Source organism: Echeneis naucrates, chromosome 1 (genome assembly GCF_900963305.1).
Source record: "Echeneis naucrates chromosome 1, fEcheNa1.1, whole genome shotgun sequence".
In the NCBI taxonomy this organism is placed as follows: Eukaryota; Metazoa; Chordata; class Actinopteri; order Carangiformes; family Echeneidae; genus Echeneis; species Echeneis naucrates.
Genome location: NC_042511.1, coordinates 20,477,064 through 20,549,152, shown reverse-complemented (window position 1 = coordinate 20,549,152; position 72,089 = coordinate 20,477,064).

Genomic DNA, 72,089 nt, shown 5'->3' with positions numbered 1-72,089 from the left:
TGGTGTAGGTTTTCTAGATTTTCTCTTTCAGCACTTCATTAATTGCATCTGGAAAATGTAAGCATTTATATATTAGCTGTTCCTTCTTCACCCATTGGGAATTTGGAGGAATTTGTCTCATGTGTTCATCATTGCCCTTTGTTTTATGTTGTAAGAGACTTGGCATGGTGAGGAATTCAAAAACAGACAAGAATATAATTTTAGCAGGTTAATCGTTGAGCCAAAACTAATAAGTCTGTCTTGTTATCCTGTATGTCAGCTCTATAGCATCAGATATGTCATATCAGTAACTGCTGTAATTAATCAATAGTTCTTACACAATGTAAAAATGCTGCTGAGAACCATCCTCTGTGGTGTCAAAATATTAGTGCTCTCTCACTTACACCAAATATACAATATATGGATAAATGTATTTTCAAAAACCACCATCCCTGAGTAAATTATCCTTCTCTTAGGCAAGAATGAGGAACTGGAAAAGGAGAAGGCTGGAAAATTGGCACAGAATAAAAGATGAAAAAAAGAAAAAAAGAAAAACACATAAGAAAATAAGGAAAGAAATGTATGAGGGAAAGACAAATAAATGGGGAGAGAAGGAAAACAGCAGATTGAAACAAATGGAGCAGAATGTGAACTGGGAGTCTACAATTCTCCAATGTCTCTGTCTCATTCACACACCTGGTAGCAGTTGAAAACTAACCTTATTACCTACAATAACTCTCTTTCTTTCTCACATACACAATCTCACAACTAGACATAGCCTATGTATGCATAGCCTATTAGCCAGATAAAAAGGCCTATTTATGACCAAAATCACATTTACTCCCTCCATTTTAATACCTCACTCTATTTCACAGCAAATTGGACATGTTACAGCACACTCACACATGGAAACCTAAACAAGGTAACACAACTGTAAGCAAGAGGATGCAATCAGACACCCACCCATCTCCACAACAGACAATTGTGAGTTAAGGCACATACAAGCAAATACGTTGCTGTACAGCTACAGATGCACGAAAACACACATGCACACACATTCTTGGGAAGATTAAGGGGAGAATTGCAGTGGGAAGGCAGGACTGAAATGTGTGTGTGTGATTATTGTACCTTTACTTTGTATCATACCACATGCACAAATAACTTCAAGTGGCTCAGACTGCTAGATCTAGACGTTCAACAAAATCCAGAAAATGTTACTGAATTACACCAATCTTAGTTTTCCTACATCAGCTCCCACCCAATATCAGATCAGACTTTAATGTGTTTTTAATGACATGTAAAGTTAAATGAACCTCTTTGAACCTTTCAGACTTATTTCTAGCTCATGCTCCTGTCTGTTTCCAGAGTAAGGATGCTAAAAAGATACTTTTCCTATCAGATCCATACGCTCTAAAAACAACCTCCATGCTGATTGCTGAACCATTTTTGTTCTAGCTTAAAAAAAAGAGAGATATAGGCTGCCTGCAAATGAGGAAAAGATTTGAGGACTATCAAAGATTATGAAGCAGTAAATTTACTCATCCCAGTTACATATTATGACCCAACTGGGTGGCAGCCATCTTTAATTATGTAGCTGAATAATGTACTGGACACGCATTTTTTTGCTGTTATTTTATTAAAATAACAACTGAACTGGAAAAGAGTGAAATGCAAACCAATTATGGTCAAATGGTAAACTATCTCTATGCCATAATTATACTTCTATGCATATTTCTGGTATAGGTTGAAATTTGTTCCTACACATTACTTTACTAAATCCAGGTGTATGTGTTGGCAAGTTCTGTCCAATAACCATCTCTATATAGAAAATTCAAACACAGATGTAGTGACAGAAAAAGGCTTCCAATTTTTGTTGAAGGCTGAAAGAAACATGGTGTGCTTTATGGACGTCATCACTACTGATAACACCATCACCATGCAAAACGACACCGTCCCTATCACTGATATTAGATGACCTTCATTTAGGTAGGTAGTGAAAGCATATTCATGCCTTAATTTACACAAACACAGTGGACAGAATTGCTCTTGGGTCAATCCATGTGAATACGTTCAGGACAGGTTCCCTCCACTATTTCCTTGAACAATGTGAACAGGAATATGACGTTATTCTGGGCTCAAATCGAAGTAGTGTGTGTTTGCCAACTAGTGACAGAAAGTAAAAGTGAGGTTTAGCACTGCCAGTTGGAAGTATCATCTGTTTTATTCAGTATTGCCCGTGGCAATTTTATGACTTTGGTGTTCAGAGGTTTAAAAATTATTTTTACACCTCAACTTTGAGGTAGCTTCAAAATATTTTAGAACTTAATTGTATGTTACAAACCTACTACAGACAGGTAGGTTAAACCGAATCTATACACTAAAGTCTAAAGAAACACTAAAGAAATATTCCCACCAGATGTTTTTTTCACTTAAAGCCCATGAGCATTAATAATTGTTACTGCTATTACCAATCATTAATTATAACAGAGGTAGCATTACATCTGCGATTAACAATATGAAGATTAGAAAATTATGATTGTATGATTGTACAAAATACAATAAAAAAGGTAAAGAGAGACAGAGAATAGAGATGATGCTGTGTCTGGTGATCTAATGGTGTGATTCTGACAGGCTGTCATCTCACTTGCAGCAAGCTGCGTTTGGTTCAGTCCAACACCTCTGTCCACCTGCTTATGCCTTTTGTCTCTCTTTTTCTTTTTATCTATGTTTGATAGGAAATTATAATACACATACTTAAAATCTATGTGATCAGCTCAGCTTATAGGAAGATCCAATGACTGAAAAACTATTGAAATCAGAATATAGTATATCTGGTGCCATATGGAACAAGGTACTGTAGGGCAATGTGCCAATTGTTCTACAACATGCATCCATCCAGCCATCTTCATCCACTTAATCGAGGTCGGGTCGCCAGGGTAGCAACTTCAGCAAGAGGGGCCAGGCTCTCCTTTCCCTGGCCACAATCACCAGCTCTGACTGGGGGATCCTGAGGCATTCCCAGGCCAGAGTGGCGATATAATCTTTCCACCTAGTCCTTGGTCTTTCCCAGGGCCTCATCCCAGCTGGACGTGCCTGTAACACCTCCCAAGGGAGACGCCCAGGAGGAATCCTGACCAGATTCCTCAACCACCTCAACTGGCTCTGAGCCCCTCTTGGATGACCAAGCACCTCACCGTATCTCTAAGAGAGAAGAGAGCCACCCTTCTGAGGAAACTCATTTCAGTCGTTTGTACTTGCAATCTTTTTCGCTTGAAGTCCTCTCTCCTCCTCAACTGCGCCTAGAAATCCTGTTCATGAAAATCACAAAACAGGATTGGTGACATGGCACAGACTGGGAGACGCTAACCCTCACTTGGAATAAGTCTGACTTACTGCCGAATACCTGCACACAGCTCTCGTTTTGGGCGTACACAGATTAGAAGGCCCTTAAAAGTGACCCACTCACTGCTTCCAAAAACTCAGGGGGGGACCTGGTCGTATGCTTTCTCCAGGTCCACAAAACAAAGGGTTCCTTCCATCGCCCAACTAGCTCCTCATTTGAGGTTAATAACGTCCCACCCCTGTTGTACACTAACACACTCAGATGGTTCCCTGCTTTGCCCGTCTGAGGTTCCGGACAGTCTTCGAGAACAGCTTTGGTGCTGACTGAAAGTCCTTCACTATGCACTCTCCAAACATCTCCCAGGACCGCTGCTTTCCCTTTGCGACTGCCTAGGCCACAGTCCTTCGGGCCTGCCGGTACCCCACAACTGCCTCCGGAGTCACGCAGGACCTTGAGGCCACAGCTCTCCGCTTCAGCTCTGGCAATGGAGGATTTGAACATCGACCACTCAAGCCTGTGTCCAAAACATGCGGCCTAAGATTCAATGATACAATAATAAAATTGATCATCAACCTTTGGCCTAGGTTGCTCTGGTACCAGGTATATGGTATATGGTATATGGTATATAAGCCTCCTTATGCTCGAACATGGTTTTTGTTATAGCCAGTCCATGACTAGCACAGAAGTCCAACAAAAAAACACCACTTGGGTTCAGATCAGGGAGGCTGTTTAGTTGGTAACTCAGTTACTCAGTCTCCCAGTCCCCTACCGGGGTCCCATGCAGAACCCTGTTCAGGTTCTCAGAGAAGGCTGAATATTCAGAGCTGCTGTTTGATGCATACGCACAGACAACAGTCAGAGTTTTCCCCCCTACCACCCTAAGGCATAGGTAGGCAACCCTCTTGTCCACTGGGGTAAACTCCAACACAGTGGCACTCAGCTGAGGGCTTGCCTCATGTCTTGGGCAACTCTGGAGAGGAAAAGAGTCCAACCCCTATCAAGGAGCATGGTTCCAGAGCCTTGGCTGTGTGTGGAGGAGGTCTACAACGTGCATTGTGAGAGAAATCATTCAAATTAATTTATACTCTATTTACTACTTAATTCTTGGGTAAAAGGGACTTATGACTAATGTCTCAAAATGGGGCTTGAGTCAGTCCAAATCATATGTACTGTGCCTCTTTTTTCCATCCCTGGACAGACAGCTGAAGAACTTATAGCAACTGCTACCAATTGGCATACATAAATGAAGGTAAGATAGATTTTTATAATTTATTTGGGTTACGTTTCTTCAAAAATGAAAAAATGAAAAAATGTGTGAATAATTTCACTACAAATATCAGGATGCATGCAATCCTCCGTAATGTTTCTGTGTGCATATGATTTCTAGAGCTAGAAGTCTGGCTGACAGACCTCTGCTAAAATAATATTTCATTGCACTTTGGATAGCAAATGCAACAGCAGTTGCAGAGCACATGTTTCACCCTATGTAGTGATGATTACATGAGTGTGATGATCATTTCACATAAAACAAACAAACAAACAAACAAAAAAAAAAAAACATACTAACAGCCATTAGGTTTACCACAATTGCTCGATGTTGTGGTAAACCCAATGATGTGATGATGTCTCTTGTTAATTCACAGCAAAATTTAAAACCAATAAAATATATTAAGTTGGATTCAGACATTTTCTTGATACAGATTTTTTTCATTTTAAAATTGAACAAAATATCATCTGACAAAGTTGATGTCAGGTTGCATACCTGCAGGTTAGCCTGGGACTTGCTGCTTTTGAACTTGAAACCGTGCTATAGAACAGTGTATTAATGCCAGAATAACACATTTGTAATTGGTCTAGTTTTAGCAAAGATTGAGTTTTGTGCCTCATAAGAAGCAGACTTGTATCATGTTCTCTAATATGAATTAATTGATAAGAACAATTTATACACTATCATAAAACTTGGTTCAACAACTTGAGAGAAGAACAAAACCATCCTCTCCCAAATGCTAACATTGCAGGGAAGATGATTGGTAAGTGACCTTGACAGAGGCTAACCTGCTTCCATCTAGGTGCAAATTCCAATCCCAAGGGCCAATCAGAAGAATGAGTACTATTATTCCCCATGCATACAGGGATTGTATACAAAGTGACTGCATCAGTGAGTACTTGATATTGGATTTATACTTTATATAACTTATAGCTATCACCTCATTTGCAAAAGTGTATGGTGGACATTGTGTATGTATGCTTTTAATGGTGTCATTTGTTGACAAATCATCTGCACTTCCAGTGCAATTTTAAAGAAGGCCAAGACAAAACTCTGATTTGTTCATATTGCTCAATTTCATATGAATTAAAAAATATCAGCACATAAATGGTTTGTATTATTGCTGGCCTAGCCTACTTTATTGCATAGACCTGGTATTTATCATTTGTTTTGTTTGAATACCAAGCAAAACATAAACAGCCATAAATCATCCACAAGGAACACGGCCTATATGTCCCACGGGACCCAATGTTTCAGGTCCCTATAGGGAAACTGTTCATTGTGCCTGACTTTAAATGGCAAATTCCCCAGAAACTCTTTGTCCCATTTTAACAGCTATGCTCAGGTCAGGATTTTTTGTTGCCGTTTTTCTTCAGTTTATAATAATGGGTAAGTTTGACACAGAAGCAGCGTACACCCCCACAAATAAGCATACAGGCACATTTTTAAAATATGTATTCTTTTACAGGTTTACACTTAGATACAACTGCAACCACATGCAATCAGGGCAGGTTACCTTACAAGCATTTTAAAGGTTTTAGTGAAGCTCTTGTTAAAAATGGTTAGGCACTTATTGAGGTAAGGTGATTGCAGGCGAACAGGGCGAAGGTGCTTTAACCTCTAATGCCTTAAGCTTCTAATACAGTTTTAAGAGGTCATCCATTGTAATGCCCTCCTTTATCCAACCCACACAAAAGCATTAAACATAGGAAAGTGAGGCTTTGGCCTTGACTTTTTTCATTTGTACAGTATAATCAAGAAAAGAGCAAAAATTGTTTCACCATAAAAGCGACATTTTGTCGGAAATTTAATAATGTTAAGAGGCATGTTTCTTAACATAATGCAGCTTATAGGAGTTGGTTAAAACAACAGATTTCATGTTTATTAAGTACTCAACTGTAACACTGAGCACCTACTGTAAGGCCTGTAATGAAAAGTTACAGAGGTTTACTTGTGGTTCCTAGAGTCTCCAAGAGTAAATCTGGAGGCAGATTGTTCAGTTATCAGGCTCCTCTTCTATGGAACCAACTTCCAGTATCGGTCCGGGGGCGGACTCTTTAGTAAAACTTTCCTGTATGACAGAGCTTATAGTTAAGAAGTTAAAGTCTACTACTCTACTCTTTAGCTATGCTGCTATAGGCCTAGGCTGCTGGGGGAAGGACTGAGCTTCTCTCTCTCTCTCTCTCGCTGTCTCTCCCTGACACCCTCTCTCCCCCCTCTCTCTTTCTCTCTCCCCCCCTCTCGCTCGCTCTCCTTTCCTCTCCCCTTGCATGCGCTGATAAGAACTAGCCTCCTTAAAAAACACAGTTTCACCCAGTTCTAAGCATTTATACAGAATTTACTAACCATGTTCTGCCAAAGTCTCTGTCTCTCCCAGTTCCTCTCCTCTCTCTCCCTGTCCTCATCCTGCAGGTGGTGACTCATCGCCATCCCATGTTCCTGCAGCACCTGCTGGTCCCATATTTCATGAATTCTGTACTACAGCTCAACTCCATGAACTTCATGCAGCAACATGTTCCTGCCTACACCCCCCAATGCCTATCTCTCTCTCTCACTCTCAACCAAACCGGTCGAGGCATTTCGAGCCTGGTTCTGCTCGAAGTTTCTGCCTTTAAAGGAAGTTTTTCTTTGCCACTGTTGCCAAGTGCTTGCTCATCAGGGGATCTGTTGGGTCTCTTTTTTAATAAATTTATAAAGAGTTTGGTCCAGGCCTGCTCTATATGTGAAGTGCCTTGATGTAACTTTGTTATGATTTGGCGCTATACAAATAAATCTGATTTGATTTGATTTGAAAAGCAAGTTCAACATAACAAGGATTGTTATCTGGCTCAAATTAACCCAACATTGAACTTCCTGGATTGTCTGTACAATCATGTGTGTTCATGTGAAAGTGACAGATGCAGAAACAATAGATAAATATTTAAAAATGTGATCAAATAAAAAAATAATTAATTAAAAAAACAAACAAACAAAACACCCCAACCTTCCAAGTATTAAAATCTGACTAAAGACACTATTTTTAAGTGTCTTTCAAGGTGAGTGCTTTGCTAATGCTTAAAAATATGCCAGTTTATTCTTTGAAAGAGGTCAAACAGGAGATTAGAAGTAGTCTGATAGTGTCAAACTGAAATGTTCATGAAAAATAATTAACAATACAATTTTTTTTTAATGAATCACCAGAGAGTCTGCAGTCACAGAATTGCTAGTCTGTTTTATACCACAATCTTTCCAAACCATATCCAAGTGTTTTGAAAGCCTGAATCTTACCAGAGGTTAAATCGAGCTTTAGGTAGTACAAGAGGATATTCTACTCTATGTTGGATAAGCCAATTAAAGCAACTCAAGGTCAGTCTTGGTCATTCACTTCATTTGTTCAGGGGCACAAATGAGAAGTTTCATAAAGAAGAAACTTCTCCACAACTCACATGAAGTTTCATGCAGTTTGAAAATGAAATGCATACTGTGAGAAACCACAGCCCACCCATTCCCTTTTGGTCAGCTGATGTAAAAGTCAAAAGATTTTTCTAAGTCAGTCCTAAGCTGTTTAAGATAAGAATCCAGTATAATGTTATTGCTAGATTCAATCTTCGTTCACAGTTTAGTACAATGAGCAGCACTGATCAAATAATTTTTTTAGGTCATAGTTTTTTTTTTATTTTTTATTTTAACTTTTATGGATTGAGTGGTGATCATATTGCACTTTTACTTACAAGGCAATAGCCATATCGCTTATCCTTACAGGACCTGGATTCAATCCCAGCTCACTTCTATTTCCAAGATCAGGGTCCATGCTGGACAGACTATCAGTCTATCACGGATCAGACATATAACTGACAACAGCTGAAGCTTGTAAAGGCTAAACTTAAAAAACTAAAATTACAATGTCTCAAATGAGTGAAAGAAAACAAACAAAATGGTGAAGTCTTCAAATATAATTAAAATAAAAACGTGAAGTGGCTGAAGAAATATGACAGTAACACTCTGAACAAATTAAACAAACAAAGGCTAAAGCTATCTTAATAATAACTTGGGCATATACTTGCGGTCCATATTTGTGTGTATGTGTGTGTGTTTCTGTCTCATAATTTTGCACCTGGATAGCCCACTCTCTGGGCAAAGGCATGAGAACACTATCTATCATCATTCACTGGTGCCTCATCTGGGCTGGATCTGTGCAGGATCTCATTGTTATCTTCTCTTGCCCACATCTGTGCGCTTTCATTGGTCTCATGTTCACCCATGTCAATTGGCCCAGTTTTACCTTATGTTGGTAGAACAAATCGAATCTAATCAGATCAAATCAAATGTATTTACACTACCAGTCAAAGGTTTGGACATACTTTTCTATTCATTTGAATGAAAAAGTGTGTCCAAACTTTTGACTGGCAGTGCATATAGTGCTAAATCATAACAAAGTTACATCAAGGCACTTTACTCATAGACCAGATCTCGGCCAAACTCTCGATGGAGTTGTTAAAGAGACCCAATATGTCCCTCCAAGAACAAGCATTTGGCGACAGTGGCAAGGAAAAACTTCCTTTAAGAGGCAGAAAAGGCTCAGGAAGGGCAACCATCTGCCTCGACTGGTTGGGCTGAAAGAGGGAGAGAGGAGTGGGAGGCAGTGAGAGAGACACAGTGAGAGTGAGTGAACAAGCAACACAACCATACAAAGTCACATTTGTTTAGCCTTATCATTTTTACATTATATTTTTTAATGGTTATGCTACACTGGGTGGGACTTAGGTCCCCATTTCACTGGTTTCATGATATTCTTATTTGGAGTGGCTAATTGAGTGGGCAGTGGGACGTTGTCAGTTCACCTAGTAAAGGATAACTTCAGTTGTTCGGGTGCAAGTTTGACCAACTGCAATGAATTTCTTTCCCAGAATTTGCTGTCTTTATCTCGCAGCGTCATCAGAAAAAAATTACTACAGCAGTATTGAGTACAGTAAATTATGTGCCTGTGAATCACAGACGCATACCAATCAATTTTCAACTATACAATTTTTTGTCCCTATTTAATACGTACTCACCCTGTGGCTCAAGAGGATAACTCTTGTTACTCTTGAAGGCCAGTCTGCCTTTGTGTATGTGTATGTTTGTGCAGGACAATCTTAACAGGAATATAAAACCGCTTCATTGACAGAGGACAACACACAGAGCATGAGTTTGGTTTGTGCAGAGGTAGCAAAAGAAACTGGATCTCTCTCAACACACCTGCCTGTAATGATTTTCACTTTGTGTGTGTGTGTGTGTGTGTGTCTCTGTGTGGGTGGGTAGTGGGTGCATGTGTCCATCTGTGTAGGGCTATGCTTAGACCATTCCCATCTGTTCTTCATTAGTTCTCTGAAACTAAAATCATGGTTGCACAGACACACACACATGCACACTCAGACTATAGATTAGCAAACCATACTTTCTAAACACTCTCACGTAAACAGAACAGTTTTGCTCACTCTCTCTCACACACACACACACACACACACACACACATACAACTTCATGTTGGAAAGACTGTATCCTCAAAATTGTTTAAAAAAGTTATGGACAAAACATTTGCACATTAGCATATGATGTAAAACACAAAGCTATGATGTCTAAACATGTCCTTTTCTCTCAGAGGAAAGGAAGATGTGATAATGGAACTCATTATAAACAATCTTCCCTCTTACAGAACTATTCAGAACTAAAGGGGCCACCCTTCACTTCACTTTGGCGAGTGATTCATCAAATATTTTTATTAAAAACGTAAGTTGTAATCATAAGTTTCTATTTGTAAGAATGCCTTCACTACCTATACACAATTAAATGAATTATGTTAAAGACACAAAAATAATCAAATATGTGTAGTATATGAAGGTCCTTGTAATAAGTACTGGTTAACTGGTAAAAAACTAAAACAAAAAAAACAACAACTTTATGGGCACTAGCATATAATCATTTGTGTTTACTGAAATCACCTATTTTGTCATTACTGGAAGTTTTAGTTTTGTTTTATTGAGATTAATATTTATTATATTAATTTTATATTATATTATGTATATTTATTATAAAAAAAAACAACAACAACACTATTTGTTTGTTATCTCATGACTGAGGTCATTATACTTGTTAAAGGTGGGTGGGTAGTGTGGGTTGAACCTGCTGTGTGTATGTATATGCCCAGTGTCTGTGTTCTATTCAATATGTAAATAGGTGTGTGCCATAGCTGTGAGGTGATTGGTGGATGAGTTCCAGACTGGCCTGTGGTAGGCTGACGACAAGAACCACCTGAGATAAAAGGAGGCAAGATGGCAGACGTCAGGTGGCAGCTGGCATTCGCTCATCTTCAATCTTAGAATCAAGGTGTAAACCAAATTCACAACCTTTTGGACTCACCCCTAAAGCCTTAGAGAATTTGGTTTCTCTGTGTTTTAGTGACATTTGATAGCATAAATGAAACAGCTGATCAAAAGCCCCAGAGTCTTTCTCCTGATGGGCTCAATATCCTGCTGTTGCTTCAGAAGATTCACAACTACATTGGGATCATTTTTGTCTTTTAAAGCCAAATAAATATCTTCTTATGAATATAAACACTTGAAATAAAATGCTGAAACAGTGTTTCTGTCAGGGCATGTATCTTCACAGCACTGCTGAGTCTAAATTGCATTGACACTGTTGTATTGAGAGCTAAATCAGGTAATAGATGATGAACTTGCTTATAGAATGCATTTGAAGTGAGAGGGAAGTGCTAGCAAGACTGTCATAAAAAGGGAAGTAATAAATATATAATAAAAATATTACAGTGAGTATGAAACAAAAATGGAATAGGAAAAAATACCACTGCAAGCACATTTTGAGCTTAAATTATTTATTTTGTTCAAGGTATTCTGTTTAAAACATTAGTATGAATATTTTATTCTGAAAAAAATTATTATTATCCAAGATATAATTTTGATAAACCTGTAAATCAAGAACTTTACTTTATTAGTTGTAGTTGATGATCAATTGATTCAGGCCATGATTAAAAGGTCCAATAACAGTTAGTAAACTGCAACAAACTGCGCTGAAATGCAATATATAACTCAATCAAATTGTTAGCAAGAGCCCACGATTTAGCCTGTGCATGTCTGAGACCTTTTCATGACCCCGTCCCTACATATCTAATATTCATTCAAACTTCTACTTTTAAATCAAATGCTTGCCATCACTCCCTCTGATAGGTCTTTCATATTTTAGTAGGTTTTTTGCAAGGATTGACTCCTTGAGGCTACATCCTTGGTGTGCCTTGTGGATGTTGCTGAAAAACTTGTGGTCAATGAAACGAATGCATGGCTTCAAATAGTGATGTTGGATTTATTTTAAGCCTGTTGGTGCATTTTACCACCACAGGCTATATAGGCTACAACCATAAATTGCTTAGAATCCCACGTCAGATTCTACTTAATGTACTATCTACCTATTTTTTTTATGAAATACTGGAATATTCATCACTTGAGTAGTTGAAATTCCTGGCATTAATCTGACAATTTTTTTTTTTTACAGTGCATGAAGTTGAGATCTCCAATGAGGAAAACACAGGCGTGGAGGCAGAGTTGCAAAGTGGTAAAAAAGTGATGGTATAGAGTGGAACGTTGTTACTCATGAGAGTTCAAGCTTCTACCAATCCCATGTTGAAGAAAAAGATGAAAATGAGGACATTATGAGCAAGCAGGAAAGCAAGGTAAGTATTTCACACTAGATTTAATTTAATGTATTTTTTTTTTTTTTTTTTTTTCAGAATAGAGTTTTAACCGTAATTTTGGTGAGTCCAGTTTCTGTTGTAGTTTAATCTGGCACAAAAGAATTAAACATAATATATAATGTAAAATGCTGTTTTTTGGTGTAATAGTGTTGAATGCAACAATTATGTATCAGACTGACAATGATATAACATGGCCAAATATGAAATGTTATTGTTTGTGTCTCATTTTGTTCTTTTTTCTTTGGAGGAGCCATAATTGTGTTCATTTTATTTCCATCATTATAAAATGTGTAATCCTGTATATATCCATATAATCCTGCATAGTTTGATATGTCATGGTGCAAAAACAAAATACACATTTCTTTGTTCTATCTCAAGCCTCCTTGCTCTGTCTTTCTCTCCCAACTAGTCAACCAGTTGATTTGTTTTGCAATTTTGCAACTTGTAAAAGTTTGTAGTTGTGAAACCCCAAATAGACAAGCCAGGGTAATAGACTGAGAGTTGACACTTTGTATTTGTAAGCTGGACACAACTTTACCTATATCTGGCACCCTGATCAGGCCCGTAGGAGACTTGTAGAAGTACAATTATGCAAAAAAATAAAAGTTAGTAGTAGTTCTTCAACCCTTTCCAGCTGTGGAGCTCCAACCCTTTGAGATTCCCACCTACCTCCAAACCTCTCTCTCTCTTATTCCCCTCCTGGACCCCTCCTGTGTGGGCGCAAAACTCCTCTGTCCCTCACCTGTTGTATAATTATTTGTCTCAGTTAAGATTATTACTTGCAACCAGTCTCCTTGTGTGAATCTACTTCGGGGTCCTATTTAAATGGTGTAGCTTGGCGTTACAACAGATAAAACTTTAATATAAATGATTCCCTCCCCCTGAGGGAGTGCTTAACTACTTGGGCAAAACTTTTAAAGGAGCAATAAGAAGTGTTTTGGTCAACCATTTTAAGGAAACATCAACTCATAGCTAAGGAAAAAAAATTTCTTCAGGTTTAACATTTTCATCTCAATGGCTACTGCTGAGCCTATTATGCTGCGGTAGATTGACTCATCTTGCACTTGTACTGACACAGCATGGTGAATCTTTTTGCATGTATAGAGTCATAGTTTAGGTTCCTACTCATCCCTGTCTTAAATATGAGCATCTCAAACGTTGACACTGGGCAAAATTTTTGAGGAAGTGAAACACATTTGTTTGGGATTCATTATCGATATTTTTCAAACCTTCCACTTGCTAACTGATAACTACTTTTCTTCTAGAGCCCTGCACAATAGATCCTCCCATTTCACTTTTTTTTCCTTCTAGTTGAAACCATACACAAAAAACTGAGTTTTACCAGTTCCATAGCAAGCAAAACTTCAGGAAAAAGAGTGCTGACAATGATTCCCATACATAGGTTAATGGCCTTATCCATGTCTTTCATTCAGAGAAAAGTGCGAAGCACTTGCTCACACAACAGGGAAGGAGTTAAAAGGTTTGCCTTTAGTTTCTGGATTTATTACACTATGGATAAGAACCCCAACTATCACATTATTTGCATCAATTGATCTGAAAAAAAGTTGTAGCTGAAGAAACTAAAAAAAATCAATTGTTGCAGTACTGTCAGTATGCAAAACAGTATGCATTTTTAGAGACATTGAATGTCATAATATCTTGCTGAATTTTTTGCTGAATCAGGGATGATCAATATCATTGGTGGAGGGTTCTTGTTGAGGAGACAAAGTTGGCATTGTACACACATAGAACTTCCACAAAACCTACAAAGTGTCTCCCTTGGATGCATGATAGTTTTTTATTTTATATACATGCTATACCTGTGGTACCCCAAGGACCTCAATTGCACAGTTGAAGCAATCTAAGAAATTCCCAATGGACCAGAACCAAACTTTCACCAAAAATTCAAGTATTGAAAATTAAATACTTCAGTGATTGCATTCTGGATGGATACCTTTCCCTCTGAGAAACACGCACGAGTGGCCAATTTCTGCAAGTTTTCCCACAACATTTTCACATTTCTTGTTATATAGTTATATTTTTGCTATAGTTATGATGGTTTACTTAAAGTTTCATGCAGTTGCTAAGCAGAGCTTGGAAGGGAGTTTCTGCTTGCTGCATAGAGGCTTGTTTATAACAGACAGTGTATATTGTTGGTCGTGTAACAAGCAGCAAAACATTAGGGCAAATCTACCTCAAATTAGCTTTTAAATGTTTGCCTTTAGTCATTTATCTAAGGGGTCAACTGTGGCAAAAACAAACAAGAACACAAGTACATGCACTTTCTTTAACCTTGTGTACATTTAATGAGAGCATTTTTTGAATATTTCTTTTCTAGATTTGCATTTTAATACAAAGTTAAGTTCACACTGATGAGTTGATATTTTCGTTGTCTTTATTTACGAGCTGATGACAGCTAAATATGACTCTCTGATTGGGTCTGTAGGAGACTTGCAGAATTGAAATTCTTCAAAAAATAAAACCTCTTACCACTTGACCTAGTCACAACATTTTGTTATTCCTCAGGAACTAAATATGCTTGTGCATGTACATGTATATGTTTCACTCCATTAAGAGTTTTTGTCTTTGTGACTCAGTTCACTGCTGGTGTTTCAACTGCTTCCAGTCATGAAGCTTCCCACCCATTGGGATTCCCACCACCTGCAAGCCTTCTCTCCCATTCCCCTCCTGGACCCCTCCTGCGTGGGTGCAAACTTGTCGGTCCCTCACCTGTTGTAGAATTATTTGTCTTGGCAAAGACTATTTCCTGCAACAAGTTTGTAATCTCCTACAGAGTCCTTTTTAGATTCTGTTGCTCGACATAACAGCAGAGCAAAACCTTTATATACATAATTTCCGCCCCTTCAGGGTGTGCTTAACTACTTGGGTGGACAAAAAATTTCAGGAAACCAAAGGAATTGTTTTTGGCAACCATTTTTATTTTAAGGAAACGCCAACTTTTACTGATGGAAAATCTTTTTTTTTTTTTAACATTTTCCCCTTTCCCACAAAGCCTATTATGTGAGGTAGTTTCAATCCTTTTGCAGTTACACTGACACAGCAGGTCCAAGACCTTTTCATGACCTTGTCTCTCCCTATCTAATATTTACTCATTCCCTCTGCATCTCCTTTCCCCTCTTTGTGTGTGCTTGCCTTCATCCTCCCCTCCTCCTCCTACCAGGTCTTTCATATTTCAGACGTTTTTAGAAAGGATACAAGTCTCTAAGGTTAAGGTGTTCCTTTAAAAGGTCCACCTTTATGTATTTGTGTGCATGTGTGGGTGCTTAAGTGAAGCAGAAATCAGGAGGTGCTATTCAGCCACTGTTGCATGTGTATGTCTATCTATGTTTGCTGTAGATAATTTTTTCGGGTTTTAAAGAAAGAATGTTTCTTGCACTATTTTTTCTTTCTTGTTCAGGCTTCATTCTTAAGGTTAAGTTTCATTTTTGACTTTAAAATGGTGGTGTGTATTTCCATGTTTAAAGCCATCATCATTTGCAAAACAAGGTGACCAGTACTACATAGGATACAGGCTCAACTGTGCGTGGATCCTGACATAGTTGTTGCCTTTTACATGCCCCCTATTGGACACAAGGCATGGATGATGGCTCCTTAATCATTGTATCAAATGAACAAAACAATCAATATCAATGTGAGTGAAAAAATGAGAATGATACTGTTTTTGGTGATGCTCTTGGTTATTACGCCAAGAAAGCCTTTCACACTGAATCGTGCCGGTCCCAGCAGGATAAAAAAAACAAAAAACAAACCACAAACAAAACCAATATGGATGCCATAGCATTGAAGGGTGAAGAAGATTTGTATTCTCGCCTGCTATTATCGCCTTCCTATTTTGTCAACATCACAATCTTTCCTTGTCATTGTTGCTAGTTTTGCCCATTTCTTCCCATTCCTAGTCTGAGGAACCAGTAGACAGAAGTGCCCATTTGGGAAAAGTGTCAGGTAGTGATTAATGCTCAAAGGCTTCAACTCAACCCCTCTCTTTCTTCCTTTCACACAAAGATCCCCTCTACCTTTAGTGACCCATAAATCAAATATGATGCTGGACATGAGAACATCTGTACCCTACGATGGATGAATTCACATGCGCAAACAGGCCTGTCCATATCCTGTCCTGTATCATCATGACACTGAATGACTAAAAGCTCTGCCTATCTCTTTCTCTCTCTCTGTACATATATATGGACATAGACACACACACATCTTTAATCTGGTGACATCAGCCCCTCATCATTAATTTTAATGACAATCAATACACCATAATAATGCATGTACACACATCTGCACAGCAACAGGCGCCACAGGTCCTGGAGGGCAATTACAGTCTGCACTTTGTTTATTATCTGTTACGAGAGGCGAGGGACTGTGTGTGTGTGTGTGTGTGTGTGTGTGTGTGTGAGCGTATGAGTGATTTCAAGATTAGTCTTGTGTTTCCGCTGGTGTTTCCACTTTCCTGTGTCCTGTTGAACATTTCAACTTTAAAGAAACCCTGCAACAAACTGAGAGTGAGGAACAGGAATAGGGGAAGAGAAAGACACCTAACTCTATCAATAGAGAAGTACAGTATAGCACGAATAGTACTGTTTGAATCAAATTCAACTCCTGTCCACTTATGGAGGAACCTTTCTGATTATACAGCAGTGTCACTTTTAATTAGATCAAAGCCAGCAAACCTATTGGTTTGGATGTGAATAGGAAAGTAAATGTAGTACAGCTCAACTCCATGAACTTCATGCAGCAACGTGTTCCTGCCTACACCCCCCCCCCCTCCAATGCCTGTCTCACTCTCTCTCTCTCTCTCTCCCACTCTCAACCCAACCGGTCGAGGCAGATGGCCGCCCCCCCTGAGCCTGGTTCTGCTCGAGGTTTCTGCCTCTTAAAGGAAGCTTTTCTTTGCCACTGTTGCCAAGTGCTTGCTCATCGGGGGATCTGTTGGGTCTCTTTAAATAAATTTATAAAGACTTTGGTCTAGACCTGCTCTATATGTAAAGTGCCTTGATATAACTTTGTTATGATTTGGCGCTATACAAATAAATCTGATTTGATTTGATTTGATTTGATTTGAAATGAAGTTAGGTCTAAATTGTAGGATAATTTGCTCGAGCTACTATTGGCTCTCTCCCCTTATGACTTTAATTAAAATTTGTTTTTCTTTACACTGCATAGGTGACACCTGTCATCTACACAGAAAAATAATATTCTCAAAATAATGATAATTATCAAAGCTGGGATCAGAATGGGCTCTCTTACCCATGTGCATGCAAGGGGAATTGCACTTCCTCAATTAAAGCAGCTACGCATCTTAGCAACCCTTGGACACCCTAGTCTTTTGTTAACAGACTGGTGGCAGTGCATTTATTGTTCCTTTCTTAATCATGTAAACTGTGTGCACCAAGAGACCACACAACAATGACAGATCATGTGTCTGTTTGTGAGGAGTAGTCCACACAATGGAAATGCTTGAGATGTTACAATCCAATCCTTTAGTGAGAAATTTTTGGTGCTGCCAGAGGCACGCTGTTTGCCTACCAACCTAAGAGGAGCACATATAAAATTAAATTTCTGGTTGTTCGCAAGTGTACCTGAGTATGGGCACAGAAATTTGTTCAGGCCAGGACTTCCATATATACATTTAGGGCAGCTTCAAAATGATTCAGCACAACAAACATGTTAACAAATAGAAGATTTGCTGAGTATGGCAAACATCACACTGAATCAGAACCACAGTAGAGATCAAGTAACATTGAATTACTAATTTATATGGTGTTAGTTACTTGTTTATAAATTCAAAATGTAAACAAATTAGGCCAGAATTAAATTGTAAACAGAAATAAATAGCACAGACATGTCCTACCTATAGTGTTTCACAATTACCCAATGTAAATAGAATTTTTTAGATTGCATTGAATTGCAATAGAAGTTGAGGTAGCTTCATATTATTACTAACTAACTTGGATAGCCCAACGACAAGCTAATTAAGCACATAAATCTGTTGACATTACAAAACCGATATTTCATCATAAACATATTTGTCAAAGGCTAAGAGTCAATATTAAACAGGGCAGCTGAAACCAAGCAGTTTGATTGGTTCAGAGGAGCACCATGTACAGCTATGATGTCAAATTATTTTTCATGGACTTGCATCACTCTGCAGCTGCTAAGCAACATATAGTAACGTAGAAAGAAAACAAAAAACAAGCTAGCTAAAAGTTATTTAACAACATTTGAAACCTAACCTCTATTATACTATATTATACTATACTATACCTCTAACTTGCTTTCTTTTAATGGTAGTTTAGCCTGTGTGTAAATATACTTGTGCCCAGCTGGATGATCAATTAAAGTGATTTGAGGTAATTCTTTTCATTGCATGATTGACAGTTATATCTTTTTTCATACCCCCCCGACCCCCATGACCCTGAAACAGAAAAGACACTCTGACACTCTACTAAGGCCTTCATGCTATTTGCAGTGCGTTAAGATGTGATGTTGCATCTTAACCTGATGACAACCAATGAGCATATCCACCGGTGTTTTTTTTTTAATTTCCATTTCCTACATCTCCATCTCATTCATTCATTCATCATCATCATGGGGATGCTCGAAACAATTTGAGCTCACATTGGCAAGGGCAGGATACACCAGCGCATCTCAGTACATCTTCATCTCTCTCCGTCTATATTCTTTCTCTGGGTTAGCCCACATCAGCCTAATTACAAGGTGAGATACGTGGTGAGGAAAGTAAAAAAATATTGATGAAAAAAAAAAAAACTGGAAAAAGTTTTACAGGGAGATGGTGAAATTTTGTATTGTCCCAATATGTGTCAACTTGACAAATAGAACCAGACTGGGAGCTGTGAAAAACACAGTTTATTCAAATTTAGATTAAAGTAAATCAGCTTTATGAAATTTGTGTCATGAATCATGTATGTATGCAAATTACAGGGACAACAATGCCTTGACAGGTCACTTGTTGACTGAATGAGTTGTAGTCATACCACCTATCCACCTATCTTCCAGTCTTAATGCTTTCTTTGACAGCAGTCTTTTTAGTTGTAAAATGTGGTTTCTTGAGGAGGACATTTCTGATGCTTTCACCTGAGTCATGCTGCACTGTACGCATGTTTAACTTCAGAATGCAATTTCTCCACCATATCATTATACAGTAGTGAGACAGTTGTTTCATGATATATAATTGTTTAAAATCTGCTGTAAATAACCTTAGATTAACAATAATACTAAATTAGTATTACTGTACATTATTGCTTTGCATTTAAAACTGGATACAACATGGAAAACAAGCACATTATTCATGTTTTCAGTTCATTTGAAGTTTTTCTTTTTTTTACATTAATGATCATTACATTCAACTCTGATGCAGTCACTTTGCCTACTGTTCATGTGCAATCTAGAACACAAGCACTGACAAACCCAGCATCTATCTTAAACTACCTACAACTACTCATGTTTATCGCCTGTGTTTTGTCTTGATAAAAAAAAAAAACAAACAAACAAAAAAATAAATAAATCATCGGTCAAGGTTCAGCAATAGTAGTCCTGTTAAGGCCATTTTCTTCTTACTATGAATGAATTGAATTAATTTTTCCATTCAATTGGGGTTGTAGCAATGGCAGCTTTATATAGAAGTCAAGATATGTGGTGTGCTCCAGCTCCTGAGTGCTCTTGAAAGCACTGAAGCCTGAAACATGAAGCATTCTCAGGGATGAATTAGGCATTTAACCAACACTCTTATCTGGAGAATCACTCCACACCACGAGGATTGCTGTTCCTCTCAAAAGCAAACATAATCTGATATATGACCTGAACCCCTAATTTCCATTCTGAGGACAATATGAGTGAACTTCAAGCCCTTTCATTTAGCCTTGTGACATACTTTAATATCAATTTCATTTGTCTCATTTTTTTATTTTTTTCTCCTCATTGTTTTATGGTACTTAATTCAAGTTGTTACTAGTAAAACATCAATGGCAAGGCCATTTAAATTAGATTAAATAACATTTTTTTAGGCAATTAGACACTCAGTGAAGATTGGATCTGCCTCTGAATGTTCCCAAAGCACAGCGCTATGACAAGACTTCATTCCAAATCAAACATACTACTGTAGATGCTTGTGCTACTGGAAAGTGGCAAAAGCATAAAGCTGAGTGTTTCGACAGTATTTGCAGTCCAACAACCAAAGTTTATTGCTACACAATTGTAGAATTGTCACACGTTACTGCAAATAGATAACACACTATTTAATTTAAGGGCTGCAGCAGCAATTTAAATTTTTTGAAGAGAAATTCAAATGTATGTAAATTTTTGCTGATCTATTAATCTTGTAATGTTCACAGCCTCCAAATTCAACTTGTATTTCAAGTGAATGTATTCAACTCATTAAAAACTATAGTGGTCCCAAAAGAGGAGATGAAAACTGCACTGATGAGATGCAAACAGGATAGAGCAAATGTTTGAAATGTCATGTAGGACACAGTAGGGTGACCTCATTTTGTCAAGGCTTGATTGAATGCATTGAGACAGATTGTAGAGATGAAAAAAATTACTTGTACCCCATGAACAAGCTATGTGTTGAGAGAGGCAAAATCAAAGTTTGCATGGAAATGAGTGAAAGTGGAAGTAAACTACAAGGTAGGGAGGAAGATTATAGATATATTTATTTAGGACAATTACATCTATTTACAGAGCTGTAGATATATTGTATGTGTATACTTAACAACACACACATTTTTTGGAATGTTGTGTGTTGTGTGCCCAACAGTGGCAAAAAAAAAGAAATTGGTTTGAAATGGACATCCTGACGACAAGATAAAAATATAAAGTAAACAATTGAAACTTGGCTGTCTAAATAGTGTGGCCTGATCTAGATCGGTCTTTGAGCAGCTGAGTTAACTAAATGAGTAATTTAAAAGCCTGCGACAGTTTGTTTCGTAAGCGTGGTGGACCTGCTCCAGCACTTGCAGTTCATGATTCCAAATGTAAATACTTCATGCAATAAAAAGAAGTACCATCACATTTTCAAAATTTGTGCATTTACATATCAGTTCCTGTGATACAATGAACAGCAGGTATAGTACATTTTTACCTCAACTGGTTATTTCATTGAAATATAAATAAAAGCACAAATTGCTATAATGGAGTAAAAAATATAATTATCTCACCAGATACTAATGATAGAAAAGTCTGGAGGAGACATTTGGAAATAAGTGTATCCAAAGGCATGAATTCGTTTATAATAAATGTGCAATGTATAAGACTAATATCACTGACTGATGTCAGAGATGGCCGACCCTTTTTAATAAATCTTTTCTCTCATTTGAACTACATTAAAGTTGTCTGTATTTGTTATTCAAATCTGAATCGGTTACAACCAGATTTTGATGATGATATTGATTTAATTCTAACAAATGCTCTGCATAAGTACTCAGCTGCTTCTATCTTACTACATCAGTGATAGTTGAGTTATTGCTGCTGCATGAAATACAAAAATCCTCAAAGCCAAACTATTTATTACTATATCACAATTTGTGGAGCAGACATTTCTGGTGATCTTTCCTGCTTTGACTAGGAGAAAACAGAGTTTATTCCCATTCTTAAACATGTATGAAATATCCTTTATTATGGCTTTATTGAAATTATTAATAAGCATGCCCACTTGAGAGGGTATGGAGTAAGTGGTCATAATTACGTATGGTTCACTTCTGATCTTTCCTGTTTACTGAGTAAATGTTGCATGGGCCAAATACAAGAATCAGACTCAGATCGGTTACACTTTAGGCAACTGTATAATAGATGCACAATTGAATTTAAAAAAGCCAAGCTCAATTATTACCTGTTAGTAATCACAATCAACAATTGAATCATTCATTGAAATTTGAATTTATTTATTGAATTATTCAATACATTTTTTATCCATTTTGTATTATTTTTTTCTTTTGACATTTTCAACGGTACTTAATTATATTCTTTATGAATAGGCGTGATTGGTGCTTTCTCTCTAGATCTTATTTCATTTCTTTTAGTTGCCCTGCAGAGTTGGTTGTCTGTACTCTTTGTTATTGATGCATTTAAAAAAAGTTTTATAGGTTATTGATGCGTTTCCTGGACTGAGGGAGTCGTGGAGGAAGCATCTATGTATCTGAGTAAAGATGGTGTGTTGATTTAAGTCACCACTTAACATACCCAGACCTATTCAGCTTATTAAAAGAGTCACTCTTATATAAACACGTGGTACTCTGAACCCATCAAAACAGGACACAGTGCTTCGCACCTCTGTAGTATTTTCAAATATCGCCCACATGCATCACAAAGTATTGATTCAGCAGCAGAGGCACCAATACAACCACCAGTAGGCTGACATATGCGAGGGATGACAACAATGTCTGTCCAAGAGGTAAATAAAAAACCAACGAAATATTTGATGCAATTAATTAATTCATCTTCAACTGCTTATCCGTTTCCGGGTCACAGGGTGGTGGAGCCAATCTCACACCGGGTGAAGGCAGGGTACATCCTTGACAGGTAACCAGTCCATAACAGGGCCAACACACAGAGACAGACAGAGACCAACAACCACTCACACTCAGACAACTAAGAGTCACCAATTAATCCAAACATGATGTCTTTGGATGGTGGGAGGAAACTGGAGTACCCAGAGGAAAGCAGGCACAGGGAGAACACTGCACAGAAAGGCCCTGGGCCCAGGAACAGAACCTGCGACCTTCTTTTTGGGGGGTGGGGGGCGGCAGCACTAGCCACTATGCCGCCTGATTTCATTATAACCTTTTAAAAATAATAATAAAAACAAAACAAAACAAAAACAACAGAACCCAGAACAAACAAGCAAACAAACAAAGGTATTTTTTCTTAATGGTTTAAGAACTAGTTTGAGCCACACAATTCACTTGCAATCTATTTAGAGCTTTATTAATTTCTATTTTTCTTACTTAACCTTTTTAAATGCTAAATGCTCCTCTTTGTTCCCCAGTCAGTGTGTAGCTGTTTATTATAATGTGGCATAGAAAACCAATGTGGCACAGTTAATTAAAGTTCACTAAATGACACAAATGTATTTATACCCTATTAAAAGACAGGACATTGTTCAATGAACTGAAGAGCAACTTAGATGGATTATAGCCTACATTTAAGTGGTATGCTACCATTTAAACCTTTGGAGTCTATGATCACGCAGGTGTGTTTCACCTGAAAATGAATGCAGTGTGATGCAATGGGAGGGGTCTATATATTCATAATTTTACAAAACAGAAAAAAGCAGACGGATCTGCAGGTAATGATATGCATATTCACGTATATATAAATTCAGATTCTGTGTATTTGGTACAGTTAGTTAAAGTGTAAAATTTTTTATCAGATTATATAAATGAAGTTGTCCTAAAAAAAAACAAAAAAAACAACAAAAACATACCAAGCATGGGCATGTTAAACATTTTTTAAGGTGTGTATAAAGGCACAGCAAAAGTACTTAAGGCAAACTTAAGACAAAGTTAAGACAAACAACAGTACGTTTTTCATAAAAGAAATGCATGCTGTCATAAAATAAATGCATCCTGTCATAAAAGAAATGTATCCTGTTCAACCAAAGGATAAAGGAATAATATTACAAATATGCTAATTTTTATCTAGCTGTACTATGGTTGTAACACCATAGTAAAAAAAAATCTCAAGGAAATGTTGTCAAACACAGAGAATGAACAGCAGTGTGTCTATGTGGGTACGTTTTCAGAAAACAATACAATACCATAAAAAAAATGGTGCAAATACAGTACTAAACAGTAATACAAAAAATGTGTATAAAACAAAGACTGACTGATAATTTTGTTATTATTTTCATGTAGTAAATTGTTTTCAAAGGAGAAGCGATAGAAACCGAATTACTGATTATTTCACAGTGACGTAATGACTGAATACCAATTTACACAAAATTCCATATTTTCTTCTTTACAGTGTGATACGGTTATGTACTTTGCTGACATACTAACTGAAATATTTTTTCTTTTTGAAAACAATACATTGAAATTTGAAAACAACAAGAAATTCTAGAAAATAAAAGATGAGTGACCACCATGTGCAGCACAGTGGCATAGTGGTTAGTGGTGCTGCCTTACAGTAAGAAGGTCATTGGTTTGATACCTGTGGTTGCCGCTTTAACGACCTTACCCTTGCCCAGAACATTGGCCAGAACATCGACTTCAGCACCCACCATGATACCCACCATATGCAGTTCATGCGGTGTGCTGTCGAGCAACTACGCCACTGACACCGCTCACAAATTAACTTTTTGGGGGTCAGACACAACACTGTTTCCCATCAAAGTTGTGACAAGACACTTTCCAAATTGAGTAATTCTAATTATTTGCAGGACAGAACTGTTCCCACCAAGAGTAAGCACTTAGCAACAGTGGTAAGGAAAATCTTTAAGAGGAAGAATCCAAAGGATGAGGCCTTGTTGTTGAATGATTAAATTTATCTGTCAAATGCTATATTTACTACATTGCAAAAACTCCTTGATCACAAATTAAATAAATAAATAAAGGGACTCTGCATGATTAAAAACTTAAAGATCTCTGAAGTAAACTATATCAGTGATAAATGTAATTCAATGCATTCACTGCACCTAGTATAGGTCTGAATGCATTCCAGTGCATTTTCACCAGGACATATATTCAAGCCAGGTCCAAAAAAAGCCTTAAAAAGTCTGTGTTTATGCAATCAACCACTTCTTCCTTTTAGCACTCAGATGGTTTTATGAAGGAGGGAAGCAACACCAAAACCCAACAAAAAAATAATATTTTCACATTTTGTGCCAAAAGCTCTGGCAAGAAATACGTTATCATGCAAACTTTATCGTTCATCAAAAGCAAATGAAAGGAAATCACTTTTTCACACACATGCTATGTTAACAGAGATCAAAATATTACATCCTTATTCCCTTCATGCTTTTGAGCAAAGTTTATGGAATCCAAAATCTTAAAGCTAATTTTAAAATAAGTATGAATTATTTGGTGCTCATTTCAAAATTTAACCCTGAAAAAAGCAGACCATAAAACACAACACACAGAAACTCCAACGACAAAACTACACTACACTACCATTATGCTCCCACAAATTTTTGCCTATTAGGACAATCACAAAACAATTCCAAAGGCCCTCTAGAAACAAACAAACAAACAAACAAAAAAACAAAACACAAAAAAACTAAACATAATTATCAAACTGAGCAAGTGAACAAACCAAAATAACACCATCATAATACTACTATTTAACTGAGGTATCACAGCACTTTCAATTACAAAGCTGCCACATTTGTTTTCTTCTATTGTTGATGTTGAGCACAACTGAACCCGCATTGAGCCACCATTAAAAACACCAACTGATTAAAAACCATTTAATTTGATAGCTAAAACAGCACTTCCCCATTTTCAGATGAGCCATTCATCACGACGCCAGACGCACAAATACAAAAAAACAATTTGACTCCAATTGTTGTCAGTGTTGAATCACGCTGCGAGACATGCTAAAGCTAATTTGCCAGACAAATTAGTTGGCTCAATTCGAACTTCACTGGCGAAGTTATAAAATCTCGTATGGAGAGGAAAGTGCTCCTGCCGTACATTTATAGTAATTGTTTCATCGGAACCCTGCTGTGGAGGGCATTTTAGACGCCCACCCCCCTATGTCATTTTTTAAACACTACGACTATGAAATGAGTTGGCTCAGGATCCCAAACATTACAAAGACAGCTCCTCCATTCCTTTTCACAACTGGAGTTCATCTTCCCTGTGATGCAAACACATGCCGACCTGGTTGCAGTCCAGTATTTTTAGGGTAAACGGCCCCATTAAATTGTGCTGCAACACAAGGTAAAAGTTATTCTTTCATCAGAGTTACCTCGCTCACATGTCTGTGAACTACTCCAGATAGCTGCAGAAAACAGAAGAAATTCTTAAGTGAAACAAACCAAACAAAGATAGTATTGGAATGGTCCAGTGTTTCTCAGAATGTATAGTCACTTAAACCTAGTTTTGAGTTTGGAAAAGTTACCTCTCTAACTGTGGGATTTAGGATGGTTTTAAAAGCTTTGAGAGTTTCTTCAATAAAGCTTTTAAAGCAATGTTCAGTAATATTCAACTGACTTTGCAACCTTGTGCTATTACTGTTTTCTAGCTAAAGCTTCCTAAGCTGGTTAAAAGACCACCAAAACAATCTTAAAAGATCTGCAACTAAAAACTTATTGAAACTTAATTATTTAACTAAATAAAAAAATATTTAAATGGCACAAAGATCATGCTCACTTAGAAAGTATCTTAACAGTTATGTCTCAGCTTACTTAGGATGTTGCCTCTAACCAATCATGGTGGTTGCCACTTAGCCAAAAGCACCAATTATCACTTCAATTCTTATTTTGCGCATGACATTTAAAGTTTTTAATGACTGAAATACTCTTTGTACAAAGAATGGTGTTTTTTTTTTTTTAATATTTACCACAGCTTTTAGTAACTTTTATATGATATAGCAACATACCTTTTTGTATAGAGAAGTTACAATAATGTTTCTTGCCAAAGGCATTCAACCAACCAGCTTGAGTGTTACATACAACTAGTAATGTTTTTGTAGGTTTCAACAATCGATGCAACTCTCAATGCAAACAGGCTTTTAGTGGACTAAAATGCAAATGCTAGGTGAATAAATTGTACCTGAATATTTATAATGTCCACCATTTGCCTTGTTGTCTCTTTGCACTCTTCCACTGTTTGGCAGTGGAAGTTTCAACAGTTTCAACAGTTTCAAAATGTTTATGTCAAATTTGAGCATTCACATTATTCAGGCACTCTTGTGAATGCAAGGACATGCTTAATGATGTTTCTGTGTGTTTCTGTCCTGTTGACAAAAATGTTTATAGGCACAGACCACCATTCTTACTTCTTTTTCAGAGATTGAATAGGGCACGCTTTGCATTAGTACATACTGAGTCTCATCTGCTGAAAAATTACTCCACTGTATGGGAACATTGAGGCAGAAGTGACCACTATCAGGCTATCTCCCTGCACATCAACCAGAGTACTTTGCTTTTTAGATTTGTAGGATGTTTTGAAATTAGTAGTTTGCTGCACTGTGGCAATTGAGAACTTTCCTGGCACTTGGAGTACAGCCCATTCTTAAAAAGCTTTATTATAAATCATTTTATACTTTAGCCTGAGTTGGCTAAGCATCTGCCTTTGCTGCACAGATGTCTCCCTTCTCCAATTGTTTAGTCACACTGTCACTATGATGGCTGCTGCCATGGTAACCAATCAGATCCACTTAAAATCCATGACTCTGAATTCACACACACACTACTAACACACTTTTTTATTCTCCAAAGTAGAGAAAAAAGTTCCTGACATACTGTTAAAGGTTTCCATTTTAGCATTCTAGTGTGAGCGTGTGTGTGTGTGTGTTCACCAAACAGCCATATCACAAGCAGTCTAAAGCCTAAAGCAATACCATTGTATCAGCTATTGGATTAACTGAATGCATGCAAATAGACACACTCAGACCCTTGTCAGGGTCTTATACTGACACACACACACAATGGCAACATGCCTGATTTCAAGGCCATGCGCCTGGCTAATTGTGTGCAGTCTGTTTTCTGATTATGAAATGTTATTTTGTGCTCAAGGCCACATTTCTCTCCATCAAAAGAATTCTGTTCTTCCACCCAAAGATTGTACAAATCACGTTTTGTCTTGAGAAATGCAAACTCAAAGGACAGCAAACACGAACAGACACACACACACACACATATATATACATATATATATATATATTATATGACCATTTCAGGAGCTGCATGTTGAGAAACAAGTGAATTTAACATGACAAGAAATCCAACCCTTAGATAGAGCTTGCAGGCAAGAATGGAGAAATGATATATGATATCTGACTGAGACTGAGTTCTGTCAATGATTCACTGATTTTAGGTCTTGTTTTTTTTCTCTTACACTGACCTATTCTTTCTTTGTTTAGTCACAGATAGTGAACCCAGACCTATCGCACTGGAAATTAATTTCCTGTCTCCACAGGCCATCTCCATCTCTTGAGTCTCCTCACTACTCTTACAACATGCAATATCTCGTTGACAACATTAAATCGGCCTTGCACTGGGCACCAACTTTTCATTTATCTTTGTATTCCTTGTAGAATGGTGTGTCATATCCATCCCATAAAGAATTAATTGCTAGCCGCTAATAATGAATCATGTAGCGGTCAATACAATGTGAATTTAGAAATTTGACACATTTTCATATAACTAATATAGGACAGTTGCCATCCAACTTTTGGCACACTTGGAAAATGTGACTTGAACCTGACCCAAACATGAATGCCAGATTTAATAGGATATTGAGGGTAAACACTTGGATGAAGTAGTGTTGCCATTGGAAATCTGGCAGAGGAGGACTAAATCTTTGCGTATAATGTCAAATCATTCTAAACCCATGATAGGTGACTTAGTGTTAGGGCTAAAATCTGATTATGTTCTCCCAACAAAAACTGCAATCCTTAAAGTTTTTGTGAAAGATTGGCTTTTCAACACCTGCCTCTCAGTCTAAAACAAGTTTCACTTCACATTCTTGGTGAAGGAGCTCAGTGATAGCTGCCAATAAACAAACAAAGGGCTGAACTGGATGACGTTTACCTGTTTACATCAGAGCCACAAAAACAATCTAATCACAACAATCATTCCATGCTTACATTGCCATTATGTGCTCCACAACAATACTGCATTTAGCCAGCTAGCAATACCAACATCTGCTGAACAAATTAATACTAATAGTAACAGTAAGTCAAGTCAAATTATTATGTTGCTGTAGTTGCCAACAGTGAAAAAAGGTGTAATACTCAATCAAGTTAAAGAAACATAGAGGAAACTAGAAGAAAACAACAACAACAACAACAACAACAAAAAAAAAAAACCCTTGGAGTCCAGCTGGAGCTCTTTAACAGCTTGTAGCGTACTCAAACTCAGAAAAGCCAGATCAGCACTGGCTATAGCGTCAGACTAGGAGAGACATTGCGTTGATTTCTCCATTTCCATCATTGTGTGTCAGTAGAAGACGTAGGTGCTAGGGTTTTGAAAGCATCTTCGGGGGGAGCCTAAACTGAGATTACCTTTATATCCGGATTATACACCACAGTATTACTGGAATTTTTTACTTGAATACAAACACGCTGGATGAGTTACAGACATTTTGAAATGTATTAAGTGATGGCTGTCTTCAACAATTATTTAGAGAGGAGATAGAAAAGCATATATGATAAAAACACAAACATGAGAGGTGTTAGACCTTCTAAAACAAAGGGATGGGAGATTAAAGATGGAGTGGAGAAGGGATATCTTTATCTTTACTCAGCAAACAGGTGAAAGAATGACAGAGGGAGCGAAAGATTATAGAAAAAAAGGCACTGCCATCCTGTCTTTGCTCAGCTAACATGGAACAGTGGCTCGAGGGTTTTAGGAGGAGAAGGTCAGCAAAAGAAAGGGAGAGATGAGTTGAAGAGAACAACAGAAAACAATCACATACAAGTGGAAAGGAAGTGTGAGACATTTAAGGACAGAACGAGAAATAGGTGTGTACGGAAGCGCAGAGAGTAACAATGCTGAGGGCTCGTTGAGCAGGCTCCTTTTATGCAGAGGCATGGTTCCCTGATAAACAGCCTTGATATGCAGCATACACATGCACACACACACACACACACGTGTGGCATGTACCTATAAACATCCATCAAGTAATGAGTGTATAACATGGAAGCTGTTAATTTTGCAGTCCAAATGTTTTGTTTGTATGACTATCACAGGAAGAGAACCTGATGTTTAGAATGTACACATAGTTTTATAGGTGTATCAATCATTTTGTGGATAACATTTTCTTGTCCGAATAAAAAGGACTTTGGAAACATTTTAAATAAGAAAGCAAAATTCTCTGTTGTCACAGTGTTTGTAGTTACTTCATTGTTAGGGTTAGGGTTAGGTTAATGAGAGCTATCTAAGCATTCAATTATGTATCCTCTAGTACCAGATGTTTTCCAAAGATTGTAAAGAGTAGGAACAAAAGTAATTTTCATGGTAGCTCACTATTAACCTTTTGGAAAGGGATTTGCAAGATATGACATATCAATTAAGTGAACTGATCATTTCACAGCTTTTGGTAAATGTGTAGTTTTTGCGGAAGTTGATGAACATTATTGAGATTTAACGCTGAAAATTTGAGATTAGGTGATATGGAGAGAATTGTCAACCTTGGTCAGTCCACTCCAGTCTAGGTTTAGGAGCAAAAACTTGGGTTTAAATGGACCAAAGGTGTGACCACAAATCAAAATGCAATCAAAACTTGGGGTGTGGTTTGAGAATCTTACGCAATTTAAGCCTTTGAAGAACAAAACCCAACAAAACAGACAATAATTCCAGTTACAGTGCAAAATCTCATTTGTACTCACTACCATCACTGGCACTACTACAAAATTACATATATATTTACGTCCCCATAAATATTTTTTCAGATAATTTCCTGATCAGCTCCCCACTCAAGCAAAACACCACACCACTCTAACTCTGAACTGAAAGTTTGTCAAAATGTAACATTATGCTGAACATTTGTGACCCAAAAAGTATAAAAGATATGAAATAACTGAAAACTGTAATGAATAGACAAGACTTTTGTCGAAGTTTTGAAATTCGAATGGCGTATATCTGTATGTGTATATGTATGTCTTGTTGCATGTCTGTGTGTGTGTACATTTGTATATATCTCTTGTTATGACCCCTGCCTAACAGTCAAAGCAAGGTACAGTTTTCCCTTCTTCCCTGAGGACAACATGGGAAGAGCTGCCAGATTGAACGGGTCTCTTCATTCAAATTATTTTATAAAGAGTTTGGTCTAGACCTGCTCTAAATGTAAAGTGCCTTGATGTAACTTTGTTCTGATCTGGCGCTATATAAATAAATCTGATTTGATTTGATATTGTGTGTGTCAGTATCTGTGTGTGTATTTGTGTGTATACCTGTATATGTATTTCTATCTGTGTGTGCATGTGCGTGCATGTATGTGTGTGCGTGTCTGTGCCAGTTGATCACCTCCTCTCATATCAGAGTCTGCACCTGAGGTACACACACACACCTGCAGCTGTCACCAACAGCTCCAGGGTTGCAGGGAAAAAGCACTTAGAGCAGAGGGAGAGAGCCCAAAATGAACAAATATTTGGCTTGGCCAAGCTCTCAAACTGAGGCAATTCATGACAAAACTATAACTCCTATCAGAGAATTGACCAGACAGTGACTGCTACAAGTTTCTGAAGAAGCATTTCTAGAGACTAAAATGCAATGTAAAAAAAACAGAGGCTGTTCTGGGAGACCTGTTTGGTGAACATGTCTGTCAGAGGCTGACAGATCAAATTCTGTGTCTGTGTATGTGTGTACATCTAGCAATGGGCAGGTTTGTGTGTGAGTATATGTGTGTATGTATATTTGTCTTTTATTGTATGTCTATCTGTGTGTGCATGCCTTTATATGTGTGTGTGTTTGAGTGTCCATGCCAGTTGACGAGCTGCTCTAATACCAGAGCAGTCTGTCATTAGCTATTGCTATAGTGACTGAGAGAAACATTGAGGATTGAGTTTCATGTAAGAACTGGAAGGGGAAAACAGAATGGAGAAAAACTGGAAAAAATTTCTTTCTTTTGTGTTATGATAAATTATTTAAATGTATTGCATGGCAGGTGAAATCCAGTGCTGGTTTTCAAGCAAACTATATTAAAATGAACTCAAATGTCTAGTTGAACAAGTACTTTTTCCTTAGTTTCTTCCCTTCTCCCTGTGAATGTCACTAGTCACATCCACAAAGTGCTGCAGTGGGTAAAACTTGCTGCAGTGGACAAAACTTTTGAGTATGCTTCAGTGCCACATTTACCCCGCCTCTGCTGCTCTTCTCTCTGTTTTGGTGTTTGTGTCATCCAAAGCAAAACATGGATGACGGACTGATAAGGACAGTGGAAAACAAGAGGGTCAGGACACAGCAGTATTTTATGACCTGAAATTTGACCAACCCAGTGAAAACACAAAACCACACCAGGACAACTAAGAGTGCATCGGCAGTGAAAGTTCAGGTGTGGCTGCAGCTCCTATTGTTAATTACAATTTTTCATGCCTTCTTTTCTTGCTGCTTGCATCCATGCAAGCATTTTAGATGGATTTGGTCAAATTAAGTGGAAGCAAAAACAGCAAACTGCAATTTGGAGAACTGCAGTTTGTGATATTTTTCAAGAGGTTTTCTCAGACTCCTGAAACATGAGCACAGTCAGCAAAATGCCTTTATTACATCAAACGTAAAAAATTTGGAAAACAGCGCCGCTGACAAGTGCTAGCAACAGAGGGAAAAAGACAGTAATAGCAATAGGAGTATGATTTTAGAGGGGAAGTGGAACAGATGAAGAGTGAGAGGTATGCATTATGGTTTTCCAGGAGAGGAAAAAATAAAATATTACTGAAACACAGCTGTGCTGTGGCTACAACTCGCTGAGTTGACACATATAGAAACTGAAATACATCTGTCATCTTGATTTAACTGCTCAGTGAATTCCATTGTTTCACTGACAACCCATTCCCCTTTCTTCTCTCCATCTCAATGGGTTCATCTCAATTTTGTCTGATTTTCTCACATTATGTGGATTTGAAATGTGTATATCTCTTTGTTACATCTGCAGCCATAAGCGGCTTGTGTGTGTATGTGCAGGCGTGTGGTTGTTTGTGTGTTTCCCCTGTATATCAGGTCAGGCCGTGTCGTAGGTGGGGATCCCCTGCCACCTGTCACCGGTCTCCACCTCCTTCTACCTGTCTCTCCCTGACTGGTGCAGTGGGATCGTTGGGCCACCAAATCAGCATCCACCACCGGTATGAAGCCTGTGCCAGCCTGCCACTCCTGGCAGTTGACAAGCAACGTTTTCTGTTGTACTGCCTAAAGGAGTTTAGATAAGAACAGCATTGGTGTTAGTGATAGTACATTTAGGGCTGTTTCCTTCTTTTTGTTAACTATTATATATGATAGCGATCATCATGAGGAGTTTTTGTTGGTTGTCCTTGTTTTCTATTCTGAAGTATTGCTCTAGTTTAGAGACTATTTTGGTTTCCCTTGATTTGTTATTTTGAAGTAAGCACCCACCTTTATGTTTGTAGTGTTTCTTCAGCGCTTTTCATTTGTATAAACAAAAGGAATAATTAATTTTAATAAAAACTTTGATTTACCCAAATACATTTAGTTTGTTTCTTCTCATTTCCCCTTTTGAGTTGGAAATAGAGGCTGTAACATTCTTCCTCATATAATGTCAGAGAGACATTAAGCCTGTGCCTCATTGTAAACATGTACAGTACAGGCCAAAGGTTTGGACACACTTTCCTATTCATTTGAATGAGAAGGTGTGTCCAAACCTTTGGCCTGTGCTGTACATACTTGTGACTTAGTGTTTCTGAGCAAGTGTGTGTATATGTGCGTAGTGTGCAGCTAAACTTCAGTTCAAATGAGTTGCTGAGGCAGCTTTGTGTGAGCAGGGCAGCACACAGATTGAAAGACGGATACACACACTAAAAATCAATTACTTAGTTTAGAATGTATTTAGAAAACATTAAAAAATAAATATGATATTTGGGCTAAAAACTGATTTTATATTGTACAATCTAATACCTAAACAAATTCAATTCAAAGAAAACTGAACAAGGCCTGAAAGCTTGTGAAAAAGAACACAAAAAAAACAACAAAACCAAACTGTAAATACTAACTGATCATCACATTGAAAACTGGTAGCAACAGGATGACACATTTTTTATGTCTAAATCTGTCAACACCCCCTATTCAATCTTAGAATTTTGTCTTTAACTCCCTTGCGAGACTTCACAAAAATTGTCTATCCGTCTGCCCCTTACTCATCTTATTTGAGTTAGTTGTGTGTTTCGGCTAATTGCCAGCATCATTAATGAACTTCCTTCTCTCACCATTGTTCTTTGACTGTTTAGCCACCATCACAAAGTAACATTGAATTCTCTTTGAAAGCTTTCAACAGCCACCTGGCCATTTTCCCTCAATAAGTGTTTTCTCTCAACTTATTTTCCATGGCTTTCGGCATTCATTACTGGTAAACATCTGTCTTTCTGTCCTCAGGTTTCAACACTCTCTATCCTTCATTGCAGGTTGACATATAAACCTCTCCTTGAGCTCTCAAAGACCATCTAGCCTTGAACTCAAGCTAGTATTTAAATCTTTGCTTGGCAACCTAACCCTCTTAATAGTCCAATGTAGTAAAGATTTGATCCTCTTTTCAAGTATTTGATGGCTGTCTACATTGATCCAATTGGAATATCTATGTCGAACCTAAAAATTGACAGAACAGCTCTGTACGTTTGTAGAAATCTTCAAATCAGTCACAGATACCTTTTTTACCTCACCTTTCCTTTATTTCATCTCTGTGAATTCTGTGTTGGTTATGATTGATGGTGATTTCATTAAACACGTGGATGATCCATGAGATGCGGTGGTTGCTGAGTTTTGAAGCAAATTCATGTTATAATCTTAATTTTATGACAACGTATTTGTGAACACAAACAAATGTGGCCTATTATCTCTTTTTAGTATTGTATGTAAATATGCAATACATGGAACTTGTTATACTTTCACATAATCTTAGTTGTTTCTTTGCCAACAAATTTGCAGCCCTTAAGAATTGTAAGAGTATGACTTTTTTCTGTTAATGTCTGCTCCTTTGACAACGATGAGAGATTTCTGTTTTGTTTTGTGGATGAGGTCAGGTCAGGGGGTAACAATTTCAACAGTGAGCCCCAGAGTTCCTTTTCCCAAGCAACATCAACCAGCTCTGACTGGGGGATTCCAAGGCGTTCCCAGGTCAGGGTGGAAATATAATCTCTCCAGGGCAGGAACGAAGATTAACCTGAAGATCAAGAGCTTTGCTTTCCGGCTCTCAGCTCTCTATTTGTCACAGTGGTGCAATACAGCAACTGCCGTACCGCTCCCGCTGCTCCGATTCTCCGGCCAATCTCACCCTCCATAGACCCCCCACTCATGAACAAGACCCCAAGATACTTAAACTCCTTCACTTTGGGTAAGGACTCATTCCTGACTTGGAGTAAGCAGTCCATCGGTTTCCAGCAGAGAACCATGGACTCTGATTTGGAGGTGCTGATCCTCATCCCAGCTGCTTCACACTCAACCTCTCTACCTAGACATTATCTCCATGAAAATCACAAACAAGATCGGTGACATGGTGCAACCTTGACGGACGCCAACCCTCACTTGAAACAAGTCCGTCTTACTGCCGAATACCTGCACACAGCTCCCACTTTAGGTGTAAAGAGATTGGATGGTCCTTAACAGTGACCCCCTCACTCCATTCAATCAGAGGGTCAGCAATTGGCCTGACCTTCCTTTCCAGCACCTAGGTGACCCCCCTTCATCCTACCTTTGCTGTACACAGCTTGGATGGTTCCCTGCCTTCCCCGTCTGAGGTGCCGGATAGTCTTCCAGAACAACTTTGGTGCCAAGTGAAAGTCCTTCTCCATGTTCTTGCCAAGCCTCTCCCACACCCACTGCTTTGCACTGCAACTGCCTCTGGAGTCCCCCGAGATAACATACCCTGGAAGGCCTCCTTCTTCAGTCGGGTGGCTTTCTTGACCACTGGTGTCCACCACCTCTCTGGGGACCATCACCTTATCATTGTGGAGAGGTTTGCATGTCTGTGTGAACCTGGGGACTATGTTGTCTGGAGCTTTACACTATTGGTAGAGTCAACCATGACAAATTGAGGGACAAATTGAGGGGCCAGACAAAGAGTGTACCAAGAAGACGCCATGAAAAAAAGGGGAAAGCTCAAGATGATGCTGCCCGGAGGAAGCCCAGGGCCCAAATGGGGAGCCAGTACGCGAGTGCCTGGTGGCCAGGTCTATTATGGGGCCCGGCTGGGCCAAGCCCAAAGAAGCAATGTGCACTTTGTTACTCCACCGCACCTGGACAGCATAGACTGGCTCTGGGGATGTGGAACGTCACCCCGCTGGTGCAGGAGAAGGAGTGCTACCAGTTGGATCTGGGGGGGCTTACATTCACGCACAGCCGAGGCTCTGCAACCGTGTTCCTTGATAGGGTGTTTGAGGTCACAAATGTTAAATCTAAGAGATACCTTTCCTTGCCTCTGACTTTCCCATCCTTGACTGAGACAGTTTTAGCTAGTGCTTTTAGCAGAACACAAACTCATTGTCTTTCAAATGTATGCCTCTTCTGCTACTCTGATCTCATTCTCTCACTAATGTCACGTGGGATGCTGGAGCCAAACCCACCCAATGTTCTGAGAAAGGGTGGAGTACCCCCTGGACAGGTCGCCACTCTATTCCTCCCACAGTCTGAAGGCATGCATGTTTAAGTTGATTTGTTCTCTAAATTGCCTGTAAGAATGAGTGTGAGAGTGAGTGATTGTTTGTCTCTGTCTCTGCATATTGGCCCTGTGATGGACTGGCGACCTGTCCAGGGTGTACCCCGTCCTCACCCAATATCACCTGGCTACAGCACACCCGTGCCCCGGAAATGGATATGTGGTAGAAGACAGACGAATTAACTAGTAACTATTGCTTCTTATATTTATCTAGAGTCTCTAAATTTACTTGTGTATAAAAGCTTCACTCTGATCTTGTGTTTGGTCAAATCTGGTAAATTTAAATGTTTAATCTCTAAAAATTGTCATTATTTTAAAATAATAATTCCATGACTGTAGGGAAATAGGATTTCAACAAAAAAATATATTAATTTACAATTAAAAATATATTAATTAATATATATATAATATAAAAAAATATATAATTTTGTGTGTTTTATTCAACTTTTGTACATATGCAGAGAATACACAGCTATACTTCTCATTTAACCTACATAATCTGAACCATACACATTCCAATGTAAAAAGTTATATAATAATAATAATAATAGTAATAGTAATAATAATAATAATAAGTTATAGAGACTAAGTAAACTGAGTAATGTTAGATGTTTCTCAAACTGCTGTTTTATTATTACAGTTTTTTAGTAGATGTGAACTGCCCAAAATACATTTGTCTGCTGGACTTGTCCTCAGCAGAACATTTATCAGGGTTTGTGTGGGTGCCGCTGCTACGCTGACTACAGTAGGACTGCACTGATTTGAATTTACTGCAGTAATACACTAACTATAGACTAACTATTGATAAGCACCTCTCACAACCCCACCTCAAATAATCCCAACTTTCACTAACTACTACACCAATAAACTGGGTTTTTAGTGTGTTTTATATTTGGCCAAACATGTCAATACCTTTTATTATGAGAAGAAATGTTATCAACATAATTTGGAATTTTAATATAATTCTTCTCAGCCAATTATTTGAGGAGCATTTTTTTTTTTATCACAGTGTTAAACAACCAGTTTTGCTAAATGCAGTATAATACTTCATATCTAGTTTTATAGTAGCTTTCTAGTTTCTACATAGTGTTTTGTGTAATCAACTTTTTTTTTTAATTATTATTTTATTTTAATTGTGGGATCTTTGGTTTGGGAAGCTCTCTTGAATTCTACTTCCACTTGTCGACTGTGATAATCTGTTTAGTTTGTTGCTTTCCTTTTATTCATTTCCTGTTTTATATTGTAGTCATGGTTCTCCAGTGTCTTGAGATTACTTCCTGTTGTTTTCCTCCCAATTTTCTTTCTCACCTGTGTCTTGTTTATAATTAAGCCTTGTCCTCTTAATACCTTGTGTCCTCACCAAGCCTTTGACAGCTTGTCAGTGACACAATAGTGTGTTCATGCTCTCCAGACTTTGAGCTTAATGTTTCATTTCTTGGTTTTTGACTCTGCATTTTTGGACATTGGCTTTTGTGGATTTCCCCTGAATTGACCTTGCTGCCTCCACTGACTGACTGCTTATGTAAGACCTCCTATTTGTCCAGTAAAAAGTTATTTTGGACTTTTGACATCTTGGTGTCCTGAGTGTCCTTCTGTATCCTGTGTTCTGTCTTATGGCTCTGCCTCAGCAAGCACAACTGCTTCCAAAACCCTTTTGTCTCCTAGTCCATTAAAGCCTTCAACACCACTTAGATTGGATTGTAAAGATTAAAATTAATGCATTTATTTATGATCTGTATTAAATCTTATTCATAATGACAATAATTCTGAAATATGTGCCTTTTTTATAGGATGACGCAAACAGGCACTCAAAATTAAATGGACACAATTGCTTGTTGCATTTTACTTTACTTTGCCCGTACTGTTTTTGCTATTTTAATGGTGACAGTGTGCAGACCAGGAATAGCTTCTCATTTTCAGGACTAGCTCAGTTGGATGAAGGGACAGAGAATAGTGATATGGTCTCCAAAATGTAGTTCCCGATTTCTCATTTGCTGTAAATGCAGTCCAACCAGGAAAATGAAAGATTATCAACACTGATTTTAGTGTCTTTTAGATTCCTTAAGTGACTTAAACTCTCCTAGCTGAAGTTGGGTGAAGGCAAAGTATAATCCAGCATGGCGGTGTAGTGGTTAGCATTGTTGCCCCAAAATAAGAGGGTTGCAAGTTCATATCCTGGGCCTGGGGCCTTTCTGTGCATGAGTTTGCATGTTCCCCCTGTGCTTACATGGGTTTCCGAAGGCATGCATGTTTAGGTCAATTGGTGATTCTAAAATTGCCTGTAGGTCTAAGTGTGAGTGGTTGTATGTCTCTATATGTTGGCCCTGCAATGGACTGGATACCTGTCCAGGGTGTACCCCGCCCTATTGTGAGTTGGGGTTGGCCCCAGCATCCCCCATGACCCAGAAATAGATAAGCTATAGAAGATGAGTGATAATTAATCTAACATGCATGTTATTAAACTGTGGTAAGAAGCTAGAGTACTCAGGGAATGACCCATCTGATTTGAACCTAGAACAGTTCCAATGTGAGGCAGCAGCAGTTTTCGCACCACTATCCTGCTCTGAGTGAAATTTGTTTTTATTACTTAACCCTGTACAGTAAGCAGATAACGGTGTTTAGCCAAATATCAATCAGTGAATAAATTGCATTTAGCTTAGCCCTTGAGAACGATTCTCAGCAGCTGTGGCAAAGGTTGGTCTGGCTATTTTTCAGTGGACTCAGGCTAATAGTGCAATAACACACTAAAAAGAAAGAAAAGGGAAAAAAAACACTTTCCCTGTTGATTTTAGCCTTCCAATTGATACTTCAGGTGGCGTTTCAATCTAAAAGCAATCTATTAAGCTTAATCAAAACCAACATATTCCAAAAGGAATTTCTGAATGAATACCAGAGGAAAACTCTGTGAAATGCTTACTCCAATGTACTGATCACCAAGTAATACAAAGTGACTATTCTACATACACTCACCGGCCACTTTATTAGGTACACCACTTTATTAGGTACACCATGCTAGTAACGGGTTGGACCCCTTTTTGCCTTCAGAACTGCCTCAATTCTTCGTGGCATAGATTCAACAAGGTGCTGGAAGCATTCCTCAGAGAGTTTGGTCCATATTGAAATGATGGCATCACACAGTTGCTGCAGATTTGTCGGCTGCACATCCATGATGCGAATCTCCCGTTCCACCACATCCCAAAGATGCTCTATTGGATTGAGATCTGGTGACTGTGGAGGCCATTTGAGTACAGTGAACTCATTGTCATGTTCAAGAAACCAGTCTGAGATGATTCCAGCTTTATGACATGGCACATTATCCTGCTGAAAGTAGCCATCAGAAGTTGGGTATTGTGGTCATAAAGGGATGGACATGGTCAGCAACAATACTCAGGTAGGCTGTGGCGTTGCAACGATGCTCAACTGGTGCCAAGAAAATATTCCCCACACCATTACACTACCACCACCAGCCTGAACCGTTGATACAAGGCAGGATGGATCCATGCTTTCATGTTGTTGACGCCAAATTCTGACCCTACCATCCGAATGTCGCACAAGAAATCGAGACTCATCAGACCAGGCAACGTTTTTCCAATCTTCTATTGTCCAATTTCCATGAGCTTGTGCAAATTGTAGCCTCAGTTTCCTGTTCTTAGCTGAAAGGAGTGGCACCCGGTGTGGTCTTCTGCTGCTGTAGCCCATCTGCCTCAAAGTTCGACGTACTGTGCGTTCAGAGATGCTCTTCTGCCTACATTGGTTGTAACGGGTGGTTATTTGAGTCACTGTTGCCTTTCTATCAGCTCGAACCAGTCTGGCCATTCTCCTCTGACCTCTGGCATCAACAAGGCATTTCCGCCCACAGAACTGCCGCTCACTGGATATTTTTTCTTTTTCGGACCATTCTCTGTAAACCCTAGAGATGGTTGTGCGTGAAAATCCCAGTAGATCAGCAGTTTCTGAAATACTCAGACCAGCCCTTCTGGCACCAACAACCATGCCACGTTCAAAGTCACTCAAATCACCCTTCTTCCCCATACTGATGCTCGGTTTGAACTGCAGGAGATTGTCTTGACCATATCTACATGCCTAAATGCACTGAGTTGCCGCCATGTGATTGGCTGATTAGAAATTAAGTGTTAACAAGCAGTTGGACAGGTGTACCTAATAAAGTGGCCGGTGAGTGTACATACATAAGACTGTTATGTGTATTCCATATTAGAATATAAAGCATTAAGAATTAGGCAAGCAAATCTACGTAACGTTCTTGGCACACTAGCATCAGTGGTAAGATTGATTCTTCAATTGATTTCCAATATATGACAAGTAGAAAAAAGGAAATCCATATTTAAAAAAATCACAGATAACTGAAAAATGTCATCTACATTATGTGCAAAACAGATATTATCTCTATGGCTTATAATGGTTGGATATCGATGAAATATACGTTGTTTCAATAGCAGTTAGTATGATTGCCTCACAGCAAAAAGGTTGTGGATTCAATTCCCAGGCCCTTGGCTTTTCTGTGTGGAGTTTAGATGTTGTCAGTGTGCCTGCGTGTGTTTGTCCTGCAATAGACTGGCAGCAAGTCCAGCATGTACCCTGCCCTCATCATGAAGGTTGACTGGGATTGCCTCCAGCATCCCCCATGACCCTTATGGGTGAGCAATAGAAAATTAATGAGAGTGAAAGATCACAGCTTTATCCTAGCCATGTCTCAAAAAGGTTTTCATGGTTAGGGGAGGTTATCAGGTGGGTAAAATACTGAAATATAAGGTAAGTGGTTGTCAAAATTAATTTAACTGAAAATGAAACATAGTTTTCGTAGAAAATGCTTTGACTCTTGCAAGTGATGGAAATTAATAATACTTTTCATGGCCCAGACTATGGCCATCATAAACATGACATTATTGGATGTACTTAAATTAGAAATAATGGAGTTATCATATTAATAAAACATATTAGATGTCAAGATAACAAGGGGCAATAATTAAATAGAAACTTGTTGATGAATACCCAAAACAAAACTTTGCAGGATATCTTTACATCACATTTATTGACTTCAACCACAAAAAGAAAGCCAGAGGAGGTTTGAATTTTAGAAAAATAATTTAGAAAGTAAAACAGCGGAGCGAAATGGTTCTCCCCATGACGCGGAATCTGAGATTGATTTTCTACCAATCTAAATATATGTTTTGGAAAAAAATTTGATGTTATAACAAACTAACCCTAAAATCAACCTCAATCTAGGCTACACTATCTCATCAAATTTGGACATCTGACAATAAGCACTATGGCATTTGCATCATGTCAACAATGGTTACCCTGCTTATATTTACTCATTGTATTTGACAACCACTCCTTTAAACAAGCATAAGTAATACTCAAGCACCACTTTATTTTTCTTTCATGTGATATTGTTTCTCAAACACAAACAACAGCAGGCATATATCACACTTCAGGCCAAAGAAGATATTTCTTTTTAATCATGTTGAGTTTTTTTTGTATGGTTTGAAAAATAGTGGTAGATTTGTGTGTAAACACAGTAACATGAACACCTGTGTAGTGCAATTGACTATAATGCAGCAGTTCTGCAATAAAATTAGTATAAATTATCAGTGATATTTCGGATAAATTGTGGTGTTGATGCAAAGTTAGTAAAAGACAAAAAAAATCTGAAAAAATAAGAAGTGCCAATAAGAGTTCAAGAAAAGTTGAAAGACAAACCACAAATCTGAGGACAGAGGGAAAAAAAATCAAGGAAAATGAAACAAAAACAGAGTGTGCTATAATGATGTCAATAAAGTCAGACAAAAACAAAGTGAAATGAAGAGTAAGAAAACACAATGTGAAAGAAGCTGTGATGAGTAAAGTCAAATAGTGGATGGGAAGGAAAGGAAAGAAACCAGTGGAGCATGGGTAATGTGTTGGCAGCAGAGATACAGAGAGGGAGCAGAAAGCTTGTAAATGTTGGATGAGAGAAGTATACATGGCACTGTGACTCCCTGGAGCTGCCCCAGCACTTGTGAGGGCAAGTGCTTTACAATGGCTCACATTCACACACAAATGCACATGCGCACGCACACACACGGACACACACACACACGCACACACACATTAATGTACTATTCTTGTGAGTGCTGTACATTTCATTTGCTATTCCTCTAACTCCAGCTTACATCCCCCCCTCCGAGTCAGTCACTTAACTTTTTTTCCTTTCAAATACACATGTGGATCCTGAAAAATATTGTTATAAGTAATTTAATAAGTAAAGATTTTTTTTTTTCTGGAAAAAATAAATATATTTCAAACTATCACTTTTAAGTGGGATTTTTCTGAAGATAACTGACCATCATTTAAGCACATGTGATTGCCTGAAAGGTGAGTGGGCAGTTTCAACACCAATGCCATAAAATATGATGTAATTATACATTTTAGCATGAAGTTATTTCAGTCAAATGCTCAATGCAGTCAATATGCAGTTTAAGTTTCTTATTCAGCAGTTACTGTCTTATGGGCAAGGGCCCATTGGCTGGGCTGACAAATCAATTGCAAAATACTACAATTTTGCTGTACTGTGCTGTGCTGTTTTAATAGGTAATACATGAACACATCAATTGCAAATATGAAAAATAAAATATTTTGAACATTTTAAAAACAGAACTATGCTCCGAGTGAAAAATTAAAACATGAAGCAAAGATTCTTATCGTTCCTGAATTGTTAGTCATGATCTTTGAAATAAGCAGTAAGAGGGCATTATTTGGCTTTAATATTTTAGATTTTAAATTGGGAAACAATTAGCAAAATTCTACACTGTAAAAATGTCTGTAGAAATTACAGTAAAATACTGTAAAATCAAAAATAGTATATCACCGTAGTAAATACATTGAAATACAGTAAAACAGTAACAGTAAAATAACTTTAAAATTTTTGGTCTTAGTAAGTAGAAAATACAGAATTTTACTGTGAATGTTATAAAAATTGTAATTACCCTAAAATTGACGGTATCATTCTGTCTGAAATACAGATTTTGCTGGTGTTTACGATTAAATTCATGGTACATAACCATTAAATCATACCATCATTTCTACAGAAAGTAGAATGTTAAAATGTATGGGATATTTAAGCAATACATCAGGACACACCGTGGAATGTGCTCATTATATCACAGTTAAGGGGCATTGTTTGGGTGGACGTGAAGCACTTAATGCAATAGAAAACTATAGATGTTGTATTATTGTCAAAACACAATGAATTAAGATATGATTAACTTTATTGACTCACAAAGTGGGAAATCTGTCTTGGGCTCTTCACCCATGCTGCAGCAATTAAAAAGACCATATTCACATTGTACTTTCAGCAGGAAAACATATCCCTAAAACAATCCTGAGAGTTTATCATATAGAATTTTATTGCAAGATTGTTAACACATCCTTTTTAAATAATAGTATATTTTATAGTATATCTTAACAGTTCAGTTGAATATTCTTTTTCACAGTGTTTTGGTTTGTTTAAATTTATGTGAACTGGCTTATTGTTTTTTCAATTAGGTTAAACATTTTGACAGGAAGACTGACTGATTATATAAATTTGAAAATTTCAAACTGTGATGCGATTCAACATTTTATCATGCGGGAACCCTGTACATTACATGCAGAGTTTGATCATTTTGGTTCTGTGTTTGTTATTGCCAGAAGCAGCATTCATTTGAAAAAATCTGTTACAGTAGCAGGGAGTGTACACAAATTCAAGTTAACAAAACTGAAGAACATTTGAACATTATTACTAAGATTCTCCTTTATGGTAGATAAACTGAAGACATCCAATACATCTTTTAACATGGCAATAGCACATTTTCTTAATTATCTGTACACACTGCTCTTGTATTAATTATCTTGTCTCTATGCCAAATGTTAATATTTAAATATTATGCTACTGTCACCTTTCAGGCATTGCATCCAAAGTTCTATGACTGGTTATGGACTTAGAGGGAACAACTTCATGGCTAGAGGAAAGAGAGGGGATGATATGCAGCAGGGCCCAAGCTGCAATTGAACCTTGGCTGCTGCAATATTAAAAATATGTGTTACATGGTCTTTGGCTGGCCCAGCTGCTCATGTTTTCCACCTGAGAAACATTAGGAAAATCAGAAACATCCTCTCTCAGGATGATTCAGAACGCTGCTGCATAGTCCCTTATTGTCCTAGTAGGCCACTCTGCTCTCTAGATGGAGGTTTACTTGTGGTTCCTGGAGGCTCCAAGAGAAAATCTGGAGGGAGATTTTTCAGTTATCTACAGTTATCTAGTTGTCTACTAGTGGTTGTACTTGACATGGACTCATTGACTTCTTTGCTGGCCTACTAATCTACCCTTGTGATCAGATATCAGTCTTGTCAAGGATAAATAGTGAAAAGTTAATTTAACAATAGAAGGCTTTATGTTAATCTCTTTTTGTAAGCACTGGTTGCTATCCAGAAGGAGACCGGCCACACACCAAAACAATGAGAAAATGAGAAGTACAGGCTGAGGGCTGAGTCTCAGGATAAAAACAGACCGCCACACTCTTCTAGTGGGTTATGAGTGATGATTGAGAGGCTTTATTTTTGTACATGTCCATATGTTGTTGTTTTTTTTTTTTATTATTCTGCATACTCTACCTTTAAGCACAACATAAATCTAGGCTTTTCATAATCTAATTGTGATGGAAATAATGGAGAAACTGGTTTTCTCTTAATAAAAGATGATACAAGGAGACTGTATTACGAAGGAAAGATTTATCCACACTTGAACTAGGCAAATTCAAAGATAACATAACAAGTGAGAATGATGCTTTTAACATTTTAGCCACACTATTTTTTTTTAAATAATTTCACCTTCTCAGCAGCACGGTGCAGCTGGAAAATGCAAGGCAGTCAACGTTGCAAGGCCAGTACTCTGATTTGTCATCATCGTTATCAGCACTCAGCTTCAGTGAGCGCCATTTAAATAGATAGGCTTCTGAACTGGTGCTGCCATTAAATATTTTTGTTTCTTCATTCCTGTCAAATACCTACATGGCCACATCAATAATGACAGTACAAGCCAAAAGTTTGGACACACTTTCCTATTTATTTGAATGAGAAGGTGTGCCCAAACTTTTGGCCTGTACTGTGTGGCTCCCTTATATGTCTACTAACCTGTTATCTGGAGTTCATTAAGGGTAAATCATCAGAACTATGCTAAAAAAAACAAAGCATGCTGTCTTTTGGCCACGTGCTAAACTATTCTCACAGTATTATCATTGATGTAGCAGGAAAACACAGCTCGATGATTGTTGAGCTTGCATAGCTGATTCTATGTCAAATCCAAAGGATTGTGTGTTTCAGCTGTAGCCTCCACAGTTTCTCCCTCAATCTCTTTCAAACTATTAGATCTTCTTCTTTTTTAAGCACCTCATGAAATCATATTTATGGGTTGGCCTTTTTATGAGATATTTTAAACCTACTTCTTCTTCACCATTTAGTTAGACATAAGAAATGGTTTATGTCAATGTAGCAAATGATTAGATGCAAGCACAACTCCAACTTCACTCAGTTGATCCCTCAAGTGCACAGTGCCAATAGCTTCATACAAACATTAAGTAGAAAAAAATCTGTATTATGGACAGGATTCCCACAGTCATGGAAAACTTGGAAAAGTTATGGAATTTTAAAATGTAATTTTACAGGTCTCGAAAAGTTTTGAAATTAAGTAAAATTTTTGGAAATGTCACTGAATGTAATGTAGTTGTTTGTAGGCTATCTTCCATAGATAATAATGTTTAACCGTGACTAGCGCCAAACCCACAAAGCCAGGAGGAAAATTATGAAAAGCCAAAACAATTGCATGAGTGTCTGTGGAGCTCAGCCATGCCATTATTGGACACTCAGTTGGAGGTGGATAATGCTACGCTGTGATTGATGTCTTGCTAAAAATTCCATTACACAAACAACAAAAAATTCCTGATTTTCTCTTCACAAAAATGACAACATCTTGCTAAAAATCCCCAGTTTCGTTGCCACAAACAAGTGATGTTTTTTTGCCACAGCTATGCCGTGATTCGCCAAGGGGCAGGCCCTAGCAAAGGACCAATTTTTGAACAATTTATCCTAACCCTAACTAAAGTACACTGTTCATGTACCTAAAGTGAATGATCATGGAAATTATATTAAGATTCCTTTAAAAGTCATGGAAAAGTTTTTACATTTTGTCTGTGAAAATGTGCAGGAACCCTGTATGGAGTATAGTTTTGTAAATCACTGATAGCATATCAGGTGATTGATAGAAATGTATGTGTTTGACCACTAAGCATTTATTTCACCCATACCAACTTGCAACATAAATACACAGAGGCCTCCACTCAAGCAAACATACAATCAACAGAACCACAACCACACAATTGCACTCCTCCTGTTGCTCCTGTTGCACCAGCTGTTGCAATTAAAATGTTGTCATTTTTAAAGTATTGGTACTATTGTACCAGTGTTAAAGGCAGGGTATTGCGATAGTTTCTAATATCTGTATACTGTGCGACCCTGTTTGGCTGGTTATTTGTTAGGGCTGTCTGTATTTAGCCTGCAATTCGACAAGGGTGAAAACAAGGGTGAAACATACTGTACAATACTGATGATCACTTAGTCCTGAAAAGTGACTGATCTCTGTAGACATCATGCTCAGGCACTGTGTCAATCTAACCTTTGCTTTGATTTTGTTTCCTGGCTGCAGAGGGCATCGTGCCACTCTACAGTGGACACCTGAGTCCACTGTAGAGTCCACATATGAGTCTTCAAGCAGAACTGGTGACTGCGTAATGCTTTAAGTTCCAGTTTCTTGAACACCATGGCCATGTGAAGAGCCCTCTTTAGCCAAGTCTTGGCTCAGTGACTCATTACTGTTGATAAACCCAGCGCAAGTGGCTCCTTTTTCATGATTTCTTCCACCATGGACTATATTTCATATGTATGAACACGCACTTCATGTCTTTTCAAGATGTCAACGCTGCCTTGTGAGTATACTGGACAAGTTCTGTTTTATACAGAGAATGTGAATATACAAAGAGAGGTTCTTAAGGTTTATCACTTATCATCTGTACTTTGGTACTTTGGTTACTTTTTCTGCATCATCAGGATGATGCAGAAAAACTTCTACTCATCATCAGGATGATGCAGAAAAACTAGTCCATGCATTTGTAACTTCTAGGCTGGACTACTGTAACTCATTACTATCTGGATGTCCAAACAAATCTCTAAAAGGCCTTCAGTTAATTCAGAACGCTGCTGCACGAATATTAACAGGAACTAGGAAAAGAGATCAAATCTCTCCCGTGTTAGCTGCTCTTCATTGGCTGCCAGTAAAATATAGAGTAGAATTCTATACAAATACAAATATACATATATATATACATAAATATACTATACAAATAAATCTGATTTGATTTGAATTCAAAATCCTTCTTTTAACGTATAAAGCTCTTAATGGCCAAGCTCCATCGTATCTCAGAGAGCTCATAGTTCCTTACTGCCCTAGCAGGCCACTCCGCTCTCTAGATGGACGTTTACTTGTGGTTCCTAGATTCTCCAAGAGTAAATCTGGAGGCAGATCGTTCAGTTATCAGGCTCCTTTTCTATGGAACCAACTCCCAGCATCGGTCCGGGGGGCGGACTCTTTAGTAACTTTCAAGACCAGGCTTAAAACTTTCCTGTATGACAGAGCGTACAGTTAAAAAGTCCTCTACTCTTTAGGTATGCTGCTATAGGCCTAGGCTGCTGGGAGAAGGACTGAGCTTCTCTCTCTCTTTCTCTCTCTCTCTCTCTCTGTCTCTCTCTCTCTGTCTCTCCCTGTCACCCTCTCTCCCCCTCTCCCTCTTTCTCTCTAACTCCCTCCTTGCATGCGCTGATAAAAACCATCCTTCTTAAAAAAAAAACAAACAACAGTTTCACCCAGTTCTAAGCATTTATACTGCATTTACTAACCATGTTCTGCCAAAGTCTCTGTCTCTCCCAGTTCCTCTCCTCTCTCTCCCTGTCCTCATTCTGCAGGTGGTGACTCATTGCCATCCCATGTTCCTGCAACACCTGCTGGTCCCATATAGCATGAATTCTGTATTACAGCTCAACTCCATGAACTTCATGCAACAACATGTTCCTGCCTACCCCCCCCCCCCCCCCCCCCCCCCCCCCCCTCCAATGCCTGTCTCTCTCTCTCTCTCTCCCACTCTCAACCCAACCGGTCGAGGCATATGGCCGCCCCCCCTGAGCCTGGTTCTGCTCGAGGTTTCTGCCTCTTAAAGGAAGTTTTTCCTTGCCACTGTTGCCAAGTGCTTGCTCATCGGGGGATCTGTTGGGTCTCTTTAAATAAATTTATAAAGAGTTTGGTCTAGACCTGCTCTATATGTAAAGTGCCTTGATGTAACTTTGTTATGATTTGGCGCTATACAAATAAATCTGATTTGATTTGATTTGATTTTGGTTACAGCAAATCACTGTAAACAGGTTTATATTATATCTGTTTTTTTCATAGTAAATTACCGTAAACAAATAACAATTATCTACTGTGAAATTTAGGATTGCCAAAACAGCATACTGTAATGTCTCATACATTGTGACCATATTTTCTATGGTAAAATTCTGGCAACCATGGCTGCCAGTATTTTACCGTAAATTATACAGATTTTTTTTTTTACAGTGTAGGGACCTTTGTTCTAAATTAAATGACTCACTCTGTTGTTTTCCTGCCATGTAATGCAGCTCTGTGTGAGACAGGGGAATCTTTAAAAACATCTACACAAAGACTGACATTGTTTAAATAGGTACTCATATTTTTTTCTCGTTAATGTAGTACTTTCGATAATTGATCATTTAACCTTCTTTTCAGCCCATCATTGATATCAGCTCACATCAATACATGTGTAAATCAACTTCCAGGAGGCAAAACAGGGTTTGCTCCACTTGAATATTTTTTGTACATTCCCTCAGTATGAACCGACAACTGGAGTTTCAGATAGTATACATCATGAGACTGTATCATCTACTTCGACCACTTTTTTTTATCTGTCTTTTGTTACTTTCCAAATTTGTACATCACCAAATTGTGCCATCATTTTATTATTTACAGTTAAGGATATATTTTTGGTGCATGCAAATCTATAGTGTGACAGGCTTCCCTCTTTTTACCCCACTGCTTCTGGTGAACACAGTAAACAAGAAATGCATAGTGATTTTTTTTTCCTTCAACTGGGTGGGCAGGTAAAATATTCATCAGCATTTTAACCTCTGGGTGACCTGAGTGCAGCATTTCAAGGGGCTTCTTAGAAAGTCCACATGGAAGTGGACTGACACTGACTAATGTATTGTAGGGAGACTGAAAGAGAGTTTTTACATTCTCTGACTGGCTTATAAATGGGAGGAAGTTTGACTTAAAGGTCGAGTATGGTCATCAAGAATAAAAAAGCAAAGTAGTCATGAAACTGTGCACTTATAAAGATAGATACAAAAACAACCAATTAAATCAATATGAGAACAATTTCCTGCTGCACTGATCCATTTTCATCTCTTTTTCTGCATCTACCTTTTTTCATTCCAGCCAGCAAGTGCCTCTTAGTTTTTCTTCTCTTTTTTATCTCCTCTGTTCTCTTTTTTCTCCATTCATTATTTCCTTGGCAGTAACCCTCTTCCATGTCACAGTTCTAATGGCAGGTCATAATTTCATCCATCTCAGCAGTTTCTTATGTGCTATTTGCATTACTGAGTAATAGCTGGGAAATAAAAATGCTTCCAAACAGTTGAATAATTAACATTGGAGTGAAGATAGCGCTGAGCTGGTAAAACTTTTGATTGAATTGTTGATTTACATTTCAACCCTTAAATATGGTTTTGAGATCTGGGAGGTGAGCAAAAAAATTGTTCTCTCTGTGGGGACTTTGGGATCAGCCTTCAAGATAGGGTAAGTAACTCGGCTGTCTAGAGCGCAGAGTAGAACTGCTGCACTATTGTGTCAAAAGGGACTCGATGATGACATTCAGGTATCTGATTAGAATACCTTCTGGTGGAGACTTGGAACTAGCAGAAGGGATTATATAGTTTCTCTTGCCTGAAATTACTAGGTGAAGCAAGAAAACATTGCTTGTGAGAGGGATGTCTCAAATACCCTCCTTAATCTGCTGTGACCCAGTGAGAGGAGGAAAATAGGTGAACAAGGTATGTTTGAGACTGTGATAACTCAGGGATGTCACTATGATACTGTTGAGGTAGGTAGGGCTGCGCGATATGGAACAAAATCCTATCAAGGTATTTCATATCAGTTGATATCGATAGTCACTATATCACAATATAAATCAAATAACTATATCTGTGAAGTTTAAAGGTTCCTTTTTACTCCTATTTGATTTTGATTTAATGTTGGTTTCAATATTATTTATTTCCTGTCATAGGTTAAACATATGAAATGGACTACAGGCCTTGTATTTCAAATAAATAAAATGATTATATAATAAACTGAAATCTTAATTCTGACCAGTCAGAAGCTTCAAGTGTTACAGGAGAACACAAACAAATCAAGAACTAAATTATTTGGTCAATTACCAAAAAAAATAAAATAGTTAATGTAAAATAGAAAAGTCTCAAGTCTGACCAGTCAAAGGTTCGACACAATTTGCAGTGCATGCTGTTCTGCTTCTAGTCAGACTTTAAATAGCCCAAATATCCCCACACTACCAAATTGCTCTGACCTTTCTTCTCAACAATGTCCTTGTCTTTTGAGCCTTGGGCCGTGTCCGTTGGAGTGTCTTCTTCAGGGACGCTCATGTTAACATTTTCTGCCATTTTCACGTATTTCGCTCCCGCTCCTAACGTGCCGGCTGCATCAGCTACTCTCTCTGTGATAACCTAGCCTGATGTGGCTTTAACTCTATTCCAGCTGTGTGATTGGCTCGGCATGGTGATATTCTCATTATCACTGGCTGTTTTTGGTTTCTGTCAAAACTTAGATAGAATGAGTTCTATCAACCATGTCTTATATTTCTATAGAGGAAAAGTTATTTCGCGATAATTATCATTGTTTTATCGCCCAGCCCTAGCTATAGGCAATTCTTCATGTCTAATTCACTCAGATTTAATCAGTGTAGAGTTGTCTTTATAAAATTGTCAGCTCAAATCAAGGGATCTTGGTTATTTTCAGTTAGATGGTGTGCAGTTTCACTAGAGTTAACAGCTGATCAGAAAATTATCTAAAATAATATGTCTGAATTGTCATTATGAGCACATATTTTGAATTAGAGTCACCGTTCTTTCCAAAGTAGTAGAGATCTTTGTCCTGCTTCAGACAATACGTCTTCTTTAACAGTGAGTCAAACAGAACTTGATCTGTGAGCCTCTGAAGGACATGTCCACCATCTACTTCTCCAGTTCGCTCTAATACAAGCAGAACTGTCTGTTTTTTACATCACTGTCTTCTCAGCATTTTAGGCTCTAGAAACACCAAAAACCAGACACTGCTTCAGGAACTTGTTGAAGCAGTCGCTGTCTGGTCAGTTTCCTGAAAGGAGTTACCATTTTGTCAGAAGTCGCCCTAGTTTGACGGCTTCACTGAAACAAAAACCAACTGGTTTTGGGCTTTCTGTCTCTGTTCTCAGGGCTCTGTCCCTAAGACCCTGGAGCTACAAGTGGCAACTGCAGGTACAGATGTGTGTGTGTGCTACAGGTGCAGTTTATCCACTGATATGGACGCGCGTGCACACACACACAGTGAGTGACATACACAAGCAGGCACTGACAGACAGACAAACACACTCACAAGTACATGCAAGATTAAAGTCAATGCTGTTCACTCTGTTCATGCCTGACTGTGGGGCACACACAGACAGAGGAAGCAGCAAAGTCCATGTGTTCACTTGGTTCTAACATTACTGTGGGACAGAGAATCACACAGACATCCCACCCCAGGGGCACTCTTAAAATTTTCAATCATTCATTCATTCATCTTCTGCTGCTGGTTATCTGTTTACGGGTCACGGGCGGTGCTGGATCCAATCCCAGCTCACACTGGGCAAGGGCAAGGTACACTGTGGATAGGTCACCAGTCCATCACAGGGCCAAAACACAGAGACAGACAGAAACGAACAACCACTCACACTCAGACCTACAGACAACTTAGAGTCACCAATTATGCAAACATGCATGTCTTTGAATGGTGGGAGGAAACCCACACACACACAGGGAGAACATGCAAACTCTACACAGAAAGGACCCAGGCCGGGAACCAAACCCACAACCTTCTTACTGTGGGGCGACAGCAGTAACCACTATGCCTCTGGGCTGCCCACTCTTAAAATTTATGTGAGGAAATTTTGCAGGTTGTCATAATGGAGACAAAGGTCAGTAAAGTGCTTTTCTTCTACCTTGCAGTTCTCAAAAATCCAGAAAGCAATGTCAGGGCAAGTGTGCTAAGTTAGCAACACTTCTAACTGCAGACACCAAAAATATGTACTTGTTTGGCCCTGTTGTCACATCCAGCATTAGAACAAAAAAAAAAAACCTACTCATCTCTTGCTTGTTGAGACTCCTCACTTTTGAACCTTTCATTATATTTGTACGTATTATTCTTACATTGGTCAGAATAAATTGACCAATATACTCAAAGTAAACAAGACGCATGGCCTGCTCAGAGTCTACTGAGCAACACGGATCAGAGGGCAGAGTAACAGAATCACTGCTGCTGTGTTTTAAGCACTGCAGGGCATAGCCACATTGGACGGGCATATGCAGATTTATCCGACCTCAAGGCCTAGTTGTATGTGTATGTGTGTGTGTGTTGAAAGTGTCAGACTGAGATTGCAGTGTGCAGGCGGACCATTGACGCATGTCCAAAACTTGGCCACTGTCTCTCTCATCTCAGACACACATACACACTTGCCCTCTGACACATCCCTAAGGTCGATCAGTCCATTGTACAGGATCTCCAGTGAGCCATAGCTTTTACATATATTAAAATGAGGCTTGGGTACAGAGCTGCCCCTTAAGACCTGCTACTCTCAGTCACAGTGCACATAGAGACACTCAGAGGAAACACATTATATACACAGAAGCTAGAAAGTCAGTGTGCTCTTTTTGAAGACTAGAATATAGAGGAAGCAGCAGACCAAATCTGAGGCACAATCACGAAAACATTGTGTAATTTAATGATAAAAAAAAAAAAAAAACTTTTTCACCTCTGAGCCCATCCATCTTCTACCTCTTTTCAGCATGCAAATGCACAGAAAGGCCCCAGGCCTGGGAACCAAACCTGCTGACCTTCTTGTTGTGGGGCAACAGCTATAACCACTATGCCATGCTGCCCCCTTGAAAACTAACAAATGTACCAATTCCACAAAAAAGAGAAATTTACCCTAACCCTAAAAAATTACCAAGCACTATTTATTGATAAATAATACGTCTTTTTTTTTCTTTTTTGCACTTTTGATAAACACTTAAAATTCACAGCTTGAAAAGAGAAAAGTAGAAACAAAAGCAACTTTTTAGACTTTAAAATGTAGATTTTTTTTTTTTTTTTGCTATACAATTTTTTTTTTACTGGGCTGACTGTCAAGGTATCATCTATCATGATATTATTCCAGAGTCCTGGTATAGTCAGGCCTGTAGAGACTTTATTTATCTATTATTCTCTCTGTAAACAGATATCTTCTCAGCATATTGGTTAGTGCTGTGGCACTAGATGAATGATTGAATACATGAAAGGAACATTTACTCGAAAGAGCAGTTTCGGGCTATGTGTGTGGTTATTTCATACAAGGGCTTTAAAAAGGAAACATAACATTGCCTTAATTTTCAGAATAGATATCTTATGTCTACGTATAATTAAATATTGTTGAAACTTAAATGTGTTTGAATTGCACACGATTTCAGTGAGAACAATTTAAATTGCTTCTCATGACTTAGTGTGAACTGAATCCAGAAGAAGCACAAACAATATTTTGCGACCTTTATGTGTTGTTCAGATTCAGAGAGGGATAATGTTTAAAACTGGAATATTTTATCCTTTATGATATACAAAACTAAGTAAAACAAAAAAAATTAGAGACCATCTTGCAATGGTATTACGCCAACCCTACCACTTAAAATGTTGACAATGGACACCCATTCTCTTGGCATCCAATCATGATTGTACTTTTCACAGTTGTGATGCTATTGGTATTAGTAATAGTCTGCCATGATGACATAAATGTTAAAGAGATGCCTGAGACAAAAGAGGAGTGCAGCCTCTTGATATGCAACTACTGATACATTAAGTATATCATAAACTCTAAATTTATTTGACTTAAACATAGATGCAATGTGCACAAATGCTTAACTATGACAAATTAAATCCAGGTGGTGAAGGGACAAGCATGATAGTGTTTCAAAATGTCATGTATTGTAAATTCCCAAACAAATCAACACAAACAAATAGGACTGACCACCAGCAAAGGTCACCCTTGTTTCAAGTGGGGTGAACAAATCAAGAATGATAAATTCAGTGTTCAGGCTTAATTCCATCAGTACATCAGAATCATGTCATATCCACTAGCCCTTTCTACATTCTCCTTCTATCCCCATCACTCTCTCTCAACACTTGGGTGTGGGGATGGTTGGATGGAGTGACTGGAATGACACTCCAGCAGATTACTACTAGTAATATTATTAATACTATTCTTATTGGGTTCTTTATAGTTCAGTGTTTTGATCTTCATTGTTGTCATCAGTCAATCACACCACATACCATATGAAACATTTGACTGGGAAATGTTAAGTATATCATACCTGGCACGTGGCCCTTGGAATTGATCCCAATTGGAGCAACCTCCTCCAATCTTTGTGTTTAGGAATTGTTCTCAGGCACTGTGTATGCCAGGCTGCTTGCAACATAACCGACATTTATCAACGTGTGGCATTACAGACAGACTCTAAACCCACTGAATGTTACCACTATGGCAGAAGATAAAAGGGGAAGGGGAGAATTTATGGAAGCAAGCTGAACTGGTGAGCTGGAGGACAGCCAGTGAATGTGATTTGTAGGCTAGTACATCTCTGTAGCACCTAAATGCTTGTGGTGCAAACAATGCACAATAATGTTCTGACACATTTTACCTTTAAATATAGCAAATTACAGCTCCTGCAATATTGATATTGCATTTAGCCATATTCAAATAAAAAACATTTTGGTAAGAGCTTATACAATGTTAATTTTAGATGTTTGATACGTGCATGTCATTTGTAATTTTGTAACTTTTACATCTAGACAAATAACCACATTTAAAAATAATAATACTATATTTTTTAACTTTAATGTATGATCTCTCCAATGCACTTATTTACCAAAACAATATGAAAAAAGAATTGGCAATAAAGGAACAATATGGTACTTTTAATTTTCACAAGAAATTACAAGATTTCCCTGACTTTAAACAAGATTGTTTTCAACCCCAAACATACATAATGACTTAATTGATGAAAGAAGGCCACTATGTAAAAAAAAAAAAAAGGTTATACTGATAAACTTATAGATCTACATTAGAAGATAAAATCCACTGACCAGAGTGCGTATTTGTAATCTAATTATATATAATTAGATTATATAATTATAAAGTTATATATAATATAATGCATAAATTATAATAAAATACTTTGAAGTCACGCTATACCCTGACATCCCAAAATCCCTCCAATTTGAACTTCTAGACTTCATATTATCTGCAAATTGAGGGGTGTTCACTTGCATGACTTTAGGTTGAGAAAAAGGCTAGTTGAAGGTGGATATGTAAAAGTAAAAAATTTGAGCAGAGCAGAAAAAATATAACTTTTTACACAGAAAAATGAAGTCCCTTATCAAATTTGTTGCATTAGTAATTAAAGTTAGTTTGCCACTTGAATGGGATCTAAAAGACAAGTATAGTTTTGGGAAGGGGATTTATTCTGCTGTGACAAATTTAAACTAAAATGAAGAGATTTAAAGCTATTATTCCCATGGTGTCATAGAAATGTTTAGGAGCTGCCGGATGTGGAGAAAAACATGATTTTCAAAACAAATACTTTGGTGAGAGGGTTTCCAAATGGATTACACCGAATTACACCGATTACAACGCCAAAAAGATAAAAACTATAGTCTTTTGTTGCAAGTTTGAAGGTGTTTGAAATGATGCTTTCTAGTTCCTTATGTATAAGAAACGTCTCTGAGGTGGTCACACTGGAACACCTTTTTTGTTCACGTGCTCTCACTTCTACAATGAAGAACATTTAAAAAAAAAAACAATAACTGGCAAAAAACTAAATGGTTCACGATTTTAACTCAAGCAATTCCTTCACTTCTTATTCCAGAAATTGCATTTCTACCTAGTGTCAAGGGTTTGGTTTCTCTGTTATGGTTTGAGTTCGTTCAGTTTTAGTTTCACTGTTCAGGGTTTGAGTTTCACAGTTCTGTCATGTTTTGAGTTCTGTCTGGTGTCTAGTGTGTTCAGTCTTTGTTGTCACTTCCTGTTTTATTTTGAAGTCTGGGTTCTGACGTGTCGCCCATTGCTTTACTTCCTTATTGTGCCCTCCTGTGATTGCCTTCCCTGTCCTAATGTGGTTCACCTGTGTCTTGTTGAGTTAACTTTGTATTTAAGTCCTGTTTGCTGTATCATCCGTGGCAGCTCCTTGATGTTGTTGCGCTGCCCGTGGTGCACTGTGCTTGTCTTGTTTGGTCTGCCTGCACTCTTTCCTGACTCCTGCCTGTCTCTTTGCTTGTGTCTCTGCCTGTGTCTGTGCTTGTTTACCTGAGTTAAAGTATTTAAATTTCTCACCTACGGGTTCTCTTGGCTCCTGCATTTGTGTCCTCATTCCCTCATTCCCTTAAAAACAACACCATTGCCTGATGTGCTGCTAGATATTGACCAATAGGAAGACAGAGCACCCCCCCACAAAGAGGATGAAAAACCACTCTGGAACACACATGAAAACAAAACATGGCGAAAAGTAGGTGAAACGCCACTGTGCCTCTGTCTGGTGGAGCAATGACAATGAAAATGAAAAATTTGTGGAGTGATGGGAGTGAAACCCCTGCTTTTTTGACGCACACACAGCGCCTTTGTTGCCATGATTAACAACTGATTTTCCCTCCTTCCCACTGACCTATGCCCTTGAACATGCTCTTGACAACAGCATGCGATGATTGGTCGGGTGTGTGGACAATGTCATACTTGTATTGTGGCCACTCTAAGACACAGCTGCATTATAGCAGTGTTTGATGCAATTGTTCAGGCTGCCAAATAAAACCACCATGTCCTGTCAGATGTCAAATTACATTATTTCAATTACTACTTCAGAAAAGTTTATCTTGACTATATTCCCCACGAGAATGTCGCAAAGTTTAGCGGTGCAGTCATGGGCATGACATTCAAATTATGATTATTTTCATTAACTCCTGATGATCCTTTCGTATGCTGCGATTGGCTATAAAACATTTTACACATGATTTTATCCTTGTTTGATTAATAGGTCCAATGTGTCTTACTACAACAGCAATGATGACACACATTTCCTGCCCAAGATATTAGTCCCGTTAATACACGATGATATTGACAACTATACTTTTCCAATATTTGATCAGTTAAATGGTGAATGAGTGGCAGCTAAAAAGTGAAAATAAGACTTATTGTTTTACGGCTCTAATTATTATTGTATTCCTTATTATATTTCTTCTTTATAGTTATTTCAATTTCCATTACTCTTTACAGATCAGCTTTTGATTATTTTATTTCATTAATTGTTTTTAATCTGTACATATCATGGCTGATAGATTTTCTTTTCTACTATGCTTTAACTCCACTTCAAGCAAGTCAGTGGACAGCCTAAAAAGCAGTCAACCAAGAACTGATATAGATTATGTGTCTTGTCAACCTCAGTTCACCAGGGTGGATCATTGAAGTCATGTCATTTCAACAGCTGCTCTCACATAAATAAAGTGAAATTTAAGGCTGAGAACAAAGACGCTGAGAATTGCATTATTAACAAGTCCCACAATGCCATGGAATGTTCCTGGCACCAAAATAGTATTAGTGCCTCAAATGTCAGTTAGCACTCCTGTTAAGGTTCAAGGCTCAATTATTGCGATACTAGAATGTAAGAAAGAATAAACTCTTAACACACGGATGGAAAGGGTTTATGTGGCAATGACAGCATTACATCATTCTGATTTCACCAATAACTGAGTAGCAGCCCATTTTGCTGCCTAGTTGGAAGAGTCAACTAGCACAGAAAGTGTTTTTATAAGTATACAGGGCATTTATGCCTGCACAGCTGTGAAAACACAAGCACAAATATAAATTATCCTAGCAACAAGGCAGTCAGCTACGTTGCTTGACTCAAAATCCATCAATGGCAACTACCCAGTCATTTTTTTTTATGTAAACGACAGAGCAAGTAGAGGCCAACATTTGGCTTGAGGCTTATTTTTATAACTTTGCACACAACTTTTCCAAAATCTTCAAAGGCTGGACTTTTAGAAGTGAGTTGTAGTGTCCTCAGAGCAGAACTACACTAGCCCTGGGCTAAAATCAATGTCAAAATCAGATTTCAGATAGTGTGAAACCTCACTGTAAGAATCCTGGACTGCTATTAGGCCTCAGCTAAAAACAGGACCAAAGAGTCAAAAACTTATGTGTAAACATCAGATAGACAGGAAATGGAGGGTCTTATGCAAGACACTTTTGGGACAAACAAATCAGTGCTGGGAAACAAAATGAACACAAATAATAAAATTATTTTACTTTCAGGGCAGTTTATTTGGACACTTGGCCTGACAACTCTACAGTAAAACTCCACTTTCAACACTGTCCCAATCAAATCATCTAGAAGTAGTGGACACAATGAAACAGTTAACCTTGACTATTAATTATGCATGTATTTCAGACCTATTAATTATTACACACAGTTTTTTCTCATGTAAACCTGAACAGAAATAACAGGTAAAGCCGAGCTCACATTATCAATAAATAGATTGACCTACCGCAAGAAACAAAGAGGCTAAGTAAAAAGAGGGAAGTGACAAACATAGAAAAATTTGTTGTGCTATTGAAGAGAGGTGAGGAAAAATAAGCAGAAATGACAGATGCAAACACTCAGTTGACTGGACATCTGCTCTACTTTGAGTGCAGCAGGGAATCAAAAATGTTCCAGTCCCGACCTTGGAGAAACTGACAGTAAGTGTCAACCAACAACACATGAGTTAACCTTAAAAAAAAAAAAAAAAAAAAAAAAGAAACAGTTGAAGAAGCCAGAGCCAAGCAATCTAAATGGTAGCTGCATCAGCCATCGGCTGCCAGGTATCCACTCCACACACTCTCAGAGCTGGAACAGGACAGAACTGCTTGAAAAGGGCAACAGAAGGATATGGGTACAACAACAGCAGCAGCAACAACAACAACAGAAACAACATAATTTAATTTCTCTCAGTTGAGTCTAGATAGTCTACTAAGGCACTGTCCAGAGGACATTACCAGTGAAGCAGGAAAAAAGAACAGCAGAAGTGGGCTGCTGAGAAACCTCCCCGAGACTCTCAAAGCAAGCTTTAAAAGACATTGTGACAGAACAGTGATAACAGAGCTGCCAGAAGCTAAGCTTTCCGCTCTCCATGAGCAATATAATGACCTTACAACTAATCCCACCGACAGCTATACATAGATACTGTACTGAAATTCAACATCAACCACCATAACAAAGGCTCAGTGATGGTTCAAGGGTCTCAGACAGAGAAGAGTGTGAAAAAGACTACAGCAGAGGGAAAACTATGGTGGGAAAAACGTTAATTCCTTCAGATCCTTCAGACTCATATGTTCCATTCAACTTCCAGCTGTACAGCCAGTTCTCAGAAGAGCTCCAACCTCCCATGTCCACACATTCTCCAGCAGCACTCCACCAGCCCTTACACATCCAGGAGAATCTATGTCAGAGTCCATCCCTCCTGGAGGTGAAGATACTAGGACTGACTTCTGATGTCATTGGCTGAAAAATTAAAATGTTGAGATGATATGAGATGATAAACCCATGGTCATATACCCAGAGCCCTCACATCATCATTTAACATATCAAAGATTCTGACCATTCCAATACATTTTAATCCAAAGAGTTAACCCAGGCCAGTATATCTGACCCCGCTACTCCCAAACTAAAGTATATTGATTCATACTCAGTAAAATATATAGCATTACCAGCTATGGTACACATTATTAAGCATTAACCAACTAATTAGGATGTTGATTTCATCATCTGGCATAAAATACATATAAGATGTAATACAGCAGAAGGTAAAGTCTGTTTTGTATTGCCATACAATCTCATATTGAACCAGGACCACAGCAATAGCTGTTCATGTTGCAACTAGACGTACACAGGGTACCAGACCACATCCAAAATGGCTGTATATGTATAGGTTTTGTGATGGTTAAACTATCTGCACTCACCCTGCACATTCATTAGCTACATAAAAGGACATTACACTAATGAAATGCATGAAAGAATTCATTTATCAATCCATTCACAATGTTCAAAATATTAAGCCTTTTTCTTTCTTTCTTTTTTTTTTTTTTTTTACAAAACTTAATGAAGTGAAAAGAGAACAAGCATTTAGCATTTAGACTCAAGGAAAGCCAATGACAAGTCACAACAAATGATCAACTAAAAAAAAAAAAATTACCATGTTAATACAGCCAAAAGTCAGATCCCTGACCGTGAATGTGAATCCGCGCAGCATGTCAGCATTAGTGAGGTGTCACGAACAATACGGCTCTAAGAGCTGGCTCTTAGGATGGAAACCGGATCTTGCTTGGCTCGGACTCACTTGATTTTTATTTTTATTTTTATTTTTTTCTGTTCAAGCTGCACGCGATTGGTGAGTTACATGAGCACTGAGCAGGAGGGGGAGGGGTGGGGGTTACACACAGCACAGGGAGAGAACAGTGACTAGCACACCCACACAGAGATGCTGGAAACAGGTGGAAATTGAAAATGAGTGGACAGAAAAGAAGCAAAATGTTGATGCATTTCATTTTCATTGATCAAGCAAAGACAGAATGGGTGAGCAAGGCTTCAGTTTACCCACGCCTTGCACATGTGATGGCACGGAGACTGTGTATTGTGGCCACATCTGTCCTCTCTGAGCGAATCTTCTAAAAAACAGGGTAAATAATTACAGTGAGAAGGAAGAAACGCAGCCCCTCAGAGCTGAGGCACTTGGCCTTTCTCAATGCCAATCTTCTCTAAAGATGGACAGACTTAGGAGACCTAAACGTATTCCAAGGCTCAGTTGGGAAAGTCTGCTGAACCCTCTGTCGGAGGGGTAAACCTTCAGGAGAGCTTCAACCAGATCCTGAGGAAGGTTGGGGACATTGAGCCCAAATGGACAATTTTTTCCACCTCCATTGTTGATGCAGCGATAGGGCTTCTTTGGCGGATATGCCTCTGCAGCATCATGTAGCAGTCAGGGACGATGCCTCTGGACTGGGCAAGCGGGGGTGCTCTCTTTGTAAAAAGGGGGACCAGAGGGTGTACTCCAACTAAAGGAGGATAACACTCTTCAAACTCCCTGGGAAAGTATATTCCTGAGAAAGAATTTGGATGATAGTCGAACCACTGGCACAGAACTGTAGGAGCTTGGTTCGCATTGCAGGCATAAGTCAGACCTGTTCCCAGTGCATGCTGGACTCACACTGTTATTTTTATGGACCCTCCCCCAATTGGGATTGGTGCGGCACCTGACCGACCGGCCGCGCCTCCTGTCAATTGCCAGTCCATTGCGGCTGTCTGAATCAGACGGTTCACCTCGGCTGTGCTTTGGCCTCAAAATCTTGAATTTCCGCAAAGAGAGATTAGAGATTCGGCAGTTCCTTATAACGTCGGGGACGTAACACAAGTGAAGGGAAAATTAAGTGTGAGATCATAAGACGGTGTACTGCAGCAATGATGCAGTCAACAGCTTGTCATTTTGAAGAAGGTTTGATTTACCGGTTGATCTACATTCCTACCCTCACATGAGCTTTAGGTCATGAGCAAAAGGATAAGATCCTGGATACAGATGAAGCAAATGAGTTTCATTCGCTGGGTGGCAGGGCACTCCCTTAGGGATAGGCTTGGGCATCTCTTTTGGATTCCTCCTGGACGCCTACCTGGAGAGATGTTCCAGGCATGTCCCACAGGGAGAAGCCCCCATGGAAAACCCAGGACATTGTGGAAGGACTATGCCTCTCAGCTTGCCTGGGAACACCTTGGGTTCCCCCAAGAGCTAAAGGAGGTGTCCAGGGAGTGGGAAGTCGGGGTAGAAGCGGTAGAAGATGGATGGTTGAGTGGATAGAAGACTGGAATGAAAGTCTGAAAACAATGATTAACTTCGGCATGTTAATCACAACAGCACAATGGCACAAAATGGACACATTTGTGACACAAACCCCAAAAGCTGACAATAGATAGAACATCATGTTACTTGATGTTACAAATCTAAATTTGAATAGATAATGTATTTAAGATAGTAACATAAACACAATTACAATTGTTTATGTATTCATTGACCAAGTACAATATACATCTGCAGAATTAAAAAGAAAAGCACAGTAAGTGTCCTATTGATAAAATGATCAAATCATATGCACCAGTAACAAGTGGTTTCTTCACAGCATTCAGGAGGAATTCTGAATTCAGCAGTTCCTTAAGAACTGCTTCAGCTTAACTATACAGGTACTGTAGTTTTAAAGGTCCCATGATATTACAATTTACAGCACTTTGAAAAATATAGTCAATAATAGGGCCCTGCTAAGAAGTACGACTTATCTAATTTTCTGATGTCACTGCTACGACCTATTTCCCCCTAACAGTCTGTCTGGACTTGCCATCCAGCCTTGCATGGTTGGTATCTTCCTTTCTATCTGCCATATTTTCGCTTTATTGCTCAGAAAATAGTGAGCCATTCAGAGAGGCTGTGAGTCCCTCTCCTGGCTCTGATTGACTTACTGACCCTTTGTACTAATGCATCAGATAGAAGCCTGAGAAAGTAGATATCATTGCAGTGATTTCTGGCTCTTAAAAACATAAATATGGCTTATGAGTATCAACAGTTCAAATAAAACTGTGTAAAAGCCTACAATTACTGTTGTTTAAAACAACTGTTTTGAGTTATGGTCATGCAGAAAAAAACTGCATTTGTTTAGGGCTATATTCAGCTGTGGAATAATGGGACATTCAGTCAAAATAACACAACTATCTGTGTGTTAATGCTAATAAAATACAATGTAAAGTTGCCCTCATCCTGTGTTAAAAATTTATTTTGTCCCATGTATGTATTAATTTAAATGTAATGCAGAAAGACCACATAGCATTTTTCATTCATACTGTACTTAATTACTAATGTACTGTACTGTAATTAATGATGGTTTAGTAACATATACCACATGCCTTCTGCTTCTCAACTGGAAGGAAGAATAATTTCTTGTATCTAGAATGTTACCGAACCTGAACAAAATGTTTGCTAACCTAATCGTGACCTTAAAGACATGCCCATACAACTAAAAAGCTTTGCTGGTGGACTATGTCAGGAGATATTCAAATCAGCTCTCTTCATGTGTTGTCCTACATATTTGTGTAGGCTGGAGGACTCATTATTTTCAAAATATACAAAAGTAGATAACAATGAGTGAAATGAGTCATACATGTACGAACGACATCTGGTCTCAGCCTCCTCTTCTTTCCATCCTTCCATCACTGCAGCCATCCCAAAATCCATCCATACCTCTAAATAAAGAGGTTAACATGACCGAGCTTGACATCTAAATGTGATTACAGAAGTGATTTTTTAGCCCATCCGACCACTAATGCGACAGGCAGCCATTTTCTACTAGAGTTACACAAACACACACACACACATCTATGCTGTCACATAGATATACACATCACATCCTGAAGAGCATTCACATACACATACACACCAGCATAGACAAACTCCCCAGACACTCATAAAATTAGATGGACAGAGTTGAGAGGAGGGATGGGTAAAAGGTGGTATTGGTGGTGGTGGTGGAGGGAGGGGAAGGTGGATTAGGGATTACTAGGGAGGGTGGAATTTGATTGTTATTGCTTCCTCTCAGCCTGCACTGTGTGTATGTGGAGAGACAGAGACAAAGAAAGAGTAAAAGAAAAAGGAAAAAAGCAACATCTTCAATATTATTTATCAAGATTTTACAGTGTCATAGTTTGGTATGCACCTTTAAAATAATTCTCCCCACCTTTCAATTGAAACATATGCTTAGGAGAAGAGAGCTGCTTAGACACATGATAGAAAGTTTATTCTTGTGTGATGTTTCATATCGAACGTTCATGCAATGTAATTTGCCCATTAATTAACTTTTTTTATTTGGGTTGTACCCCCGAAACCATTTATAAAATCCATTTATATGTATATAAGCCATTATATACATCCATTTATACCATCCATTTATAAAAACTATCTCTGATATTATTTTCTTGAATACGTGACGGTGCTTATGCTGTTACATAAGTGGAATATGGAGTGTGAGGACTGGTTGTTGTAAAAACCTAAAGGAAAGACAACAGCAGTTTGTAAATTAGAAACTGGTGAAATTAACGAAAACAACAAAAAGCACGAATTACAGAATAATAAAAGACAGTAAGATTATTTAACTGATGATTTTTTTTTTTTTTATAATATTAGGAAAAATTTAAATATGTATGTGGAGAATATATTTCAATCGTATTTTTTCTCCTGTGTGATTTGTCGGTAGTAATTGCCACACAACTTATGCACTGATTTCAATTGCAAATAGTTAGTCATTCACTCCAATCCCAGCTCACACTGGACAAGGGCAGGGTACACCCTGGACATGTCACCAGTCCATCACAGGGCCAACACACAGAGACAGAAAAAGACAAACAACCATTCACACTCAGACCTACGGACAATTTATAGACACCAATTAACCTAAATATACAAGTCTTTGGGCATATATATCATCATTTAAATATTAAAAAATATATTATTGTAAGAAGGTTTACAAAATATTTTGTCCCGTTTTGCATAAAAAATATATTAACAGTTATGTGGAGTTTTTTTTGCAGTGATTTTCTTCTATCTAATAATTTACAGTTGTGTACTAAGGGAATTATTTGGAAAAGTACTTTTATACTGTGCTATTACTATTCTAGTTGTGTCGTCTGTCCCTGCTCACATTAGTGTTGGGTTGATGGAAAGATATTAAAGATATTTTAAAATGTAAGACATGCTAAACCACAGTGCAACGTGCAAGGACCTTTGTAATTTGGACACAAAGTACAAAGATATTGAAAGCTTGGTATCATGATGCAGGCCTCATTATTTAAGTTTGTCTTAATAAATGGTGATGATGCACATACAATGCAAAAAAATAAAAAAAAAAGAAAGAAAAAAAAAGAAATCACAAAACTCAGTGAAATCTGCTGTGAGTGAAAAAAAAGAAAGGGAAGCAGAATCTTTATCTCTTCCAAAGGTTCAAAGATTCAAAGTGCTTTATTGTCATTGTCATAAACAACAGAATAGCATCTCTTTGTCTCTCTGTTGCTGTCTGGCTCTTTCTTTCTCTCTCTCTCCCCTCCTAGACAAATGTGACACTCGGGACTCCCCCTCTTTCCACTCTCCATTGATGGATTGCACACTCTCAGTCTCGTATTGCCAGAGGGTGGGGGCGTGTGTGGGGGTTGGTGGCTAACAATTACGGGAATTGTCATCCACTGATCATTCGTCTGCATTTGTAAACCATCAACGTCAAACACTCACACATATATACAGACATACATATACTGTGAGGGGGACGGGGTCATAAGTATTTGCGTGTGCATGTGTGTGTTTCTAGCATTTTCTGTCATCTAATTTCAAAAACTCACACTAAGAACATCAGACAGTTCATGTATCACTGGTGTTTGTGTGTAGAGTCACTTCTAATGCCTTTTGATACTCACAGGTTGATGCAGATTGATAATTTTTAGTGCAGAACAAAGAAAGACAGAAAAATGTATCTACGCGTAATTAACTATAAGTTCAGGTCATCAGCTGATCTCCCTGTATCTTCAGCAACACAATTCCTAAGAGCATTCCAGGTAGAGGATGAAACCAAATGGGCTACCGTCTACATGAAGTTGAGCTAATCATCCTTTGAAAAAATGAAAGGATGACATCTCCAGTAACTTTTTTAAGCCACATACATTTAAAATGCATTATATATTCAATTACAAAAAGCTAATATTTCCAGTCAGAAAGCCAATGTGGTTCAGATTGTATGAACAATATAACAAGAACTCGTGTGAAATTGGTGGAGGTTATACATTTCCTGTCAATAAATGCTCTTGCCCATATTCAGTAGTTTATTTCAGTTATTTCTATTAACCCACATTACTCCTTTTTATTACACAAAGTTCATACCATACAAACGTATATGAATTTCTTATAGACTGTTATTTAATTACCATTTCTCAATATGCCATTGGTAATTTTGTACATAACACGTGACTGATAACAGATTAGCACATACTGACTTTCAGTAGAAAAGTATGTCAAACAAAGGAGGAAAAAAGGCCTGACGATGCCAGCCTATTCCATCAGCAACTTCTGAGCTGCATCACATCCCAACAGCTTAACCCTTGTGTTTTAGTTAATTGACAGTTTGGATGAGACAGAGCTGGCTCTTCCTGAGAGTTACTAAACTATTTTAACTTACAACCCGCACCCCTGAGCATGAATAATTTTATATATTGATCATAACAAAAATAATATCATCATTATGTTTTTGTCATATTTGATTTATTAGTAATCTTAAGTCTGTAATGCACCAATCATTTATATTCTCATTTTGACCGTCCAAGACAATTCAGAATCTCAAATGAGAATTTCTAATGTAATAACAATTTTCTCTCTTTTTTATTTTCGATTTCAGTACATTTATGTTCTCTATGTTCATTTGCAAAAAAACTCTTCCTGTTTTTTGGTCTCTCAGTCTCTTTTAGACTCTGCTCTTACTTGATTTTTTTCCCTGAAGAAACATAGTTCAAGCAAAGATATTTCTACTGAAGTAATAATCAGGGGTTCACATCTCCCCTTTTGCTGAGGATAAATTTGAGCAAGTTTGTTGAAGGTTGCTTTCCACTAATGGATGATACAGTTCTTGATCAGTTAATATAATCTCTTCACTGTCATGTGCTCAAGTGGAAGCGGCAGACTCTTGGATTAGAAACAAGCAGATGAATGCTGACATATGTGCATGCACAACACCAAGGGGCTGCGTAAGAAGGGTAAGTGACTCAACAAGATCCATGTGTCCTAGAAAACTGATAAACACAAGAAAAATTGCAACTAAAAAAGTGCGTGTGTGTATGTGAAATTTTGTGAGGGAACATTTAAAGATTGCATAACTGCAACTAACCTTGGATCCAGTGCAGCTCAATTTTCCACTCTTAAGAAGACATGACTTCTAAAACTTTAAGAAAGAACTTCAGGATATGATAGAGACAGGTCTCTTCTAATCAATCTTAAACAAAAAACTGACCATGACATTTCATATACTGCATTCCTTATTAGTTTCTTTTTTTTTTTTTTTTTTGGATTTCACAATTCCAAGAATCTCATAGGTGATGAACCAACAACAGAAATTATTCTGGTAAATTGTGTTGCTGACTTCATACCAAAATATACATTATGTAATTGGGCTGACTGTGTGTTGAAAATAAAAACTTGGTCTCTTATATAAAAATAATTAATTCAGATTTTATTCAGAAGAATAAAATCCCAAAAAAGTGGGTGTTGAGTTTCAAAAGACAGTGCTCATGAAATACTTAAAATATAAAACATAGTTGCAACTTGTTCCTTAATAATTATTGTTAGAATGTCTCTTGTTTCCATGTATTTATCACCAATGAAAGTACTAAATGAAATGGACTGAACTTAATGGCAAGGTGCAGAACATGCAAGATTGAATATTTTTCTGAATTGTACTATAGGATTGTCTGATTTCAGTGTAGCTACAGTTCTTTTGAGTGTCATTCATCCATCCATTTCCATCTGCTTATCTGAGGTTGGGGCACGGGAGTGTCATTTATGCTTTTTTATTATTATTTTATTGACATTTGCAATCCAAATTCTATTATGACTTGACTTAGCCCCTCTAAATTTATCTTTTTGGGTATCACAATCATGTTGTGTCAACATTACTTTTCTTAAAAAGTAAAAAAAAAAAAAGAAAAGAATAAAAATAAAAAAAATCCATAAACATTTTAAGAAAATACTTTCCAGTCATCTTTCAAATGTCATCTTTTGAAAGCTTGAAGCAAATTTCAGTTATGTTCTCCCCATCTGTAACTTACATTAGTCTAATAATTTGTCTTAATATTTACAATATTTGTCTTATAATTACAGTGAGGCTCTCTTCCACAGGCACACAGATTACAACCCCATTTAAATATTGTTACATTGTATGTGTCAGTAATTGCTTTTAGCTCAGAAAAAAAGTGACCTCCTGCATTTGACAACATGCCATGCCAACAACCATTGCCAATAGCATTGCAAAAATAATATGACAGAAGTAGTATGTTGTCATTTTTTTGTGTCTCATTTAAACATGCAGCATACAGGCAATGGGGCAGGAGCTTTTAGGTTCCAGAGGTTTCTAAACTGCTAAAACCAATTATGAGACTGATCATATTGTTGCTTATTCCAGCCTGTATGTGTCTGTTATGTAAAATCAAAGTTATGGTGTGATTTGTAAGTTGCTGGGTACAGATGGCCACACCATATTATTTTTGTCTTTTCTAGCTTTTGTTCATCATTTGGCTCACTGTGCAAACTTAAATTATCTTTATAGAGCCTAAAGAATAGCAAGGACAAAAATGTTTTTTTCAGATGCAAACCAACGATAAATTATGGTTAGGGTTAGATTATGTTTACTTCACTGTAAAATGTTGTGCGGTTATAGAAATATTTCAGAGGTGATATGACCCTCTTTGTTGCACCACCTCATTGACCTTTTTATTTATTCAAATCTCCATACATTTCTAAACCCACTAAAAGCCCATCTGTTTTCATAGCAGGGGTGAGTGTGTGTTATTGAGTGCATGTGTGTGTGTGTATGTGTGTATGTGTGTTCGTGGCTGATGTTTCTTCACTAACCAGTTTGTGGATGAATAAAAAAGAAATCATCTGTGTCCAAAAATGTCACTTCCACTCTGTTCACCTCCAGCACTTAGCAGTCTTTATTACCATGACCTGAGTGTGCATGAGTGATGAGGTCAAACTGAACACAATTTAAACAGATGTTAATATTTAAACAACCATTTTTTGCTCACACAATTTATGAATTAATACTCTCCTGTTGAGTCAAACCTTGCTCTTCATCAATTTCCATTGCTGTACATCACAGTTTTGTCTTCCTTTTGTCTCACTTTACCCACCCATTTCAAATCTATGTCCCTGTTTTCTTATTTTTTTTTCCCAGACTGTCTTTCTGCCTCCCTCACTCTTCCTCCCTGTCTCCCTATTCCTTTTTTTTTTCTGCGCTTCAATAATTGATGTTAGATGTTCTGTCTCACTTTAGCTGGCTGGGGAGGTCTAAGAGACATAGTTGGGCTGTGGAGGGCACTTTGTACAACCCTTGAAATGCAAACACACACACACACACATATGTCTTACAGCTGAGTTCAAGCAACGGTCAACTCTCTTGCATTAATGTTGCAGGAGAGGAAATGAGTAGTGTGCATGTGTTTAGCATTTATTCAGATATTCAACACTATTTGAAACAAGGTATACTTAAATCTCAGAATTCTAAGAAAAAAGTAAGCGTGTCGGAAAGGTAGGAATAATCATTAATTAATCTTCTACCGCTAGTCTGTTTCCAGGTTATAGAGGTTGCTGGAGCCAATCCCAACTCAAATTGGGCCGGGGTGGGGTACACCCTGGACAGGTCACCAGTCCATCGCAGGGCCAACTCATCGAGACAGACAAAGACGAACAACCCAACCACTCACAGCCACAATCATACCTAGGGGCAATTAAAGTCACCAGTCAACCTAGACGTGCATGTTTTTGGACTGGTTTCCTGGGAGGAAACCCATGCAGGCACGGGGAGAACATGCAAACTCCATACGAAAAGGGAATACAACTCATGACCTTCTTGCTGTAATAACCGCTATGCTACCGTGCTGCCCAAAGAGAGGAATATAATAGAATCAATTTAATTTAATTATGTATTAATGCTCCAGCACCCCCCGCGACCTGGAAATGGAAAAGCAGTAGAAAATGGATGGATGGATTTTCATAAAATTTCAAAGGTGATTTCAAGATTAGCCAATGGGAGCTTTCATGTTGAATCATCTGCCCCATTTTGATTCAGGGTTTATCCCATTTTAATCCCCTAGCCCTCCTTCTTAGGACTTCTTCTCCATTTTGGATGTTTGCATTAGCGGTATACCAGTGCCCTTTTAGATGCAGTGGTGGGGCTGGGGGGTTGATGATATAACCCCCAAAAAAGAAGAATTCTCATAATATGTCAGATGCACATGGCATCTTGGCTGCACAAACAAACAGTGTACCCTAAATATGAGTATTTATGTGTCAGTCATTGCTTTATATTACAATCAATCTTATGTCCATATATTCACAGCACTATTCTTCAATGAAACTGTTATGATCTGGTTTTTGTTATTCTAACATTTTCGTGTTTTGGCTGTGTCTTTTTCCTTTTTATCCCTGCAGTGCTGGAGTGTGGCAATGGCAGGCTGCATACCTTCCCTGAACGGCAATGAGGCACACCTGGTGACAATTGCTATGCAGTTCTGGACTGAGTTAGAAATAAAATGTGTTATCACTCATGATCCAGTGTCTCCTTCCTAGCCATAACAGAACTATTTTCAAAAAAGTCGCTGATCAATATTAAGGATACATCATGACTGCTGATTGAATCTGATATTCCATGACTTGACAGTATACCATATATTTGCTTCATGTATTTATTTTTTCATTTTCAATATTATTTTTGCACTTCAATGCAGATGTGCAAAAAGATGACCAGAGCACAATGTACTGAAACCACCACAGCTGTCAGCAGCATCTTACAAGTTTGTTATAGAGAACACTCCTTATATCTACCTCTGTCACAGCAACAATGACAGTGCATGAATGTGTCTTAACTTCTAAGACCTCAGCTTTTTATTTGGTATGCATGT